This window comes from Stomoxys calcitrans, chromosome 1, assembly GCF_963082655.1.
Source record: "Stomoxys calcitrans chromosome 1, idStoCalc2.1, whole genome shotgun sequence".
Taxonomy (NCBI): Eukaryota; Metazoa; Arthropoda; class Insecta; order Diptera; family Muscidae; genus Stomoxys; species Stomoxys calcitrans.
Genome location: NC_081552.1, coordinates 20385911 through 20457999, shown reverse-complemented (window position 1 = coordinate 20457999; position 72089 = coordinate 20385911). Strand labels below are relative to the sequence as shown.

The following is a 72089-nucleotide window of genomic DNA, read 5'->3' as shown; positions in this document are numbered from 1 at the left end:
GGGAGAAAACGAAACTCATGATATATAGGTTCATTAACGCACTTGCAGACAGATACAAAATAAAAATTTCTGTAAAATACATTATATTTGCATTACCTATTATGCCTAGTTTCTCGTATACACCCAACAAGGTTTTGTGTTTGCTTTGCTTGTTCAAAACAAACAAAACTTTGGTGTGTAAGGGTTGGTATACTATTCTGCTTTCGGAATAGTACCGGCAATTTTTAATTGATTTGCGAGCGAAATTCGACAGTAATAACATGTTCTTGTTTCTATACCAAAACAAGTGTTTTTTCTACACTTATTGTTTTCTCTATTTAATTTATTTTTTCGCAAATAAGTAAAGAAAATCGAACACTTGAAACCAATAAAATAGACAAAAATGATGCTGGTAATGGTTACAAGATTTTTTTTCTAATTTTTCTTTTTTTTTTGCTTATATGGAGTTTGGTAGCATTCTGCTCGAAAATCTGAACAGAATACTCAGATTACAATAGTATAGATTAGGTTGAAAAAGTGGTTGCGATTATTAATCCGCCCATGCCACTATGGACATACACCTACGCTAGTAATCGGCATGTTGTGCGCTCTAAATACTAATCTCTAAACAGAAAATCCAACTTGGGAATCCAACTACTTACAAAATCCTTAATTATTTTCCATGCCACGCCCCTAAGTTGGTTCATGTCTGGTATTGTTTCACCACCTAAGTACTAGTGTCTTTTAGCCCCGAAAGCCGGGCAATGTCATAGGAAATTCTCCAACGTCTCATCATCTTCCCTACATGACCTACACATGATATCACTTGGCGAACCGATTTTGCATAAGTGAGCTCGTAGTCCTATGTGTCCCGTTATGATACCAAAAGCTATACTGACCTCCTTCCTACTTCCTTTTAGTAATAGCCTCGTCCTCTCACGATCCGGATCACTCACCATCCTACCGACTGTTCGTTAGTGCGTTCGTCACCCACGCTCTTAAATCGGATTGCGTCGACCCGAAATATTTTGCGATCCTCAGAGAAGGCGCTAATCTTCTTCTTACATTCCAAGATTATTCGCCCTTGTGGCCATTTTAATGTCCGTAAAGATGTTCACACTCGACGCCCTCGCGTTAGAACCACACTACCTCACGCGTTCCGTGATCGCCCGGATCTCCGCCTTCAGGACCGTATTATGGTTAGATAGTCTAAAACAGATCTCGGTCTATGGTTCTTAAGGCAGACCCCAGGCCCACTCTGTTCTCTAGCTTTGATCCATTTTCAATCACATTTTTAATGTAAAATGTAAGAATTTGTAAGATAATTCAATCACGATCTTAATTAAAAAGCAGTTCAGACCCAATTAAAAAAATTATTGAATCAATTAATTTTTTAATTGAAAATGACAAACATTTCAATCACGATCGTAATTGAAAAAAATTCAGACTCAATTAAAAAAATTATATATATTATATTATATCAATAATATTTGATTGATATTTAGGCAATATCAATAAAATTGTGTAAATATCAAATATCGATCGTAATTGAAAAAAAAAATCGGATTCTATAAATCAATTATTTATTCAATTAATATTTTAATTGAGTCCTTAAAAAATATATTTGTCGATTAAATCAATCCTCACATGCGTTGGACTAGTACATATAGTTATGTTCAATATTATAGGAGTGTTCTCCTTGAAAAAACTAAATTTTATTCTTTTATTAAAATAATTTTGCTTATAAGAATTGTTTTAGGTAAGATGAATTATAAATCAATTCTATAAATTTCAAAACCTAAATAATTTAATTAAAGCTACAATAATTTAATTTACATTGAATATTTTTTCCCCAAAATTAACTGTTCAAAATAAGAAGGGTATTGATACATAACCTACTAATTTTAAAGCAAAAGGCACAAAAGTTGAAAATTAATTTATAAAAACTTAAATTATTTTTGCGTCTAGATTAATAATTTGTTATTTTTTTGTTGTCTTCGTCACATGTATAATGGATGGAGTCTCAATTAGATCCTGGCATCTCTTTACAGGGTGATACGCGCTGCGTTCCATACATCTTCCGCTTTTGGCATTCGGTTCTCTGTAACATAATTTAAATGTCTCCCCATAAATGTTCAATGAGACTGACGACAGGAGACTGAGCAGTTCAGAGCTTTTGCTGAACCCCATTGACCTGAAACCACCCCTTGCAAATTTACTAGTATGTTTCCGGTCATTATCTTGTTAGAGTTCCAATTTCAGAAGCATATTCCAGTCTGCATAATGTTACATTACTTGGTTATAACATATCCATCATATCTTATAGTTCATTATTGAACCTATACCATAGTACAAAGAGCTCCAACGAATCAATACTACTACTGTCTCTCTTGTAAATATATATTTACAAAATTAAATTTTAATACAAAATATTACCTCATTTGGAAAATAATGAATGTCAATTTTGCATAAAATGCGGACTCTAAAAATGAGGCATTGCCAACCATTTGATCAAAGCATCCTACAATTTCTTAGATTTATCTCAGTACTTTTCATAGTATTTTGATTACTTTTCGTAGTTTTGGGCTAATTTTCGCCTTTCTTTGAAACAGTGCTTTCAAAGTCCCACTTGGTAGCGGACTTAAGAAATTTGAAGCGTCCAATGACGTAGTCACTTGTGGATGTACCATATCAACAAATGCCACATTGCCTCATCTGATGGTGCTTGAAACTTGCCTAGGTTCTTTATCCAGGTTTCCTTGTTTTTCTCTGTGTTAAAAAAGCTCTTCTTGAATAACATGTTGCATTGTATATACAATAAAAAAACTTGAATAGAAAATGCCTTCGCTTTGTTTGCATGTGTACGTTGCAATTTTGACAAAACTTCCAAATTAATTACCCTATATATATATGGTTTTATATATATGTGGTTTCTGTAACAAAATCATCCCCAAAAGGTAGCCAACAGAAAAAACTTCAATAAAAAATTATTTGCCTTTTCCTCCTTAAACGGAGGAGCTTTAATAAGAAACCCAAAGGGCAATTTTGTATAAATGTATGAGAGTTTATTAGTTTCCTACCACAATCATAAATATGACATAACCTCTTGTTTTTCTCCGTTTTGGCTTTGTATGATATAAAAAAAAATCTATATTTTTTCACAAAAATATAATTTTAAAGTGGTTTGGCCGTGATCTTTTTAATATGGAAATGGAATAAACGTTATAGCCTGAACACTGTTCATGAGCTATTAATAGTGTTGCTATGGGGTCACGGTATTACCCAATTATCACTCAGCTCCTAAAACCTTGCTTTATAATGCACATGTTGGTAACTATGGCTCTATTATTGAACAGCGTTATCCTCTTAAACGTTATTGCCTTTAAAATACACCCCAAACGTCCAAGATGTCTAGTCGATAATCATATGTTTGATTTATCTATAACGCGATTAACGCTATATAATGATGATAAAAGTGTACTTTCACGCTACTACCTGTGTTTATAATATTTGCCCCTAGATTTATGCTACGTGGCATTAAGCGGTGGAATACAAAATAAAATAACCCTATTACCTCTACTGTTAACACTGCTACCCACATTTAACAAGCACTTTCTTTGGAAGCATATAATATTTCTTTTAATGGATTTACAGGCATTGTATGGCCGTTTAGTTTTAACCCTTTAATAAAAGTAAGAAGTTTTACGTGTTTTTAAAAAAAGTCCTAAAATGTGTTTATTACTGAATTACGGATGGTCAATATAATAATAGCAGTGATAACTAAAACTCAACATAAAATTCAAATATTTTTTTTACCTATCATTTTTTGTACGAATATCTTCAAATACATTAGTCATTATAAATTATTATTTAATCGTACAACCTATGCTGCGTAAAACTTTTTCACGGAGACGGTCGGTTGAATCGTCTATATTCTTGTACCTTTCTTTCTACATTTTTTGCCAGGCCTTTCGAATAACACGTCAAAACTTTTTATTATTCTTTGGGTTTATTGTGGCTATCTCGCTATATGGATATCATACCATAAATTTTCTTTTTTCTGGGTTCCGCAGAAATCGCTCAGAGGGCGACCTCGTGCCATTTCTGTCGGAACGTTGGAGTCGCTCAATCCAAAAATTTTGGTGAGAGTAAAGTTTTGGCTATGGATATCTCCAAGACATTTGATAGGATCTGGCACGGTGCATTACTATCAAAGCTTGTTGCATATGGTGTCAGTAATGACTTCGTTCGATTTATTTCGAGCTTTCTCAGATATTGCACTATACGAGTCGTTATAGGTGGGCTCTACTACAATTAGAATAAATTGACCCCAGGGCTCTGTCTTTTCTCGTTCTCTTTTTCTTATTTTCATCAACGGTCTGTTGATTCAGACATTGAATCCGATCTACTCATTTGCGGATGACAGTGATCTCTGTTATTCGTACTCATTCGACCATAGACCGAGTCTTCGAGAGATTGAGGACAAAAGTCGTGTTATGGACGATACACTCTGTCAGGATTTTCTGGTTATTTCTGAGTGGGGTCGAATGAATCGAGTAGATTTTAATGCACGGAAGACCCTGTGTGTTGTCACACAAACGATACGGCGATCCATTGCGATCATCTCTGTCTATCAGTGGTATAGATGTTGAGTAATTAGAAGCTCTTGATGTTCTGTGCATGAAAATACAAAGTGATGTCCGTTAGGCTAAAGATTTATGTGAAGTGTCGAAAGAGGCATCCAAGTCCTTAGGCTTCTTTAAATCGTGTAAGAATTTCTTTACTTCTTCTGATCTTCTTAACAACTCAAATGTATGGGAGCAACTCAAATGTATGGGAGCTTCAAAATCATCCTGGACCGTATACAGAGGGGAGCGATGGCGTTGATTGGGAACGGCAGGGTATCCAACTCTTTTGCCTCCTATGAACATCGTCGCCATGTGGATTTTTTGGCGCTGTTCTATCGTCTTCTTGTTACTGATGTAACGATGTTTGTCAGAAATACTAGACATTCCAGGACCTCACACCCGTTTGTAATTAATTGGCCAGCGGACTGAAGAGAATTCATATATCGCCCGGATCGTTCGTATGTGGAATTCTGCATGTTGGTTGATAGAAAAATATTTTTTTTTTTACGAACGTTTCGCATATTTTCAGGACTCATAACCACCGTACAAAACAAATTCTTAGAGTTCTACACAATTTTTGATTCATCTAACAGTATGTTTCTCTTTTTTCGAGTGAATGGACCATTATTGTGATATTTTACAAATTGTAATGTCTCTGTGATATGTATTTTTATACCCTATAAAGGGTATTATAGATTTATGCATTTGTTTGCAACGATAAGAAGAAGACGAGGTAGACCCATTGATAAGTATACCGATCGGCTTAGAATCTCTTCCTTCCTTCCGATTTAGCTATGTCCGTCTGTCTGTCCATGTATTTTAGCAATCAGGGTATATGTCGCATTTATTGTCCGATTTTCATAAACATTTTGCATAAGTCTTTTTTTTTTGGCACAATGACGAACACTATTGAATTTGAAAAAATCGGTCCAGATTTAGATATAGCTCCCATATATATCTTTCATCCTATGTGTCCTTTTAAAGCTGTAGAAGCCACAGTTTTGGTCTGATTCTTACAAAATTTAGCACAAAGTGTTTCTTTTGAATTCCCAATATGTGTGTGAAACTTCATAAAAATCGTTTCAGATTCAGATATAGCTTCCACATATATCTTTCATCCGATATGCACTTTTAAAGCTGTAGGAGATCAAATTTGGTCCTATCTTTACCAAATTAAGCGTAATATGTTTCGAGTGACATTCTTATACGTGTGCAAAAATCGGTTCAGATTTAGATGTAGCTCCCATATATAGCTTTCGTCCGATTTGACCTATTAAAGTTGTAGAAGGCACAATTTTGATCCGATCTTTAGCAAATTTGGCACAAAGTGCTTTTTGTGACGTCCCAAAAAGTGTGAAAAATTTTATCAGAATCGGATCAGATTTATATACAACTCCCATATATATCTTTCATGCGATATGGTCTTTTAAGGCTGTAGAAGGCACAATTTTGGCCCAATCTTTGACACGAAGTGCTTTTTTGACGTCTTAGTATGTGTGCAAATTTCATCATAATCGGATTAAATTTATATATAGCTCCCATCTATATCTTTCATCCGATATGGTCTTTTAAGCTGTAGAAGGCACAATTTAGGTCAGATCGTTATCAAATTTGGCACGAAGTGCTTTTTTGACGTCCTAGTATGTGTGTAAAATTTCATCAGAATCGGATCAGATTTATATATAGCTCCCATATATATCTTTTATCCGATATGCCCTTCTAAAGCTTTAGGAGCCACAATTTCGGTCTCATCCTTACAAAATTTTGCAGGAGATGTTTTATTTGACGTCGCACTACATGCAAAAATGTCATTAAAATCGAATCAGATTTAGGTAAAGTTCCCATATATATCTTTTAATCGTTTCGACTTTTAAGGTTGTAGTAGCTATAATTTTGGTCCGATCTCTACAAATGAGAGATGTTTTAATTGACATCCCAATACGTGTGCAAAATTGTATCAAAATCGAATCAGATTTAAATAAAACTCCCATATTTATCTTTTATGCATTTTCGTACCATCCCAAGAAAATCGTAGAAATTTCTTTTAGATATTTCAAAAATAAAGTCTGACTAAATTTGGATATAAGTGCTACTTAAGCGACTTAAAAATCCCTAATTATTTTCCATACCACACCCTTAAGTTGTTTTATGTCTGGTATTGTGTCCCCACTTAAGTGCCAGTGTCTGTTAGCCACGATTGCAGGGCAATGATTTAGTAAATGTTCCAACGTTTCATCATCTTCCCCACATGCTATCACTTGCTGTACCGATTTTCCAGCAATTAGTTCGGAGTCCTATGTGTCCTTACTTTCAGTAATCGTATACTCACGATCCGGATCTTCTCATGGAATTTTCGTTGTTGTATCAGCCGTCTCGCTGTTCCACAGTGCTACGAAAGGCTCGAGATTAGGTTAGGTTGAAAAGAGGCTGCGGATGTTAATCCGTCCCATGCCACTATGGACATACATCTAAGCCAGTAATCGGCTTGTTGTGCTCTCTATATACAAAAAAAAGTAATCTCGAAAAAGAAAATTTAAGTTAGAAATTCCGTGCTATTTACAAAATCCTTAATTGTTTTCCATGCCACGCCCCTAAGTTGGTTCCCCACATGCCCTACACATGCTATCACTTGCCGCACCGATTTAACATAATTGAGCTCATAGTCCTATGTGTCCCGCTATGATACCAATAGCTATACTGACCTCCTTCTTACTTTCTTTCAGTAAAAGTCTCGTCTTATCACGATCTGGATCCCCCTATTGGATTTTCGCCGTCCTACAGAATGTTTATCTGTTCTACAGGGTTGCCCATACCCTTAACTCGGACTGCGTCGACCCAAAAGGCATCGGGTTAACCAAGTTTATTAATGGCAGTCCTCTGGCCTTCACAGCCAAATCGTCTGCTCCTTCATTCCCCCGGCACACAAACAATGCGGATCGTGCCATCCTCAGAAAAGGCTTTAATCTCCTTTTTACCCTCCACGACTGTTTGGGCATTCCGTGATCGCCCGGATCTCCGCCTGCAAGACCGTATTATGGTCAGGAAGTCTAAAGCATATCTAAAGCAATCCCTGGGTTCTCAAAGAAGACCACCAGGCCCACTCTATCCTCTAGCTTTGTTCCATCCGTGTAAAATGATCTTCCACATGGCAATACTAGGGTCCGTCAGTCCAAGACTGCGCCGCTGGCAGCAGAGCCTCGCATTCGACATAAAGTGTCGTTTCAGGAATCCGATAAGAAACTCTTCCATTCCTTGCAGGTTTCCTATCGTTGCCTCTAACAAAATAACAGTAACGAATTTTGGGAGTCTTTGCGCAACTCATGTTGTCAATTTCAGCGAATTAAGGTATAGCTAAATCATAACTAACGCACATATTGGGGATCTTGATGGCCCCTCAGCACAATGGGTTACATTTGCCAAATTCTTTGCAAGAGAGGGATACCCATTGCAGCCACCTGGGCTCTTTCAAGTTAAATCGAAGCATATGTTTATATGACTGCTATATCAAACTAGAAGGTGGCGCATAAGTTAGCATGGTCTTATAAGACATTGGACGATTGGGTTGGCCTGGCCATAGCATAGCTGGTGACTTTCTTTAAGCTAGAACTTGAATCAAAAAAAAAAAGCTGCGCTTATTGATATATAATAAATAATTATATGAATTTATATGAATAAATTTGTCAATCCTACTTGAACAAAATTGTGATATATTTCCTTACTTATGTCACTTTAATTCCAAACATCTGTTCAAACAAAATTTTCCCAATGGTTGAGTTGTTATGAGTGTTATACAAAATAACTTTTACCAACATAGAAACATTTTTAAGAAAGTTAATACAAATATAATCCCATTATTTTCAGTCATAAAAACTGAAACACATCCCCTTAAAAAAATCATCTACCTTAAAAAAATTTTTAATGCCAGAAACTAAATCTAAATCTGTTAAACTTTAACCAAAGCTATACTAAACAAAATTACATTAGAAACAAAAAGAAAACCAAATCTCAATAAATTGTTGAATAATATGTAAAAACTAATATTATGTGTAAATTATGAAAAAAACTTAGTACCTATCTTTTATTGAGAATAAAAATATTAAAATGGAAAAAATAACATCTAACAATTCCCAAGTGTAAGTAAACAGCTAGCTAAAGTTAGTGGCTATGTATTGTAGAAAGAAATGAAACAAATCTTAAAAAAAAATTCCTACAGAAACCTAAGAAATATATATTAAAAGCAAATATATACACATTTAGATTAAAAAATATACAAAAAAAAAAAACCCCAAATGCAATACAAGATGAGAGCTATATATTATAAAAATAAACTTTTTAAAATTATATTTAAAATATGAAACTTGTAATTTGATGAAAACTTCAACTTTTTTAAAATGACAATGAAAGCAAAAAAAAAAAAAAAATGCTTGAGGTTAGTCATTCTTAAGAAAGTTAGATCTTAACCTTATTGTCTTCAAGGCCTCCAAATGATAAACATGAAGTTGGAATAAAAGTTTATGTAAAAGTGTAATTAGTATTTAAAAACAAGTTAAGTTTCCTGTCAACCGATGCAAGTGTATATTGCAGAACTGATATAAAGATATGCTGTAAAATGGAACTCTAATCCTAACATTATTATGCGCTTAATTGGCGTCATTTCGTTTGTACCAGAAAACACACTCTATTATGCATTACTTTGTACGTACACAAGAAAATAATGCCTAGCAGACCCATAGACTTGCAAATAATTTCAATTGTATGCTCGTCGTCGGTATAGACCCGAGATCTGCAGCGATCGAACGCAACTCATGCCACAACGCATAACTTTTTAATTTTTTAAACCAACGCCACAAGTGAACACACAAGCACATGAAGTTTAAGGCGGTGGGTTTTGTTTTTGTTATTCACCGCATCTTGCTAGTGAGTGGTTTTGATTTAGCTTTTTTTACCCTACACCACTACTGTGGTACTGGGTATTATAACTTAGTGAATTAGTTTGTAACACCCAAAAGGATGAGAGATAGACCATTGATAAGTATACCGATCGACTTAGAATCACTTTCTGATTTGATTTAACTATGTCCGTCGGTCTGTCTGTCCGTCTGTCCATGTTAATTTGTGTAGAAAGTACAGGTCGCAGTTTTCATCCGATCGTCTTAAAATTTGGTACAGGCATGTTTTCCGGCCTAGACACGAAGCCTATTAAAATTGGAAAAAATCGGTTCAGATCTGGATATAGCTCCCATATATATGTTCGTCCGATTTTCAGTAATAATGCAATAAAGTGGTCATTTATAGTGGTTATAGTCATTTTCACTCCTAGAGCCATTGCAAGCGCATTTATTGACCAACCTTTCCAACATTTTGTACAACGCCTTCCTCATCGACTACCACAATATATGAGAAGTTCGTTTGAAATCGGTTCAGATCTAAATATAGCTCCAATATATATGTTCGTCCGATTTGCGGTAATAATGTAATAAAATGGTCACTTGTTAACCCATTCTCTCGATATTTGGCTGGACGGATTTTCTTATGACTCTCGACATTACTGGTGAATTTCATAGACATCGGTTCAGATTTAGATATAGCTCTTATTTATATATATCGCTCAATTTTCACTCCTAGAACGATTGCAATCGCATTTATTAAGCTATCTTTCCAAAATTGTACAACGCCTTGCTCGACGACTTCCACATAATCTGAGAAGTTTGCTCGAAATCGGTTCAGAATTAGATATAGCTCCTATATATATGTTAGTCAGATTTTAGGCATTTTCCAATAATGTTGTCATTTGTCAACCGTAGTTATTATTATTCGTCATATATGGCAAAGTGGACGGACGTGTAAAAGGAAGCTCCCATTAATGAGCCAGAAAACGCCTTAGCAAGCCAAGATTTCGCAAGGATTTGGAGCCTAAACACAACTGCAGCAGACCACGTATCTCATCCATATTAATTTGCCGCTTTCCAAGGTTCCGGTGAGCAAACAATAAACATTTAATAAATCACTTTTGATACAAAATATTATCACTCAATATAAATAAACAACGAGTAAACAAACACCGACACAACAAAATATAATATCAGCTGGCCTTGTCCAACCAAGTTTGGTGATGACAAAATTCCGATAAATGCAATTATTACTGCTATCGATAAACGGCATTGCCATATATGAAAATTTGCAGGGTTAGGAAATATGCAAAGCAACATCCAAACACCCAAAAGAAGATACACTGAGATAAAATCCCCTGAAAATACCAGTATAACGTCAAACATGGATCCAAATGATCTAATAAAAATAATAAAAGTAACTATTAACTCAAACTTGGATGAAAAACTTAAAACACTCCCCACAAAATCGGACATTGAAGATTTAAAAGTCGAAATAGTTGGTATCGGTGCTGATGTAAGTGCGTTGAAAAGGGAAAATCAAGAACTAAAAGATGAATTAAATAAAGTGCAGCAAGAAAATAATCAATTTAAAACAGATATTAATTGGCTGCAGAACCAAATAAAGCCTAATAAACTATTTATTAAAGGAATAACAAGCTCCAAGAACCCGATGGAAGAGGCGAAAAATCTATTCAGAGACAAGTTAAATATATCAACCACTATTAAATATGTAAATAAGGTGTTTGATCGCAATGGGAAAATGGCAATAATAATTGAGCTTGAAAACGAACAAGCAATACAGGAAGTATTCCGAAATACCAAAAAACTGGCGGGGTCAAATATAACTATTGAACGAGATATGATTCCAACAAAGCAATTACATAAAAGAATCTTCCTCATTTTAAAGAAAAAAATCTTATCTCTCAGTAAGCAGCATAAAATTGTTGTAAGAGAAGATAAAATGAAAATAAAAGATCAATGGTTTAAATGGAATTCTAAAAATAAACTTGTCTCTGGTAATGATGATGGTGAGCAAGAATTTGAAAAGCTATATGGGGATGTTAAAAAGAACATCTGCTTGAATTATGATCAATTTTTTGAAGAACTCTACCCAAAAAACCAATAAATGCCATCAATGAACCGAAGCCACATAACCTCTCCATTTTATCCTACAATATAAATGGTCTTGAAAACAAATATCTGTTCCCAGCCTTCTTTCAATATGTTAAACAATTTCAAATAATAATATTAATAGAAACACATTTAGAATCTGATAAGGAGAAGAGAGCAATACCATACTTTAGCGGATTTGATCTTTTTTTTGAGCCGGCAGTACGCATTCATAGATTCGGTAGAGCTATTGGTGGGAAATTGATTGGAGTAAGCAAACAGTTGCCTGAAATAGGCGTTAAACCGGAAATAATCGATTCGAACAAAAAATTATTTATAAAACTGCGCACCAAAGAATATACATGCTCTATAATACCGCAATATTTAAGACCTGCCACTTGGGATAATGATTTACGAAATCTAAAACAATATTTTCAAGAGGAAGAAATGCAAAATCCTATTTTAATCGGAGATTTTAATGTTAGAATTGGGGAAATTAGTCAACACATGGGTGAAATATACAGAGAAAGCTTTTTCTCCGGATACGATTTAAGAAAATCAAAAGATAAAACCGTCAATCAAAAGGGGATCCAATTTCTACAACTTTGTGACGACTACAACTTGTATATTTTAAATGGCATAACAAAAGGTGATGAGGAAGGGAATTTAACATATGTTACAACAGTTGGAGATTCAGTTAATGATATATGTGCTGTGTCTAAGGAACTACTACGATATACCTATGAATTTAAAGTTGAAGATAAGATATGGTCGGATCATTTTCCCATACTGTTGCAAATTAATGTTGGAACTGACAACAGAATAGAAGAAAAGATGGCGCTCCTACCAAAGTTAATATGGAAGGATAAATATAAGAGTAATTATCAACAAATGATGAGCGCAAATCTTAACAAAATCGCAGCTATAAATGAAATCAGCCTTAACGAAATCTGTGAAATTATTAAGGAATCTTATCCAAAACAAAACAGCCGTAAACCATCTTTTAATTCAAAGCATAAATGGCATAATAATAATTGCAATTTAGCAAGAATTAATACCTTCAAGCTGCTGAAAATCTACAGAAAAACGGGTATTTTAGAAGACAAACGCCGGTATATATCAGCTCAGAAGCATTATAGAGCCATATGTAATAGCAGTAAAGAGGTGTACTACAACAACATGGCTAATAACCTCAATTGTATAAGGAACTCCAAGGAATGGTGGAAAACGGCTAGAGAAATGCGCAACCAACACAATCTTGTATCCTCTAACATAACCCCCGAAGTATTTAGATCCTATTACGAAGGTTTATTAAATAACTCTGAAGAAATCACCCTTATCTATTATGCCCCTTTTTATAAAGAAGATTCTGATTTAGATGGACCGTTTACTATGATCGAACTGAAGAAAATTTTGGCAAGTGTAAAAACTAATAAAGCTCCAGGGGAAGATAGAATCCCTTATGAATTCTTCACGAATGCCACTGATCAATTTCATAACCTGCTTCTAAATACATACAATAGATTGTATACGAATGGAAAAATCGATCCTATATTTTCGAAGACCATTATTTTCCCAATACACAAAAAAGGAGATCTGAATGAAGCATCAAATTATAGAGGCATTTCGTTCATGAACTGTGCAGCTAAGATTTTTATGGGATTAATGAACGAAAAGCTATACAACTGGGTTGAACAGAACAAAATCCTAACCGAATTTCAATCTGGTTTCCGCAAAAATTATGCAACAACCGATAATATATACAATCTAGCATCTATCGTTAACCTAAAATTGAGCGAAAAGAAAAAAGTATATGCTTTCTTTGTAGATTTCAAGGCAGCATTTGATAATATATCGAGACAAGCCCTTATTTATAAGCTTTTTCAAATGGGTATATCATATAAATTCGTTAGATTGGTAGAACAAATGTACAACAATACCCAATCAGCTGTGTGGAACGGAAAAGAAATATCCGAATATTTTGAAACAACGAAGGGTGTTAAACAGGGTTGCCTTTTATCACCATTATTATTCACACTCTACATAAATGATTTGCATGATTATATTGAAGGCGGATTATGTGTGGAATCTATCAATATAAGATTACTTCTATATGCAGATGATATTGTGCTGCTAGCTGATGATATTAAAATCCTACAGAATATGATAGATAAATTAGAATTATACTGCAAAAGATGGAGCTTAGAAGTGAATATAAGCAAATCGGAAATAATGGTTTTCAGAAATGGAGGAAAGCTAAGCAAGTACGAGAAATGGACATACAAAGGCAGGGAGATAAAAATCTGCAACGAATTTAAATATTTAGGAGTAGTATTTACACCCAAAATGAAATTTCATAAACATGTGCAAAACAGAAATAATGAAGCAAAAAACGCAATAAATTCTATATGGAAACAATTTATGGAAAGAAATGATATAAATATGAATAACAAATGGAAGGTATTTTTAGCTGTTTGCAGATCCATTCAAACGTATGCTGCTCAAGTTTGGGGATACTCTTATTTTGAAGAAGTTAATACACTGCAGAGATATCTTTTGAAACGGATTTTGAGAGTACCAAGTTTTACTCCAAACTACGTGTTGATGCTGGAAACAGATGTAGAAGATACCCAGATTTATACTCTGGGATTACATTTGAAGTATATAGAGAAAACACTGTATCACCATGAACCATGCAGGCTCCCGAAACAATTATCTAATATTATATTGGAGAAAAATACATTTTGGGCAAAAGAAATAGCTACCCTGTCGCAAAACTTTAACATACAATGGGACCAATCCACTTCATGTTTAGCTAACTGGAGGGCATTTTGCAAAAATTTACTCAGCAGCATAAAAATGCGACTACATGAGGAGAGACTATGGAGACAACAGAACTGTCAGAGTCTGCGAATTTATAAATATTTGAATCCAAACCGAGCTCAGCTTTACCTGAACGATAAAAATTCTTACAATAAGATCGTATGGATATTCAAAACACGCAGTGGAATGATTCCTTTGGGGTATAATAAATTTGATTCCGATACATCGAGTAGAGAGTGTAAACTATGCAATTTGCGTGAGATCGAAACAATACAACACTTTCTGGGAAAATGTCCTGTACTTCAAGAATTCAGAATGTTATCATTTCAAAGACCAATATTAAATGAGGAAGAGGTGATTAGAGTACTTGATGGCGAAGAAGAAGAAGACTGGGATAGGTTGGCAAACTATATGGAAACCACTTATAAATATAGAAACTTTTTAATGAATGAATTCGATTAACTTAAATTTGTTTTATATATAACGCGATAGACGTAATTATTACATTATCGCAAATTCCAACTACTTCTAAAATTGATTTTTTTGAATCTTTGTATAAATTGTATAATGAATGAAAACAAAAAATTTTCTCAATAAAGAAGTATTACTACTACCGTAGTTATTACTGTTTAAACATTTGTGCTCCCCGAGGTCGACCAAAATATTTTCAGAACTGGATATAGCTCCCACATTGTACTTGTAGGTGTAGGGTATTATACAGCCGGCACCGCCCAACTTTTGCCCTTCCTTACTGGTTTGTCTTTTGTATATCGAGTACATTATACGAGTGCGAGTTAAAAAATGATGAAACTTCCAAATCAACGCTAAATTGTCATAAAATTAGTTTTTTTTTATTATACTCATAAACGACTGACCCAATTTTCTTGAAATTTCTACAATGATCAAAATATGGTAATTAATTTTTTGTAATTTGACCCTTTCCAATGGGTCAAGTGATTTAACCCATTGACGACGAATGGGTGGAAAAAAACCTATGAATAGAGCTGTCTTAGCTCTATTCTAGCTCGATTTAGTTAAGAGCTATTCCAATGAAATTTGGATTGGAATAAGGTGGACGAATAAAGCTATTAAAAAAAATTTCCCCGTCTGAAGATCATGTTTTGGGGGAAAATTCGCCTGTTGAAAGTCGTAAATTTTTATATATAATTCGTGTAATTCGGTATGTCCAATGACAAAAAAAAAAATAATTTGAGCAACACATCAATGTCTGCCATGTACAAGAATTTCTAAGGCACATACATTGTTTGGTAACATTTACGCGATAAAGAAATATCCATCACAAAGTAGGTATTTAAAAGTGTGAAAACAAAAACATTTTTTGTTTGTTTTGTTTACAGCATAACGAATACAGTAGATCATAATACAAAACCATAATGAGTTGTACGCAAACGGAAGGCTTTTAATTTATTTGTGTATTATAACATCGAAATAAATTCAAATATATTCTGAACGAGTTTCAATTACAAACTGAGATATCTGCTTATAATTCGTAAAAATTTGAGTTTGAACTATGTTACAACATTTAATTGAACTTGGCATTATTTTTAATTTGAACAATCCATTTTAAACGTTTGAAGTTAAATTAATTTATAAGTTAAGATAAACTCTAACAACTTCAATATAACAAGAATCAAAGGTATTGTCAGGGTAAAAAAAAATATATTTGTCGCAAATTCTTGCAAAAATTTGTCGCAAAAACATGTACTTTTATCGCAAACAAGGTCCAACATTTTTAGAAAAGAAGTTTACTTGGCGAACATTTCTTTTATATCCAACGAATTATTTTTTTGCCTGTATGTCATATACGTCAGAGTTTCCGACAGGCCATTTCTGGTGGCAATGTTGTCTGCGTGGTTGTGTAGGACTGTTCCGACAGATACCCTACAAGTTTTGCTTGGCATGCACCCGCTTGATTTGTTTGTGAGTTACATGGCTATTCTGTACAGAGTTAGAATGGGAATTCCATTTGAACGCGAGAATTAGCTTACTGCTCCTGAGCTGGAAAAAGTGGATATTAAGGGACTGAAGGTCCTTCTACCTGAGGACTGCAGGCATGGACTGACAGAATGCGCGTACTATGCAGACATTTGCTGTGTTTTACTGGATAGACAAGCCGTTAAGGGCAAAAATAAAACGTAAAAAAGTTTCTAGTGCAAGTCTGTTTGTTTGCCATGATGTGGTAGTGCCATTTTCCAACCTATCAAAACAATACTAGGAAAAAAGTGCAAATATCTGAAAAATTCATGACTTTTATAAAACAAATTTGCAAAACATGTGTGGGCATAGCAGTCAAATAAAATCTATTAAGATTTGTGCAGCCAATTGTATAAATAATTGGTTTTTATTTTTATCTTACCATTCACAATAGAGGTATTTCTGCAATTGGCCACACTAATATGTGAAAAATGTTTCATGGCAATCCTGACAACAGATGTTCTGCATAAGCTTGCACTGGTAATTTATCCAGAACTTCGTTGTCCTGGATAGATGTCATTTTCATACAAATTTCATTGCACGGCACTATAGTTCTAATATAAAACACAGCATTTAAAGTTTTAGGGGGTGTGACGATAAGAAAGGCGGTATGGGATTTCAGTAGGGTCCTTGAAGACGAAATGACTGTTACACTGTAGGCCACCTTTCCCCGGGAAGTATTTAGTAGGAGAAAAATATTCGCGTTCTGGAGGCTTAAATTTACGCTAAGTATTCATGACTAGGTGTTACTGTCGCGCCTGACCGCGTGATTTTTAGCTGCGCGCAACATGGCCTGGCACCTACCGTACCCATGTTGATGCGGCGGGCGTTTTGCCCTTCGTTGGTTTCTGTCGCCTTGTGGTTGTATTCGATAACCGGGGGGGTGGCCGCTATTATTGTGGAGGGCCTTGTTGGAGCTTATATGTGCTGCATAGTCCGTGAGCGCTGCCGTGTTCTGTTTGTGTTGTTGTTTGTTTTCTTGATGTATGTTGTTTTGTTCATACACCGTATGCTTAGGGCGACTCCTCTTTTTCCTCGATGGCAGGTCAGGGACTGTTTGGGGTTTAACTGGTAATCGTATTTTGCCTGTGAAGTCTGACCGCAGACTTTTATCTGGTACCATCGGTTTTAGGAGGCAGGTGAAGCCCCAGTTGTGAGTAATGTGGTGGCTGTGATTTGTACCCAAATTGCAAGTAGAACGAATGCTCTGCGTGGAGTTTCGTTTTCTACTGGGTGCTTTGACACTAGATCCAATGGAGTTTCTGGTAGTGCTTCGCTCCTAACCTGTTCACATCTAAATACGTGACAGCAGATTTGGGCCGCGATGGCATGTATCTGCGTTAAAGTCGACATTCATGGTATATCTTGTTTTTCCTGAAATGTTTGTCGAAAGGCCAGTAGGCAGTCCAACATCGTGATTAATACACTTTTATATATTGTCAGCTCGGTTGCCAGATTTTTTTGAGTCAAATCTCCAAAAACCGGCAATTAAAATATTTTTCCCTTAGAAATCTCCTGAAGAAAAAAATATACTCAATAAATTTTTATTTTATTAAAAGTTAGGTTTTTTCCACAAACAAAGGATTGGTGGTTGTGAACAATAAGTCCAAAATGCATCCGATAACAATTGCGGCTTACCAAGGGTCAAGATGTCAAATCGGGAGATAGTTTTATTCGGTTTATATGGAGCTATTATATATACCGATTCGGACCATACTTGGCACGATTGTTAGAAGACGTAACAGAACACTATGTGCATTCAGCCCAATCGGTTAAAAATTACAGTTTTTAGGAGTTCAGAAATCGAGTCGACAGACCACATCAGATGAGGGCCATATCGTTATCTGAACCGATATGGCTAATTTGCAAATGGCCGATAATTTCAAGAAGATAGCTTCATTAGAACGGACGGGCATTGATGGGTCGACTTAGAATGTCAAGACCATCATAAATATATACACCTTATGGGGATATTTGGAGGTGTTACGAACGGAATTACTATATTAGTACAACCACCATCCTATGGTGGTGGGTATACAAAGTTATGTTAGTATTTTGGATGACGCGACCTTAAACTGTTGGTAACATTTTCAGCCATAGTACGATGGACTAAAGCCTATGTCTCCTAATGGATTAAGGCCTATGTTTACATTTATTTGCAATTTCTTATCTTGAGAGATACGTTTCTACAGTAAGCACCAGCGCTATCTATTAAATCAGACTTAATCCAAGGGTATTGGCCAGCCCTAAACGTAAGGAAAATTCCTGTTCCCAGGAAAATTAATTTTGAAGTTATGCTTATGGAATTTTCCCAGAAAGTCCCCAATTTTTACTTTCTTCCCCATCAAATCCCCATACAACAAATGAGAAATTTTCTTCTCCAATTGCAAAAAAAAATATGCTGTTTGGAAAATTTCACCTAATTTGACAACACTGATTGTCATAACTCCCACCACATGAGGTAACTGGTTTGAAGTAACCGCAGGATATTTAAGCGGCTAATCTTATCCCCGCTTATTTTCACAGTTTATTAAAACATATGTTTTATTTATCTATACGCTAGCGAATCCGCTAGACTGGTTAATAAAACCACCAGATTATAACTTAGTTCATTTGTTTGTGACACCCCGAAGGAAGAAAGATAGACCCATTGATAAGTATACGGATCGACTCACAATCACTTTCTGGTTCGATTTACATAGCTATATGCGGCTGTAAATTTGTGTACAAAATACAGGTCGCAATTTGCTTCCGATCTTCTTTAAATCTGTTCTGGATATAGCTCCCATATATATGTTCTTCCTATTTATACAAATACTGTATTAATGAAGTAATTTTTATACCGATTCTCACGGAATTTGGTACGAAAGTTTCTCCTATGACTCTTGAGATAATAGGTGAATTTCATAGAAATCAATTCTAATTTATATATAGCTCCCATAGATGTATCACCCAATTGCCACTTCTAGAGCCTTTGCATGCATATTTATCAACCGATCTTCTGAAAATTAAATTGAAATCCGTACACTGTACAAGAAATTCTACGACTACCAAAATGTGTACGAATTTTAATTTAATTTCGTTGATTAAGCCTGCATATCCAATAAGGTGTAGGGTATCAAAAGGTTTCAATTGATTTTAGCCCGTCCTTAGAAAAATAAAAATCGATTTCAATCACGAAATTAATTGATCCAATTAATTTTTTAATTGAAACTGCTTTAATCACGAAATGATTACATCAGTCACCGTTTTTGAAGAAGTAAATGGAAAAAATTTAAATTCAATTAAAAAGATTATTGAAAATTTTTACACTGATTTTTTAATTAATCCAATTAAAAAAAAGTTGAAACTTTTACTAAAAAAAATTATTGAAATCTTTTGAAACTTATCTTTGAAATACCGTTCGTAGAATAGGCTGCAATGGGATTGCTATAAATTTAGCGATATGTGGGACATATTTTTTGTGTGCACATAAAAAAAAATCGGTTTCAATCACGAAATCAATTGAATCATTTGATTTTTTTAATTGAAACTGCTTCAACCACGAAAATGATAATACGAATGACGAACGAATCGAGTACAACAAGAAAATTGGTTAGTGGTTTAGGAGACACAATTTTTAATCACATTTTATTTATAAAATTTTTTATAATTCTATTAAAAAATTATTGAATCAATTAATTTTTTAATTGAAAATTTAAAAAACTTCTGTCACGATCGTAATTCATTTATAAAAACTAATTAAAATAAGATTGATTCAATAAATATTTTAATTGAAAACATTTTAATATTAAGTCAAATTTTTAATAGGAAACAACATTTTAAATTGAATTAATTAATTTTTTAATTGAAAATTGGAAAAATTTTAATCACGACTGTAATTGAAAAAAAAATCATATTCAATTAAATAAATAATTGAATCAATAATTTTTTAATTGAAAACGATTTTATTTTCAATTAAAATTTTAATTCAAAATGTTTGTTTTGTATGAAGTATTGATGAGTTTTTTGATTTCCTAATCAATATTTAATTTACGGATCAATTTGATAATTGAAAAGAAAGGTTTTGCGTGAAGATGGCTTTAAAAATAGACAAGTTAGCAATATCGGCTAACAAAAGTCAGGGACTCAAATCGAATTTATAGGGCAAGAACTCCACTAGTCATAACATGTATTCTTCGAAGTTAATTTTAAGATTTATTTCCAATGCATCTTAGCAACATTCTGCCCTAATGGAGAAGAGATATGCATCTGCCAACTTTAAAATTTAAGCCCTCTAAAATAACGATTATATTTCGATCTTCCGCTATGAGGCCTTTTAAAATTCGCTAAATATTGACTTAGACAGCACTTTTTAATGGGAGAACATCCCTTAATGGGATGTCTGCGAAATGCTCATCAGAACACGATTTTTGCTTGGCGTCAACTCGTGACTTAGCATTCAGGTGATCCATGATGCTTCCGGAATATTAATAGAAACAAGTCATTCGAAGTATGCAACACATTCACTAGTCGACGAGATGACATCACATTTCCGCTGCAGAGATTCTATCTGCTTGAAAGTTTTTAAACGAGAATTTAACTCTTTAATTGAAAAAATTTCCCACGAAAATTCGCCAAACTTCAAAAAAGTGTTTTTACTAAATCCATAAAAACAAATCGCTTTAATTTGTGTATGGTACACAAATAATGCAATTGGGCACCCTTTTTCTGAAGCAAAATTTTCGCTAATTCCCTTTAATAAAAAACTTAAAAAAACCTTCTCTCTGATTTGCCTAACATTAAAGTGCGTGGCCCTGAAAACAAAATTGATTAAAGAATTTTAATTCCAAATATCGTTCTTATATGGTATTTTTAACATTAAGGAATCCCATTAATTTTTATAGCAAAAATTCCAATCTGACAGTCTTTTTTGTTAAGCGAATTCTCTCTTATTTCCTCAAATCTTTAATTAATTATTCCAGCTCTGTTGTCTAAATAAAGACTTGAAGTTTTCTCAACTTTCTTGAAAATCTAAACTAAATGAAACATTTTTAAAAGATTTTTTTGAAAATGTTACAAACATCTATATTTTATATAGACAAAAAAATAAAAAAAAATTTCAAAAATAAGTTGGCTTAATTAAAACAGTTCGAAATTAAATGAAATGGCTTAAAGTTCGGAAAAAAAATTGAAGCTTATATTGCAAACAAAAACGAAAAAAATATTCTTTCCCTTAAAAGATATGTAAAATATTTAATTCATATAGAATATTTTCAGATAATCTCATTTCGCCACAAAATGAAAAAACATAACATTGAAAACCTCCCTAAAAGACATATTATATGTAGTTTAGTTTATGTAATTTACAACTAAAAAGAAATTATAATGAATTGTAATGCTGTTGTTTATATTAAGCTAACTGAATATAAAAATTTATTAAATAAACAAAAATATATATATACAAAAAAAAAACAATGTAAATGACAAAACAAAAACATACAAAATTATTCAAAAACAAAAGACAAGCATTTAAGAGAAAGTTTAAACAAAAAAGAAAAGGCTTAAGTTATATATATATACATATATATATATATATACATACATATATATACATACATATAAATATATACATATTAACGTAATTAAAATACTATGCTATATTGTAGGTGAAGAAATTGCTAAATTTATCGAAACTGAGAAAAGACAAAGACACATTTTTTGTAGTTAACTTTATCGAATATCTTAATCAGAATTGTTGTAGATATATTGTGTAAACCGATTTGATTCCAATAAAAAGCTTGCTTAGTTTTCAAAATTCATACAAAAACCAAGTCAGATCAAGACACTACACGCTTCAAAAACTAGCCAGCTGGTCCAGTCTCGTCAATCAGTCTCGCTTATTATAAAATATAATTCGTAAATATTTTTATTTTATTTCTTAATTTTTAACTTTATTATTATTATAAAATATGATTTGCTAACATTGTTTTTTTTTTAATTTTTAATTTAAAATTTGAATCTTTGGGTTTGTTCTTTCCTTTTCGTTTTCAAAATAAAACCCCAAATAATACAAATTATCAATTCTTTAATTGCACTTTACATTTTTTATTGTAAAATTTTAAAAAAGCAAAACAAGAACATATATCGCCTGTATTAGGTTGTGAATTTGATTGACAATCGTCTATGCAACACGAAAAAAATTAACAAAACTATTCTAAACATGTTTTAAAACCACTATATAAATTAAACAAACCCAAATTAAGAGCTTGAAATAACAATAAAATTTTGCCACCCCTTTTGCTATTGTAAGTCAAAGAAATAACAACATTTTTTTTCGAAAACGAAAGAACAAACACAAATTCATTTTATACAATTTCTTTTTTATCATAAGTATTTTAAAAAAAACATTAAAACTTCAGCGTCGAAGCTGATTTTTGGCTCATTGGGTATGTAAATAAGCAGAATTGTCGATTTTGGAGTGAAGATCAGTCAGAAGCATTGCAAGAGCTACCAAGCATCCAGAAAAAGTAACAGGTTGGTATGGTTTATAAGCTGGTGGCCTCATTGGACCGTACTTCTTCAAATATGATGCAAATCGTAACGTAAATGTAAATAGTGAGCGCTATCGTGGGATGATATCCAACTTTTTTGCCCAAAACGCAAGAGCCTGACTTGTATGACATGTGGTTTCAACAAGATGGTGCTACATGCCACACAGCACGCGTAACAATGAGAGGCGAGTCCGGTGAACATTTTATTTCACGTCCGGGACCGTTCAATTGGCCGCCTTGATCGTGCCATTTAACGCCTTTAGACCATTTTTTGTGAAGCTATGTTATAGCTCATGTCTATAAAGACCATTCCGCTTCAATTGACGCATTGGAAGACAACATTGAAGCATTTATTCGTGAGATACCAGCCGAAATGTTAGGAATAGTATGCCAAAATTGCCAAATATGTCACGGCCAGCATTTGCTGGAATAATCTGAAATAATCTCCAAACATTAAATAATATGCACCGTACTATCGATTCAAATAAAGATTTCATGCACTTTTCTGAATTTTATGTGTTTTTTTTTTTTAAAAAAACTTTTCTATAGCTCTTAAAAATAGAAAGCAAATTATATTCACTGAAAAGGGTATACAAAAACGTTGAATTTTTTGGCGACAACCCTATTTTAACATCACAACATTTGGTGCAGTTTTGGAATACATCCGGATTCCCAAAAACTAAATTGTTTTCTACATCTTTGGAAGCAAACATTTTGCTGGGTATTGTTGCACCATAGGGTGGGAGTATACTAATTTCATCATTCCGATTCTAAATATTGAAATATTGATCTGAGACCCAACCCCAGGCATAAAATCTTAATTGTCTTAATTAACTTCCAAATGCCAGAGCTTAGCATGTCCGCCTATGACGCTCGGATTCTCGCCAGGCTCGAATCCTGGCGAGAAAATCAGAAAATTTAATTCAGCGATGGTTTTTCTCTTCTAGCGCTGGTGACATTTGTGAAAAAATATGCCATTTGAAACAAGGAAAAATGCATTAACCTTGGTCGGACTTTGGATACCCACGACCTAGGGAATATAAAGGTCCAATTTTGTCGTACTCTTTCCAAAATTTCGGTTGGTATCTCACGAATAAGTGCTTCAATGTTGTCTTCCAATGCGGTAATTGAAGCGGGCTTGTCTGTATTGAAACGATTGTTACACGAACTGTGTGACATGTGGCACCATCTTGTTGAAACCACATGTCATGCAAGTCAGGCTCTTGCATTTTGGGTAAACAAATGTTGGATATCATCTCACGGTAGCGCCCACCATTCACAGTTACGTTACGATTCGCATCATCCTTGAAGAAGTACGTCCCAATGATGCCACCAGCTCATAAACCGTATCAACCTGTGACTTTTTTTGGATGCATTGGTAGGTCTTGCAATGCCTCTGGCTGATCTTCACTCCAAAATCGAAAAATCTACTTATTCGTCGTTAAATGGAAGAAGCGCGCGATGAACTTTCTTAACGGAGCACGCATTTTGATAAGTAAATTAAAAATAAATTGCAAGCGTTGTTCGTTTGTAAGATGATTCATGGTTAAACTGAAATGTGTGACAGTGAAACAAAACACGAAACGTGCGTAAGCTGTTCAAACCAGTGTTGCCAAAAACATAATAGCTAAAAAAGCATCCCTTATTTAAAACACTTTTCGTCATAGACCGGTGAAAAATTTTTTATTTATACACCCAAGTCACTTTTCTATTTTGGTTCAATATTTGTCTTTTTGTCAGCTATATCCAAAAATAGACAGATCGGAACCATATAGGACATGGAAGTCCAGCAACCTTACAAATTTTACTATTACCATAGCAGCCATATTAAAATAAGGTCCGATTTTACCAAATTCGGCACGGACATTGAGCGGTCTAATAAATACAACTCACTGCTCAATTTTGGTGCTATATCCAAAAATAGACAGATCGGAACCATATAGGACATGAATATCGAAAAACCTTACAACTGATACTGTGTCAAATTTCAGCGAAATCGGATAATAAATGTGCCTTTTATGGGGCCAAGACCTTAAATCGAGAGATTGGTGCATATGGCAGCTATATCCAAATCTGGACCGACTTGGACCAAATTGAAAAAGATGTCGCAATGCCTAACACAACTCACTGTTCCAAATTTCAGCGAAATCGGACAATAAATGCGCTCATGATCTTAAATCGAGAGATTGGCCTGTATGTCAGCTATATTCAAATCTGGACCGATTTGGGCCATCTTCAAGAAGGATATCAAGGGCCCTAACATCAAAATTTTTTAATGGGCCCAAGACCTTAAATCGAGAGGTCAGTCTATATGAAAGCTATATCCAAATCTAGACCGATCTGAGCCAAACTGAAGAAGGATGTTACACAACTCACTGTCCCAAATTTTGGCAAAATCGGATAATAAATGTGGCTTTTATGGGCCTAAAACCATAAATTGGCGGATGGATCTATATGGGGGCTATATCAATATATAGTAGGATATAGCCCATCTCCTGAACTTAACCTGCCTATGGACAAAAATAGAATGTCTGCATAGTTTCAGCTCAATATCTCTATTTTTAAAGACTGTAGCGTGATTTCAACAGGCAGACAGGCGGACGGACATGGCTAGATCGTTGTAGATTTTTACGGCGATCGATACCGTGTTGCAAACGGAATGACAAAATTAATATATACCCCCATCCTTCGGTGGTGGGTATAAAAATGGGGTGTTGCACTGCGGCACGCCGTTCAGACTCGGCTATAAAAGGGAGGCCCGTTATCATTGAGCTTAAACTTCAATCGGACAGCACTCATTGATATGCGAGATGTTTACCACTGTTCCTTAATGGAATGTTCATGGGCAATTTTCATTTGCAATCAGTTCATAACTTAATATAACTCCTTTATAAACAGTTTTACCGATTTGACTTCTTTTACCTCTAGAGGGCGCAGTTAATATCTGATATGGCTGAAATTATGAACGTGGTATTTTTTTCCATATTGCTCCATATAACTTGATAGAGCTAAATAACTTGATAGAGCTTCTACATATTTGAAAAAGTCATTCATACCACCTATCCAATGCGATACATGGTGGATGGTATATAAGATTCGACACCCCCGAACTTTTACTTGTTGTCTATGTTGCTGCTAAATCACACCATGTATTTCAGCGTTAAAGACAAATAGTCCTCATATAAACCCAGGCGTCAAGCGTCATAGGCGGGCATGCATTCGAGCAACCACTTAATATGAAATTCCACAACCCCATGCCAAAGATAGGGCTTCGAAGGCATGACGTAAAGCCTTATCAAGATAAAATGTTTCTATTATTTTAATAGAATTTTTCAGTTCATAGAAGCTTTAACTTTAGTTTTCTACTGAACTTAACTTCGTATCAACAATTGAACAATGGACATTTTTTTGAAAAAATCCTCATGAATTACCACTTTTAGCATTTAATTTATTTCAATAAAATGATTACGAAGGAATCGTTAAACGCCCCCAAGAATATTCAATCAAAAATATTTTCCTTTGCAGTTATAAAAAATATTTCTATGAAATATATCATACATCTTATAATGTTTCACTGAACTATAATTGTTTTTCTTAATTTTCTATATTTTTGTAATGCCTTATTTCCTGGTCAAACAATTAAGCAATTACTAAAGAGTAGTTTAATAAAGTTACAAAAACAAACAAACAACATTTTCGTGCCACATTAAGAAAAACTAATCCTAATCGAATTCAAATAAAACACACCATATTTATCACCTCATTTGTATAGCCACAAGTTGGATCAAAATGCAAATAACAAAAACACACACACAATGGGACAAGTGGAGAAGGGATAAGACTTAAGAAAAATAATTAAACAAATTTGCTGGTTGGAAAGTCCATCCCACTGTGCATCATAAACTAAAACCAAAGACTTATTTTTAAATACATTTAAATAACAAAATATGCTTAAACATTCACACCTCAATTGTACAGTTAGTCTAAAAACACAACAAAGGCATATAAACGGTAAACGCAAAAGGCACAGTTGGTTTACAGTTAAAGTTGAAACCCCTCGCAAAATGATTAAACTTAAAGGCCTAAAATTCCTAAAAAATAAAATATTTTTCGTATATAAGGCACTCTTTGGAAAAAAAACCACTTAAAACAAGTAAAAGCGTTCTAAGTTCGGCCAGGCCGAACCACCGTGGATTCTGCTAAAATATGGGAGCTATATCTAGTTATAGATCGATTTGGACTGTACATGGCGCAGTTGTTGAGAGCCAAAATTGCAAAATTTCAGCCAAATAGCGGCTTGTAAGGGCTCAAGAAGTCAAATCGGGAGATCGGTTTATATGGGAGCTATATCATGTTTTTGACCGATATGAACCGTACTGGGCACAGTTGTTATGTGTCATAACAGAACACTATGTGAAAAATTTCAGCCAAATCGGAAAATTGGGGCTTCCATGGGCTCAAGAAGTCAAATCGGGAGATCGGTTTATATGGGAGCTATATCCAAATCTGAACCGATATGGCACATTTGCAAACCCCGATGACCTATAATAATATAAGGTATCTGCAAAATTTCAAGCAGCTAGCTCTACGCGTTCGACCGCTATCGTGATTTCGACAAACGGACGGACGGACGGACGGACATTGCTTGTACGAAACAGAATTTTGAGACAATCAAGATTATATATACTTTATGGGGTCCTAGATCAATATTTCGAGGTAATACAAACGGAATGACTAGATTAGTATACCCCAATCCTATAGAAGTGGGTATAAAAACTGCAATTATATGTCTTTTAGTACTTGTAACAACTAAAAGAAAGAACATGATTTTAGGTCCGTGAAATGCAGAGCTGCCATACTGTCAGGATTCAAAATGTTCAACAAAATTGTTTTCGCTATAGCTTCAAGACAAATGAATGGATTTAGAAACTCCCAAACGTCTTTTCCTGCAGAATTTCCTAAATTTTAAAATTATGTATCACAATTTAAGAAAAAAACAAAACATTAAAAATAGTTTTTTTTGTAAATTTTTTAACACTTTATACCCCTTCGATTTTTTTAAACACACCACCCTTTTAGGACAGCCAAATTTGTAAGACCTACAAATTACCAATGGTAATAACAAAACAAGTAAAAGCGTGCTAAGTTCGGCCGGGCCGAATCTTATTTACCCTCCACCATGGGTCGCATTTGTCAAGTTCTTTTCCCGGCATCTCTTCTTAGGCAAAAAAGGATATAAGAAAAGATTTGCTCTGCTATTAGAGCGATATCAAGATATGGTCCGTTTTGGACCACAATTAAATTATATGTTGGAGACTGTGTAAAATGTCAGCCAATTCGAAAAAGAATTGCGCCCTTTGGGGGCTCAAGAAGTAAAATAGAGAGATCGATTTATATGGGAGCTGTATCGGGCTATAGATCGATTCAGACGTATGTTGATGGTCATGAGAGGATCCGTCGTACAAAATTTCAGGAAAATCGTATAATAATTGCGACCTCTAGAGGCTCAAGAAGTCAAGATCCCAGATCAGCTATATTAGGTTATGAACCGATTTGAACCTTATTTGACACAGTTGTTGAAAGTAAGAATAAAATAAGTCATGCAAAATTTCAGCCAAATCGAATAGGAATTGCGTCCTTTAGAAGCTCAAAAAGTCAAGTCCCCATATCTGTTTATATGACAGATATATCAGATTTGAACCATATTTGGCACAGTTGTTGGATATCATAACAAAATATTTCGTGCAAAAATTCATTCAAATCGGATAAGAATTGGGCCCTCTAAAGGCTCAAATTACCAATGGTAATAACAAAACAAGTAAAAGCGTGCTAAGTTCGGCCGGGCCGAATCTTATTTACCCTCCACCATGGGTCGCATTTGTCAAGTTCTTTTCCCGGCATCTCTTCTTAGGCAAAAAAGGATATAAGAAAAGATTTGCTCTGCTATTAGAGCGATATCAAGATATGGTCCGTTTTGGACCACAATTAAATTATATGTTGGAGACTGTGTAAAATGTCAGCCAATTCGAAAAAGAATTGCGCCCTTTGGGGGCTCAAGAAGTAAAATAGAGAGATCGATTTATATGGGAGCTGTATCGGGCTATAGATCGATTCAGACGTATGTTGATGGTCATGAGAGGATCCGTCGTACAAAATTTCAGGAAAATCGTATAATAATTGCGACCTCTAGAGGCTCAAGAAGTCAAGATCCCAGATCAGCTATATTAGGTTATGAACCGATTTGAACCTTATTTGACACAGTTGTTGAAAGTAAGAATAAAATAAGTCATGCAAAATTTCAGCCAAATCGAATAGGAATTGCGTCCTTTAGAAGCTCAAAAAGTCAAGTCCCCATATCTGTTTATATGACAGATATATCAGATTTGAACCATATTTGGCACAGTTGTTGGATATCATAACAAAATATTTCGTGCAAAAATTCATTCAAATCGGATAAGAATTGCGCCCTCTAAAGGCTCAAAAAGTCAAGACCCAAGATCGGTTTATATGACAGCTATATCAGGTTATAGACCGATTTGAACAATACTTACCACAGTTTTTGAATATCATAACAAAATACGTCGTCGGAATTGCGCCCTCTAGAAGCTCAAAAAGTCAAGTCCCCAGATCTGTTTATATGACAGCTATATCAGGTTATGAACCGATTTGAACCAAACTTGGCACAGTTGTTGGATATCATAACAAAATACTTCGTGCAAAAATTCAAATCGGATAAGAATTGCGCACTCCAGAGGCTCAAGAAGTCAAGACCCAAGATCGGTTTATATGGCAGCTATATAAAAACATGGACCGATATGGCCCATTTACAATACCAACCGACCTACATTAATGAGAAGTATTTGTGCAAGGGGACTAGTTTTACTCTTTCGGAAGTTAGCGGGCTTTCGACAGACAGACGGACGGACGGACGTGGCTAGATCGACATAAAATGTGGCGACGATCAAGAATATATATACTTTATGGGGTCTAAGACGAATATTTCGATTAGTTACAAACAGAATGACGAAATTAGTATACCCCCCATCCTATGGTGGAGGGTATACAAAAATTTTTGAGAAATTTTCAGCCTTTTTTTTATACTTAACATTAGTTTTCACTGTTCCCACTAACACCAAAGACTTAATTTTTCTCCATTTTACAAATAAAAAAAAAAAACAGCAAACTAATAGAAAAAAATATTTATTTTTTGAAACTATATTCCTAACACCCTAGAGAAATTTTTAAAAATTTGCAAACATATATCACGTCAACTTTCATTCACACACTTGGTAAATTATTCAAGGACAATTATTACAACAACTTTTTTGTTCCAAGCGAGACATTTTGTATAGTTTATCTTTTCATGTTTCGTTTAAGCAAGCTTTTTGGAGAAAAAAAAAGAGAGATGAAATAAATCAACACCATTCGGAATTTTAGAAACGTTTTTTTTTTAAGGAAATTTGAAAGCCGAGCTATACATTTTATTTAACAAAAATTTTATTTGTAATATTACGAAATCGCCTGCAAGTAAATCTAAAAAACAGCTGTGTACATAAATTAAAAAAAAAAAAAAACAAATCCCAAAAAAGTTAAACATTGAAAAAAAAAACCCACAAGAAATTGTTTATTTATTGAAAAAAAGGCATAAACGTTTATATAAATTAAACATATAGAATTCAGCAAAATATTATTATAATTAATATTATTAAAAATTATTATTATTACATATAAAAGCATTACGATACAAACTATATATATATATATATATATATATATATATACATATATATATATATATATATATATATATATATATATATATATATATATATATATATATATATATATATATATATATATATACATATATGAAGAGAAAAACGCTGATTTATAGTAAACAATAAAACAAAAAAACGCATTGTATGATTATTATTATCATTATTATAAATTATTTAAATGCAATGAATTGTTTATTTAACGGCTAGAATAATATTGTCCTTAATATTTACATATACATTAAAACCAAAAACAAATAAAAAGGAAACAACAAACAGAACATAAAACAACAAATTTATTATATATTATTAATTAATTATATAATTATATAATTATATTATAATTATTTGATGAGAAAACAAAAAAAAAAAAACAAAGAAGAAGAATGATATTATAATGAAATGAAGAAAAAACAACAACAACAAGAAAACACTAATAAAAATTGTTTTTAAAAAATCAAATATAACATAAGTTGTTTTATTAATCATTCACAGTTTCTCCATTATTACTTAAAGTGCTATGTAATTGCTAGGGACGTAGTCAGGATTTTATTTAGGGGAGGGATCCCACCCCGCATTTTTCCAAAATCGAAATTGTGAAATTGGTAAAGATTCCTCAAACTTGTTTTGACAATTGTGGTCGTTACTGGGTGCAGGAATTTGTCCATCGGCAGTGACATTTGGTTAATATGAGAGCTGCATTTTGTACACACACTACTTCTACGCCGATCCAAATCTTTCAAAGCCTTCAAAATGTTGTAGTCTTTGTGAATAACTTCAGCTTCAGTATTTTGATGACATTTTTATACCCACCACCGAAGGATGGGGGTATATTCATTTTGTCATTCCGTTTCCAACACATCGAAATATCCATTTCCGACCCTATAAAGTATATATATTCTTGATCAGCGTGAAAGTCTAAGACGATCTAGACATGTCCGTCCGTCTGTCCCTCTGTCTGTTGAAATCACGCTACAGTCTTTAAAATTGAGATATTGAGCTGAAATTTTGCACAGATTCTTCCTTTGCCCATAGGCAGGTTAAGTTCGAAGATGGGCTATATCGGACTATATCTTGATATGGCCCCCATATAGACCGATCCGCCGATTAAGGGTCTTAGGCCCATAAAAGCCACATTCATTAGACGATTTTGCTGAAATTTGGCACAGTGAGTTGCGTTGAGCCCTTCGACATCTTTCGTCAATTTGGCTCGGATCGGTTCAAATTTGGATATATAGGCGCCATATAGACCGATCCTTCGATTTATGGTCTTAGGCCAATAAAAGCCACATTTATTGTCTGATTTTGGTCAAATTTGGGACAGGGAGTTGCGTTGAGCCCTTCGACATCCTTCGTTAATTTGGCCCTGATCGGTCCAAATTTGGATATAGCTGCCATATAGACCGATCCTCTGATTTATGGTCTTAGGCCATAAAAGCCACATTTATTATCCGATTATGCTGAAATTTAGGACAGTAAGTTGCGTTGAGCCCTTCGACATCTTTCTTCTATTTAGCCCTGGTCGGTTCAGATTTGAATATAGCTGCCATATAGACCGATCTCTTGATTTAAGGTTTTGGGCCCATACAAAGCGCATTTATTGTCCGATATCGCCGAAATTTGGGACAATAAGTTGTGATGGGAACTTCGATATTTGTCTTCAATTTGGCTCAGATCGGTCCAGATTTGGATATAGCTGCCATATAGACTGATCCTCCGATTTATGGTCTTAGGCCCATAAAAGCCACATTTATTATCCGATATCGCCGAAATTTGGGACAATGAATGGTGATGGGACCTTCGTCATTTGTCTTCAATTTGGCTCAGATAGGTCCAGATTTGGATATAGCTACCATATGGACCGATCTCCCGGTTGCACAATGACTTGTACTTATAAGCATTTGGTCTAAATCGGATGATATCTATAGAGCTGCTATGGGGCATAAGGTATGCATTTTTCACTGGATTTTGACGAAAGGTGTTTTACGAATATACCCGAGTTGGGGGGTATCCAAAGTTTGGCCCGGCCTAACTTAACGCCTTTTTTACTTGTTTTTTTTTTTTTTGATTGAGGTTAGGTGTAGGGTTGCGCCCTAGGTATTTGGGCCCAATTTTTTTGACTATATTCGTATTTAAATCCCTAATTCCTTTCATCTGAGTCCGATATGTTGGGGGCTTTTGTGGGATGGGAAGGCCGCTCAGACACCATGGAATACATTTTTATATCAAACGTGTACTCTACTTTTAAAAGCCACAATCCTTTTTTTTAATTTTTTACTTTATTTTCACATAAAATATATACATTATTTTAATTATGCCTCAGCGCCTCAAGAGTAGAGGCAAGCTGACAAAAAACAAATTATGGCTCCATTTATATATAAACATTTACAATGGTAAATTAATATATGTATATATTTTTTTAATTCAAGACAAATAATATCCAATAAATGTCAAAAAGTAGTAAGTTTTTCAATGGCAGAAGTATTTCAACATTCTCAATCAAATATTTTTTTAATTTTTGCTTAAAGCATAAACATTCAGTAATTTCTTTAAAAGATACTGGGAGCAAATTATATTCTATAGGACCAATATATGCAATGCGTCGTTTAGTTAGCTCTACTCGGCAGCGAGCAATGGCTAAATTGCTTGATTGTCTTGTGATTCGATGTGTGATATTAAAATTTGAGTTAAATTAAACAGTATGCGACCCAACTCCCCTAATGCACTTAAGAACATACAAATGTCTTTGTTGTTTATATAAAGCTTTAATTAGAAGTACATTAATAGCATAATTTTTAAAAAGGCCAGAAGTACAATATCTTCGCGGTAGGTTAAAAACAATTTTCAATGCCGTATTTTGAGCCGATTTAAGGGCCGTTGCATCTTTTGCTGCATATATCAACTGCAAATAAGTTAAATGCGAGTGAACTAAGTACTGATAAATCATCATCCGAGCTGAGCTTGTTCTTGAATTTATATAAAACTCCTATTCCAGATGCAATCCTAGACTTCAATTTAAAAATGTGTTCTTCCCACAATAAGTTCTGGCTCAAATGCATTCTAAGATATTTTACTCCCGCTGACTCAGTAATATGATGACCATCTATATATACAGTAATAACTTCATCATTCCTTCAAGCATGAGGTCTACACAAAAGCCTAGTTTGATTAGAGTTCAATAAGAGTTTATTGATCCTTAAGTGTTCACAGAGTATAGATGCGTCATACTCTATTTGAGTTTGCAATACCCTTGTGTAATCGTAATTGTATATGAGAAAAATGTCATCTGAAAATAAAAATAATTGGCCAAAAAACTTAATATCATTTAATTCATTTACATAAATCTTAAACAACAATGGCCCTAGACACTACCTTTTGGCACACCGCATGAAACCGGAAATATGTCCCTATTCGCCAAATAGCTTTTAAGCAATAAAAGGGTGTTAGCTGAGAGTCCAATGACCTTAAGTTTCCGTAGAAGGATATAATGATCAACTAAATTGAATGCCTTAGTAAGATCTAAGAACACACCCGCTACCCCCCTATGGTCTCTATCCAATCCATCACATATGCTATCAGTAAGGTTAACTACACATTCGTTCGTCCCAGATCCCTTTTTAAAACCAAACTAACGCTCAAATAATATACCATTTTCCTCAAGATAATCAGTCAGCTGCAAAAAGATAATTCTTTCAATAACCTTACTAACAGTGGAAGTGTAGTTATAGGCCTATAGTTCTGAACAAACTGCATATTTGAACATTTCGGAATCGGCGTTATCTTCGGCAGCTTAAGCACATTGGGAAAATTAGCCTCGTCTATCATAAGATTAAAAATTAATGTCAGAAATTGAGCGATAGTATGCTTCCTCGTCAATAAAAGTTTGGCGCTAATTTTATCGAAACCAGGAGCCTTATAGTTACCTAAACTTTCTATTACATTCTGAACTTCATCCGAAGAAACCGGCTCCAGATGAAAATACATATTTGTCGGGACCAACGTCCGAAAAGCATTTATGTTATCTGTCGCAGAATACGGTATTGTAGAACGTAAATTCAGTATAGAATCAGAAAAGTACTGATTAAAATATTGAGTTTTATCCTTATCCGACAATAGTAGAATGCCATTCTCTGTTAGACTTGTTTTCTGTTTCCCAATCTGTTTAGTTAGAAACCTCCACGTTTTATTCATATCACCATTGCATTTCTTCAAATTATGCCTTTAGTAATTATTCATTAAATTCTTACTAGATTCTTTTATGACCTTACCCACTCTTTTAAGGATCTCATTTATACATTTCTTGTCCCTATTTTTCCTTCTTTGTAACAGAAGTTTATTTTTATATTCTATTAAACCTTCTAAGGTATCCGTCATCCACGGATTCATCTTCCTTCTCAAACTAACTTGCACCATAGAGCTTGTTGAACACTGCTGCAATGCTGACGAAAACGTATCTATAAGTCCTTTACTCAACTCGGAGCATGTCCTAACATCACCTATACCAAGGTGTACATCAAGAAACTTTCCAAAAACATCATAATTTATTTTACAGCGTTTTTCACATATCTTTCGCAACACAGACACAGGCCTTTCTAACAAACAGAAAATCAAGTTGTGATCGGCAAAAGTATGCTCAATCGAATAAACCGATATATCTAGAAATAAGTTGCTGAATATACAATCCAAGGAAGATCTATTGGATGGCCGAGTAACAAGTTTGTGGCAAGATTGTAAATTTACAGCAGCAAAAGTGTCTAAAAGTGTATCCCTTTTATCCCTCCCTCTAAATGTGTATCCCTTTTACACTTAGCAAGTTTAAATTTAAATCCCCCATAATTATGCATGGGGAATTATTAAATCGCAATAAAATGTTTTACAAAATTGTGATAAAACTACCAAATGGACACTTTTGCGATCTGTAGAGCATATAATCAATGGTTTGTTGTCAATTATTATCTCAGGTAAGGACAATGTTATCACATCCACAAAACTCTCGCCCTTGTTAATTAAAATTTGATATTTTACATTTCCTTCCATAAAAACCGTAGTCCCTCAAAATGAATCTTTCCTGCAACAGTGAATTGCCGTAAAACCATCCATCGCATATATGTATGTCAGTAAGCTTATCATCAAATCATGTTTTTTGTACAGCAATTATTTTCGGAATGGTAGTAAGTTCACCAATAATAAATTCATTAAATTTATTAATTGAAGAAATACTTCTGACATTAAATGACAATATACTCAAAAATTGTTTATTAAATACATACATTAATTGAATATTCATTAAATGTATTTAAGTTACAAAAATAATTTAAAATTATAACTAAGTATTAATAAAAAGTTTAAGCAAATAATATAGACTACAATTTTAGTTTGGTGATAAAAAGGATCCATCCTTTTCACATTCGTAATCAGAACTAATTTCATTTTCATCCACCGGAATTCTTTGTTGACAAGATGCGTTTGTACAAAATATGATCAACATCTTTCATCGAATTTAAACGTATCGCCTTCGAGTTGTCATCGCTCTTTGCAAAAATGCTGCCATGTTTGGCATCAATGTATTTATAGCCCATAGATTTTAATGACTTTGAGTAATTTAATAGTTGCATCGATTATCTACTCAACAAATCGATAACATATGCTCCTTTCATATCATCCAATTTTTTTAATTTAGCTTTTTCATCCATTAACTTCTTTTTTGATTTTGAATTAACAAATTTTATGATCACGGATGTTTTTTTTTTCTGAATGTTTCTTTTTGTTTACAAAATATGCTTCTTCTACATCCTCTTTATTAATGTTGGCTCCAACTTTGTTTGCAATTTCTAAGCACATATCAATAGCTTCAACGTTCCCTCTTTTCAACTCCATTTATCACGCAGTCATTCTTAACACGAATTTCATTTAAAAATTTTATAGATGATTTCAGGTTATTTACTTCCTCACGCAAATTTCTATTCTCTTTCTCCAATGTGTCTATCTTTTTTTATTTTTGACAACACCTTTTAATATTTCATTATACTGAGATGACATAAATTGCATTGTCTCTTTTATCTCTCGCAATTGAGTAAGCAGAGCTTTAATTTCACTCAATTCACTTGTCACCGTCATTTCTTCTGGCACACATAAAAAACATGTATACTAAAGAGAGCTATCTTTAATGAGCGCATCGATTTGCTTTTTGTCCAATTTCGTACAAAGTGTGCGGAGAGTTTTCTCATAAACATCACATTGCAATGAATCGTCATTTTCATGTACTTGTGATTTGCAACGAGCACAATTTATTTTGTTTTTCTTCATGCTTTTTCTTTGTTTTCCAGGCACATCCCACAATATTCTTATACAGACTTTTTTTGTGAGTCACTAATATATCACTATGACCAAAACAATGTTGTGTTTATTAGTACAAAGGTAAATTTAATAGAGAGTGATCGCACTACGAATAAAATACGTATTGATACCCTCCTTTTCCAAAGCGGTAAAAGTGTACGGTTGGATGATGTTTTTGGGGGTGGGCGACGATAAGGGTGCCATTTTAATGCCAAGTTCTTAATACTTTTCGTTTGATACCAACATTGTCCCAATCGGTAAACATGTCTGTTAGGCTGAGTTTTATACTATTTTCGTGTTTTTGGGGTGGCATACAAAATTTCGCTTAATTCGGTGCTCCCATTTCCGAGATCTGGCGTTTTTGAAAATTGGGGTATAGGGGAGGGTCCGCCCCCCTTCGTGTATCAACAAATATAGTACCCTATTTTCACCGGGGGCGCCAACTTTACCATCTCTGAAAATTTCATGAAAATCGGTTCAGCCGTTTTTGAGTCTATTACGAAACAGACAAACAAACAAACAAAGCGCAACAATTTCATAGAAGACTAGCTAATCCCGGCCAGCTCTGCTGACCCCGATAATGCTATGTAGGAGAAAAGTACTCTAAATTTGGAAATTTCTGCCTAATTCCAGTTGAAAATTTATTCCAATTTTCATGTGGATTTTTCTACTCTCAAATACCTCTTATTTAAACCCCAAGTAAGTAAAAGTCCTATTTGGGGGGTGGTAGACCCCCAGAGACTTGGTCCCAAAAGTGAAAGTCAATTTCGTACTCTACTCCCAAACACCGTTTATTAAAGATACATACTACCATGATCCGGAAATATGTCCGATTTGAGGGGTTTTTTGGGGATGGGGTGACTTATGAAACACTTAGTCCCATAATTGGATATCAGATTCGTTTTGTACTCTCAAATACCTTTAATTTGGTATCCATATTGTAGTGATTGGTCTATTAATCCGTTTGGCGGGTTTTAGGTGTGGGCGGCCTTCCTAGGCACCCCACCCCAGATTTTGATATAAACTTTTTGTTTTCAAGTTACTGTAAGTGCGCCAAAATTTCGTATAAATCGCCCTGCCCATCTCCGAGATCTGGTGTTCTTATTATGGGTAAGAAAATTAAAAAATAATACCGCAAACAACCGCACCGAAATTCCTTTATTTTATTTTTCGTTATTCAAAGAACCGATAGGTTGTCATATCAAAGATAAATGCTGTACGATCAACGATCGACTACTCTGCTCTCTTTCTGTTCATGTTGGGTTCTCCAAATTAGCGCCAACTGGCTGTTGGATGAACTAAATGTTAGTGCTACTATCTTGGCGTGGCTTAACGCCTATAACATTGACACACATGTGGATTTTTTAATTGAATTAAAATTGCCATATTAAACGATTTTAGGGGTAAAGAACTAATTTGCTTGTCTATATATTTGATGCTTAGTTTGATATCAAATTTGCATTCTACTCCCGAATTCCTTTCATTTGTGTCCCATATAGCCCCAATCGGTCCACTTTTATTTTTGGGTGATACTTTTGGGTAAGGAGGAGGGCCCCCCCCCTTGCGATATTAAAAAATTATATAGCATATTGCTCCTTCCGGACCACTCTCCACAATCTGTTTTTTGAGTCTATACGGAACAAACAAATTTACAAATCCACAAACAATCAAACAAAGAACATACACACAAACACAAATTATTTTTTATATATAGAGAAGATAGATAGATAATAAATATCTGTTTATAGACCGACTCGCACCATACTTGGCATGGATGTTGGAAGACATAACTCAAGTCTTTGCTCCAAATTTCAGCCAAATGGGATAAAGTTGAGGCTTTTAAGGGCTCAAGACGTCAAACAGGGTGATCGGTTTATATCAAAGCTATATCCAATTTAACCGATATGACCCATTTGCAATCCACAACAACCTACATCAACAGAATTCATCTATTAAAAATTTTAAATAGCTTTACGCGTTCGACTGCTATCGTCATTTCGACAGACGGACGGACGGACATTTAGATCGACTCTGAATGATGAGACGATCCAGAATATGTATAGGTTATGGGGTCGCAGATCAATATTTCGAGGTGTTACAATCGGAATGACTAGATTAGCCATCCTATAGTGGTGGGTATAATTAGAAGGTGAAAGAAGGCGCAGCGGAGCAGGCCCTGTCCAGCTAGTGCGTTATAAAAGCGAAAGGTACCAATCCGTTCTCTGACATGGACATCGTTAAATCGTCATAGAATTTTACGACGATCCGATATATTGTATATATACCCTTAGAGCCATAAATGGATCTATCCCCCCTATCCTATGGTGATGGGTATAACAAAATTTAGCTCACGCCAGGGCCGCCTCAAAATCATTTTTCTTCATGGAACTTTTTTAATAAAAATTGTTGCGAAAGACAAACATTTAACAAACATTTCTCTAAGAAATTAATTCTGTATGAATTTTCTCTTAATTCAAGTTTTATTATTTGAATAGAATTTATCTGTAGAAACATTTTATTTAAAAATTATCTTTAAATAAAATATTTTGCTTGCTAGTTTGAAAAATGTTAGGTAGTAATAAATATGGTTTTGAAAAAATTATTAGTAATACTTAATGATAAAAAATTTTAAGTACATCTTCATTGAAATGAAAAATTTTGAGAACTCGGAAAAACATTTTAAAATAATTACTTCAAATGAAACCCTTTCAATTTCCAGAATCCACAATACACTATTTAAAGTGATTGGTACGGAGTGATTAAGGGTCGAAACCTGTCACTCAATAGAAAGCAGCGTTGATTCTCGAAGAAATTTGTAAGTCCTGTAGTCTTCGACCTCAGATTTGCTTCAGTGAAATATTTTTTAAAAAATGTTAAAACTTTACTTTTTTCCAAGAAATACCTTTTACACTGGAAAGATTATGTGAGTAATGATTTCCTTAAGTGTTATGCATACAAAGGGTGATTTTTTAAGAGCTAAATCAAGTTTTTCGGAAAACATACATACAATTCAGAAAAATGCATGAAATCTTTATTTGATTCTATAGTACGCTCCATATCTATGTAATGTTTGAAGATTATTTCATGCAAATGTTGACCGTGACTGCGCCTCAAATGGTCCATCCGCTTAGTCAAATTTTGGCATACTCTTTCTAATGTTTCGAACGGTATCTCACGAATAAATGCTTCAATTTTGTCAATCCCAATGCGTCAATTGAAGCGTGCTTGTCCGTATTGACATGAGCTTCAACAAAGCCCCACAAAAAAAAAAAAAAAAATAGTCAAAAGGCATTAAATCGCCCGCTGTATGTGGCCAATTGACCGGATCTGAACGTGAAATAAAATGTTCACCGAACTCGCTTCTCATTGTTACATGTCATGCAAGTCAAGCTTTTGCATTTTGGGCAAAAAAAGTTGGATATCACTTCACGAAAGGGGTCGTCATTCACAGTTACGTTACGATTCGCATCATCTTTGAAGAAGTGCGGTCCAATGATGCCACCAACCCATAAACCGCACCAAACTGTGACTTTTTCTGCATGCATTGGTTACTCGAACATGTTTATACGTCCAATCGATGGAACATGTTTACACGTCCATAAATTTTGACCAAATAGTACGTTAAAAACTACATCCTCATCTTCGGATAACAAACCTATTTTGCTAACCAGATGTATATCTAATATGTGGTTAGTAAAATAAATTTGTTTTCCAATTGAATACAATAAAATTGAAAAACAAACCTACAGTGTATATATACAATTTTATACACCGTAGGTTGGGAGGTATCCGATTTGGCTGAAATTTTGCATGAAGTGTTCTGGTACGACTCCTAACTCATAACTGTGCCAAGTATGGTCTAAATCAGTCCATAACCTGACATAGCCGCCATATAAACCGATCTCCCGATTAGATTTCTTGAGCCTCTAGAGGGCGCAATTCCTGTCCAATTTGGCTGAAATTTTGTTTCGTTATGACTTCCAATAACTGTGCTAAGAAATCGGTCTATAACCTAAAATAGTTGCCATATAAGCTGATCTATGGTCTTGACTTCTTGAGATTCAAGAGGGCGCAACTCTTATCCGATTTAGCCGAAATTGTGCACGAAGTGTTTTATTTTGACTTCCAACAACTGTGTCAAGTATGATCTTAATCAGTCCACATCTTGATATAGCCGCCATATAAACATCTCTCCCGATTAGACTTCTTGGGCTTCTGGAGGGCGCAATTCTTATCCAACATGGCTAAAATTTTACACAGCCGATCTTGGGTCGTGACTTCTTGAGATTCAAGAGGGCGCAATTCTTATTCGATTTGGCCGAAACTTTGCACGAAGTGTTTTATTTTGACTTCCAACAACTGTGTCAAGTATGGTATTAATCAGTCCAAATCCTGATATAGCCGCCATATAAACATCTCTCCCGATTAGACTTCTTGGGCTTCTAGAGGGCGCAATTTTTATCCAACTTGGCTGAAATTTAGCACATGATATTGCGCCATATAAACCGACGTCCTGGTTTGATTTTTGAGCCTCTGAAGGGCGCAATTATTACTCGATTTGCCATATTGGTTCAGATTTAGATATAGCTCCTATACAAACCGGTGTCACGATTTGACTTGTTGAGCCCCTGTAAGCTGCCCTTTTGTCCGATTTGGCTGAAATTGGGCAACTGTGTTAAGTACTGTCTAAATAGCTCGATAACCTAATATAGCTCCTATATAAACCGATCTCCCGATGTGACTTTTTGAGCATGTGCAAGCCGCAACTTTTGTACAATTTGGTTCAGCCAAACGGTTCAAATCGCTCTATAACCTAATATAGCTCCCATATAAACCGATCTCCCGACTCGACTTCTTGAGCCCTTACAAGCCGCAATTTTTGTCCGATTTAGCTAAAATTTAGCATGTAGTGTTCTGTTACGACTTCAAATAACTGTGCTAAATACGCTCGAATCAGTTTATAACCTGATATTGCTCCCATGTAAACCGGTCTCTCGATCATTCTTGTTCGATGCCTAGAAGCTTTAATTTTTGCTGGTTTGACAGAAATTTGATATGTAGAATAAAATTATACCCTTCAACAAAATTTACTTTGTATAGATTTTAGCAGAATCCATGTTGGTGCGTTCCCAAGATTCGGCTCGGCCGAACCTAGCACGCTTTTACTCGTTAATATTTTACCGCTTTTTTCGAAACATTCGACAAATTTTGTTTTCTTCTTCTTCTGTTCCAAGAAAATTTTTATACCCTCCACAATAGGATGGGGGTGTACTAATTGTTCTGTTTGTAACACCGCGAAATATGCGTCCGAGACCCCATAAAGTATATATATATTCTTGATCGTCATGTCATTTTAAGTCTGTCGAAAGTACGCTAACTTTCAAAGGAGTAGAGCTAGCCGCTTAAAATTTTGCACAAATACTTTCAGTTGGGATTGTAAATGGGCCAAATCGGTGTTTTGATACAGCTGCCATATAAACCGATCTTGGATATTGGCTTCTTGAGCCGATTTGACTGAAATTTCGCACGTAGTGTTTTGATATCACTTCCAACCACTGTGTTTAGTATGATTCAAATCGGTTCATAATCTGGTATAGCTGTCATATAAACCGATCTTGGATCTTGACTTCTTGAGCCAATAGAGCGCGCAATTCTCATTCGATTTGGCTGAAATTTCGCATTAGGTGTTTTGTAGTGACTTCCAATAACTGTGCTAAATATGGCGCACATCGGTACATAACCTCATATAGCTGCCATATAAACCGATCTTGGGTCTTGACTTCTTGAGACACCAGAGGGCGCAATTCTTATTCGATTTGAATGAAATTTTGCACGTAGTGTTTTGGTATCACTTCCAACCACTGTGTTTAGTATGATTCAAATCGGTACATAACTTGATATAGCTGCCATATAAAGCGATCTGATATCTTGATTTCTTGAGCCTCTAGAGGGCGCAATTCTCATCCGATTTGGAATAAATTTTGTACAACGGCTTCCCTCATGACCTTCAACATACGTGTCTAATATGATCTGAATCGATTAATCGCTTGATACTGCTTCCATATAAACCTATCTCCCGATTTTGCTTCTTGAGCCCCTACAAGGCGCAATTCTTATCCGAATGAACTGAAATATTATAAAATGACTTCTACAATGTTCAGCATTAATTTATGGTCTGAATCGGACTATAACTTGATATAGCTGTAATAGTATAACAGTTCTTATTCAATATTCTTTGTTTGCCTACAAAGAGATACTGCGCATAGAACTCGACAAATGCGATCCATGGTGGAGAGTATTAGATTCGGCCCGGCCGAACTTAACACGCTCTTTCTTGCCTAAAATGAAAGCCGTGATTTTAAGTGCGACATTCTCTACCGAAGACTTGGTACGGTGTAGGAAATGCAACATTTTTCCACTATCTGTACACATTACAAACGAACACCATTACAAACGAACACTACAACCGGTGGGGAAGTTAAATTTTTTTGACAAACGAACGCAAAATTTCGATTTCAGTGCAATATATCGCAAAATGTTACATTTTTTGCACAATCGAAATCGCCATTATATTTGCCGCTAGGACATTTAACATCAATAAGGGCATCTTGGGCGAGTTGAATGAAGAGACGTTCTAGAGAATTTGCTTTTTGAGAATATTTGAAAATAATGTTCCTTAAAATTTAAAATAAATAAAATTGACAAAGAAAGAATAAAGTTTACAACTGTAATAACGTAGAGATCTCTTCTTTTTCATTCATTATGTCATTACGTTTGCAACACATCGAAATATCGATTTCCGACCCTATAAAGTATATATATTCTTCATCGTCGTAAAAATCTAAGACGATCTAGCCAAGTCCGTCCGTTTGTCTGTTGAAATCACGTACAGTCTTTAAAAATAGAAATATTGAGCTGACATTTTGTACAGATTTTTTTTGCCCATAAGCAGGTTACCTTCGAAGATGGGCTATATCGGACTTTTTCTTGATATAGCCGCCATAGAGACCGATCTGCCGATTCTGGGTCTCAGGCCCATAAAAGCCAAATTTATTATCCGATTTTGCTGTTAAATTTGGGAAAGTGAGTTGCCTTGGGCCCTTCGACATCCTTCTACAATTTGTGACCAATTCTTATCCAATTTGGGCAAGATCGGTCCAGATTTGGATATAGCTGCGATATAGACTGATCGAAATGTGGGACAGTAAGTTAAGTTAAGCCCCTCGACATACTTCTGCAATATGGCACAAATCAGACCAGATTTGAATATTGCTGCCATATACACCGATTTCTCGATTTAAGGTTTTGGGGCCATAAAAGGCGCATTTATTGTCCGATTTCGCCGAAATTTGGGACAGTGTGTTGTATTAGGCCCTTCGATATCCTGTCCAAAATTTGGCGGTGGTGGGTATGTAAAGTTCATCCCGGCCAAACTTTGCGCCCATTTACTTCTTTTGTGTTCAATAAATTTGGAATATTTTAGGAATTATAATCTCATTATGCAAATTATAAGCATATACGGCAATAGTTGGATGCAATTTTAGCGGACATCTTTTCCGTTTGGTTTGTTTTTGTTTCTATTTTGAAAAGAAAGCAAATATAAAATTTTTTTTTTTTAAGTTTTAGGCAAAATGCATTCAGTAGGCTTTGCTGACGATCGAATGAAAGTTGAGACCTGTAGTTTGAACACATATTAACATGGACAGATAGACAGATGGACATTTATTGACCAATCTTCCCAAACATTTGTACAACACGTTCCTCGACGACTACTACAATATCTAAGAAGTTTTCTAGAAATCGGTTGAGATTTCGATATAGCTCCCATATATATGTTCGTCCGATTTTGATACGTCATTCGTTAAACGACTCTCGAAATTAGGCAGGAAGGATTTTCGTATGACTTTTAATATATCTGGTGAATTTTATAGAAATCGGTTCAGATTTAGATATAGCTTCCATGCATGTATATCGCCCGACATTCACTTCCAGAGCCACAGCAAGCGCATTTATAGACCAATCTTGCTAAAGTTTTCAGATTTCGATGGAGCACCCATATGTTCATCAGATTATGGGTTTAAATTTTCACCTAATTTTGCAGAAATTTGACACAAAGATTCCTGCTTGACTTGCCAAGTATGAATCCGTTTGTCGAGTTCTATGAGCAGTATCTCTTTTTAGGCACACAAAGAATATTGAATAAGAACTGTTATGCTATTGGAGCTATATAAAGTTATATTCCTATCCGATGAACATTGTAGAAGTCATTGTGTTATATTTCAGTTCATTCGGATAAGAATTACGCCTTGTAGGGGGCTCAGGAAGCAAAATCTGGAGTTAGGTTTATATGGGAGCTGTATCAAGCTATTGATCGATTCAGATCATATTTGACGCGTATGTTGAAGGTCATGAGAGAAGCCGTTGTACAAAATTTCTTCCAAATCGAATGAGAATTGCCCCCTCTAGAGGCTCAAGATTATGAACCGATTTGAATCATTAATCTTAACACAGTTGTTGGAAGTGATACCAAAACACTACGCCCTGTACAGGCTCAAGAAGTCAATACCCAAGATCGGTTTATATGGCAGCTATATTAAAACATGGGTCAATTTGGCCCATTTACAATCCCAACCGACCGAAAAGTATTTATGCAAAATTTCAAGCGGCTAGCTTTAGTTAGGATGCTTTCGACAGACAGACGGACATGGCTGGATCGACTTAAAATGACATTACGATCAAAATATATGTACTTTATGGGGTCTTAGATGCATATTTCGAGGTGTTGACGAAATTAGTATACCCCCATTCTATGATGGAGGGTATAAAAACAATATTTCGATTTTGGCCCACAGTGAGCGACTTTCTGAACCTTGATTTTTAAAAACAAGTAAGAGCGTGCTAAGTTGGAACGGGCCGAATCTTATATACCGAATACCCAACATGGCCGAATCATATATACTCTCCAGTATCTCTTTATAGGCAAACAAAGGATAATGAATTAAAAATTGTCATGCTTTTGAAGCCATATCTGGATATGAACCAATTCGGACCATGCTTGGTTTGGATGTTGGAGACCATAGTAGAAGTCTTTGTGCAAAATTTCAGGCAAATAGGATACGAATTGCGCTCTATAGAAGCTCAAGAAGTTAAATCGGGAGATCGGTTTATATGATAGCTACATCAGATTATGAACCAATTTGGACCTTACTTGGCATTTTTGTTGGAAGTCAATACAGAAGACCGCATACAAACTTTCAGCCACACCCGGTACGAATTGCTCCCCTTAGAGGCTCAAGAAGTCAAGATCCAAGATCGGTTTATATGGCAACTATATCAAAACATGGACCGATATGGCCCATTTACAATCCCAGTCGACCTACACTGATAGGAAGTATGTGTGCAAAATTCCAAGCGCCTAGCTTTACTCCCTCGAAAGTGAGCGTGCTTTCGACAGACGGATGAACGGACGGACATGGCTGGGTCGACTTTAAATGTCATAGTGATCAAGAATATGTGTACTTTATGGGGTCTTAGACCAATATTTCGATGTGTTACAAACAGAATAGCGAAATTAGTACCCCCTCCTATGGTGGAGGGTATAAAAAAACTGATTTTTAATTTACAACGCATATAACTCAGAAAACGCAGTACATGTTCCTCTCTGATAGTAAAAATTTTAAGCGTCGCAAATGGTTTTACATTTAAATTCGTTATTGTGGCTCCCACAAACCGATATCAACTTGTTTAGCCGCCACTGATATAAGAAGCATTTAGTTATTTAATTGTATTCCATTAGACTGGTCGGACGGGCTCATTTGCATTAGCGGTAAACACGCGGTTTGAAACACCTGCTACCATGGTTCTCGATTAGTTTGTTTCTAATCGTGCGAGAGTAAAGACGGAAAGTGCAACTCAGAATCAACACCTATTGAAAATAAGTAAAACAAAATGTCACAAGTTATAACAAAATCCTGTCTTAGTGCCCATGACCAACAAGTATTGGAGTCTGTATTTAATCCACTGGAATTAACATCATCTTTGGCCCCTGAACACATTAATGCAGACTCCACCGAAATTTTGGTAGATGCAGATGATTATGATTATCCCGAGGATATCGTGAATAAATCAAAAACCCTTGAAATTGAAGCAGTTAAATTGATTGAAGAAAATCATTTGGACACTGCGGCTTTAGAAAAGTTTGCAGAAGCATTGAAATTGACACCAAAACGTGCTTCAATTTATAATAACAGAGCTCAGGCTTTGCGTTTAGCGGGAAAAGATGAAGGTAAGTTCTGGAAGTGAAAAGCAGCAAGTGGAAACTTTATGTTTATCTCGTATAAAAAGCATATCCGCATAAACAAGTGTTACTTGTGAACTTTTCTTTGATACTGTTTAAGATCAAGATACTTGTTTAAGATCTAATTATATGATGAAATACAACCTTGCAGTCTCATAGCCAACATTGCTGAATCTACCATACTAAATGTTAGGTGAATACATATCTAAAACAATGAAGGTTGACAGGGGAAATTTGGCGAAAAGTAAGCGCAGAGTTACCTTGCAGCAAAATAAATAATTTAATTAATATATTAGTTTGAGAATTTTTTTATTTCATAAAAATTCGAATTTAACATTTCTTTTTTTTTTTTGTAAAAATTTGAAGTTCATAAAAATGTTTTAAAATTTTAATATTTTCACCATACTTAGAAGATTTTGCTCAGAAAAAATTGTTTTAAAATTTTACTTTAAAAAAAAACAAGTATAAGCGTGCTAAGTTCGGCCGGGCCGAATCTTGGCAACCCACTACCATGGATTCTGCTAAAATTTTATACAAAATATACTTAGTGGAAGGGCATTATTTTATGGTTTTTGGATCGTACTTGACACAGTGGTTGGAAGTCATAAAAGAACACTAAGTGCAAAATTTTATCTAAATCGGACAAAAATTGCGGCTTCCAGGGACGAAAGATGTCAAATCGGGAGATCGGCTTATATGGGAGCTATATCAGATTATGGACCGTTTCGAAACGTACTTGGTAAATTTGTTTGAAGCCAAACAGAACACCACACGCAACATTTCAGCCAAATCGGACAAAAATTACGGCTTGTAAGTGCTCAAGAAGTCAAATCAGGAGATCGGTTTATATGCGGGCTATATCAAATTATAAACCGATGTGAACCGTACTTGGCACAGTTGTTGAAAGTCATAACAGAACACTAAATGCAAAATTTCAGCCAAATCGAACAAAAAATTGCGGCTTCCAGGGGCTCAAGAAGTCAAATCAGGCGGTCGGTTTATATGGGAGCTAGATCTAAATCTGAACCGATGTGGGCCATTTGCAATCCCCAACGACCTACATCAATATTAAGTAACTGTGTAAAATTTCTAGTGGCTAGCCCACCATCGAAGGATGCGGGTATATACATTTTGTCATTCCGTTTGCATAGCATCGAAATATCCATTTCCGACCCTATAAAGTATATATATTCTTGATCGTGGTAAAAATCGAAGAAGATCTAGCCATGTCCGTCCGTCTGTCTCTTGAAATCACGCTACAGTCTTTAAAAATAGAGATATTAAGATGAAACTTTGCACAGATTCTTTTGTTGCCCATAGGCAGGTTAAGTTCGAAGATCGGCTATATCGGACCATATCTTGATATATCCCCAATATAGACCGATAAGCCGATTTAAGGTCTTAGGCCCATCAAAGCCACATTTATTATCCGATTATGCTAAAATTTCATACAATGAGTTGTGTTAGGCCACTCGACATCCTTCTTCAACTTGGCCCAGATAGGTCCATATTTGGATATAGCTGCCATATATACCGATGTGCCGATTGAGGGGCTGGGCCCATAAATGGTGCATGAGTTGCGTTAGGCCCTTCGATATATTTTTTCAATTTGGTTTAGATCCGTCCAAATTTGGATATGGCTGTGATATATACGGATCTCTCGATTTAGGGTCTTGTGCCCAAAAACGGAGCATCCATTGTTCGATTTCGCTGAAATTGCGACTGTAAGTTATGTTAGACCTCCTTGTTTAATCTGGCTCAAATTGGTCCAGATTTGGATATAGCTGATATATAGACCGATCTGTCGATTTAAAATCTTGACCTACTAAAAGGCGCGATATTTTGATTTACAAAATTGAAAAGAGACTTGAATTAAGTAGAACATTCAATGTCTACGGATGCATAAATCATGCATTTTTTGACGGATTACGACGAGCGGTGCTTTACATACCCGCGGTGGTGGGTATCCAAAGTTAGGCCCGGCCGAACTTAATGCCTTTTTATTTTCTTTTTTTTTAATTTTCCTATTTATTTAATTTTTTTTTTCAGATGCCTTCGACGATTTAGATAAGGCCATTGAGTACGGTGCTACTCAACTTAAAACTAAATGTCATGCCTATTGTCAACGTGGTGTTCTCTATAGAAAAAAGGAGAAACTCGATGAAGCAAGAAGAGACTTTGAAGAAGCGGCTAAATTGGGTAGTAAATTTGCAAAAACCCAGTTGGTGGAGATTAATCCATTTGCGGCGCTGTGTAATCAAATGTTACGCCAGGCATTTGATCAATTGAAGTAAAATAGCAGGTGTCGAAGATTAAAAATAATTTTAAGAATATTTTATAGAATAGAAATTTAAAAAATAAATATTATATGAATGGCAAAATTTTTTATTTTGTAGGGAGTTTTAGCTATAGAGTGTCTTTTACATGCATTATACCTGCTCTGGAAGTTATCAGAGTAACTAATTTTTAAATCTACTTTAAGGCAACATGACATGGTTATAGATTGATTTGGACCGTGTTTGGCACAATTGTTGGAAGTCGTAACAGAACACTGCATGCAAAATTTCAGCCAAATCGGACAAAAATTGCGGCTTGTAGACTCAAGAAGTAAAATCGGGAGATCGGTTTACATGGGAGCTGTATTATTTGGACCGCAATTAGCACAATTGTTGAAAGTCATAACAAAACACTACATGCCCAATTTCAGCCAAATCGGAAAAATCCTGGCAGCCACAATTTTTGTCCGATGCACTACATGTAAATTTTTTTCCCAAATCGGACAAACATTGCTGCTTCCAGGGGCTCGAAAAGTCAAATCGGGATATCGGTTTATATAGGAGCTGTATCTTAATCTAAACCTATACGGCCCATTTGCATTCCACAACGACCTATATCAAAATTAAGTATCTGTCAAAACATTTCAAGCGGATAGCTTTACGCTTTCGACCGCTATAGTGATTTCGACAGACGGAAAAAGAATTGTATTTTATTTTTATGGTTGGCAGTTACTCGTTTAAATTACTTTAGACCTTTTTGAGATTTTTTTAGAAAATTTTTTCGGAAGAGATGATTTTAATTTATCATATACAATATTACTGAAAAGAAGCTACCTGATCCATCCATTGGTATACATTTCGAAATGAGGCTTAGCTAGCTCGCATTTTCATACTCATGTATATATATATATATATATATATATATATATATATATATATATATACATCTAAGACGGTCCGTCCGTCTGTCTGTTGAAATCACGCTACAGTCTTTAAAAATAGAGATATTGAGCTCAAACTTCGAAGATGACCTATGTCGGACTATATTTTGATATAGCACCCATAAAGTCCGATCCGCCGATTTAAGGTCTGAGGCCCATAAAAGTCACATTTATTATCCGATTTTGGTAAAATTTGGGTCAGTGAGTTGTGTTAGGCCCTTGACATCATTCTGCAATTTGGCCCAGATCGCTTCATATTTGGATATAGCTGCCATATAGACCCGATCTCTCGATTTAAGGTTTTGGGACCATAAAAGGCGCATTTACTGTCCGATTTCTCCGAAATTTGGGTCAGCGAGTGTAAGGCTCTTCGACATATTTCTGCAATTTGGACCAGATCAGTTCTGATGTAGATCTAGCTGCCATGTATACCGATCTCTCAATTTAAGTTCTTGGGCCCATAAAAGGCGCATTCTTTGTGCATGTTAGGCTTTGCGATATCCGCTTTGTATGTGGTTCAGATCGGTCTATATTTGGATATAGCTATACCAACAGACCAATATTTTGATTTACTAAATTGAACAATGACTTGTACTTATTAGACCACTCATTGTCCGTAACGAATTTGGTCAAGTCGCACCATTTTTCTATATAGCTTCTATGGGGGCATAAATCCTGCATTTTTCAACGAATTATGACGAAAGATGGTTTACATATATACCCGAGGTGGTGGGTATCCAAAGTTCGTCCCGGCCGATCTTAGCGCCCTTTTACTTGTTTCTATAACATCCCCTTCATAATTAAGCAGCAGTCATTGTCAGCAAATAACAGACTTTTCAGCAGTAACCCTGCTGCCCTGTAATTGCAATACTGCTGCTGTATTAGCAGAACTACTGCTACAATAGCAGCTAAATTAACTACTAATATTGAGGAGACAGTGATTGCTATTTTCAGCAAACTTTTTATCTATGAGTGTTGGTCATGTTGTCACAATGGATGAACAAGCTCCTGTAAAGCAGTCATTTGACGGTAAACACGGTGGTACACGTAAACCGGGATGACCAAATCCCGGTGGAAAGATCAATTGGTGGGAGACACCTCGAAACTTGCTGTCACAGATTATAGAAGGAGCACAAAGATCGAGGAGCTGGAAGGATATTCTAGGTTCGGCTAATGGGACAAACATTCTGTCATAGCCAAGTAAAGTAAAGTAAAGATCGCTTAAACTGTTACTTTGATAATTTCAGCATTTCTACATAATTCCCAGAGATCATTTTAGTTGTAGTCCAAGCCAGGAGAAGCTTGCCATGAAAGATAAAAGATTTCCGTATGTTTTTTAGTATGTTAAAGCCGCCTTTTACCTCTACGAAGACTAATTAATGCAGGGAACCCTAAAGCATCTCGAAGTAACTGGGATGGTAGACGGGATCTTTATTTGTGTTGCAAACACCTTTTCCCAGGAATCTGTCAGTGTAATTATCGATTTTTGACGATTTATGTACTGTAATTTAAACCCAATTTTAAAAACTTTCAAAAACCATTTGCGGATTTCCGTATTTTTTTGCAATCGCCTGAATTCACCAATAATGGGTTTCCACGCATTCCTAAAATGGACTGAACGTTTTCCATAAATTTGGAATATTTTAGTTTTTATTGAAAAACGTAAAAATATAATTTTTGTTTTTTTTTCTCTTTCGAGACGAGCTTAATGATCAGAGATTTTCTTTGCAAATGAAAAAAGAAAGCCAGAGATCGCAACACACACCAACCATTAGGGACGCCGTTTCGTCCTTTGGTTAGTATCACTTATCGGTCATATTGGGTGTGAGGGCTTCAAGGGCGGAACATTGTTGTACTTATACCGAATTTTTTGCGAAAACGCCTGCATGATATAAATACCACATTAACCACGTATGTTTGCAGATTGAGGAGAGTGGTCCGGAAGGAGCAATATGCTTTAAGATTTTTTGATATCGCAAGTGGGGCGGACCCTCCCCCTTACCCAAAAGTATCACCCAAAAATAAAAGTTGACTGATTTGGGCAATATGGGACTCAAATGAAAGGTATTCGGGAGTAGAATACAGATTTGATATCAAAATTTCGGTCCAAGTACCTAGGGGGCTGCCACGACCCCAAAACCCCTTCAAATAGCCATATTGGACAATAATGACAATATGGGACTCAAATGAAAGGTACTCCAGTGTAGATTACGAATATGTTCAGGAAGGAGGAATAGGCTATATAATTTGTTGATAATGGAAGGGGCGTACCCTCTCCCAAGAACACCACCCAAAATCAAGGCTGACCGATCGGGACAACAAGGGTATCAAATGAAAGGTATCGGAGAGTAGAATACGAATATGGTATTAACAGTTGGGTCCAAAAAAAGACTAAAGGATGACTATTTAATAGGTAGTCTTAAAGTCATATATAGACAAATACCACATGATGATCAATGTTGTAGGCGTTAAGCCACTCCAAGCCTGTAGTAGCACTAATATTTATATAAGCGCCATCGACTGGCTGTTTTCAAATGGATTTAGTTTATCCAATAACAGCCAGTACATGGAGAAGCCGACATGAACAGAAAGAGGGCAGAGTGGTCAAAATTGATCATACAAAATTTATCTTCGTTATGACTTCGTTGCGGTTGTTTGCAGTATTATTTTTTAACTTTCCCACTCTAAGACGGGGCTCAACAATAATTTTCAAAAACACCAGATCTCGGAGAGGCCATATATGTATATCGCCCGATTTTCACTTTTAGAGCCACAGTTAGTGCATTCATTGACCAATCTACCACAATATCTACCAAGTGTGCTTCAATTCGGTTCAGATTTAGTTACAGATCCCACTTCCATGTTCGTCATATTTTGGGTAATTTGCAATAACGTCGTCATTTGTCGACCGTAGTTTTACAGTTTGAACATATTTGCTCCAAATTTGATACGGACTGTTTTATAACCCATCCGAAAACATCCGCCGAGGTCCATCAATTTACAATCCCAAACGACCTTCACTAAAAGGAAGTATTTTTGCAAAATTTTTGACACTCAGTTCTTAGTAAGTTTTACTCATTTGTAATTAGTGGCAAATAGTTCATTATCTTGGGTTTGGGATGGGATTTTACTTACCCGAGTTTCATTTTAGCAAGTTAAATATTTCTATACCAAAAAAACTTTTTAATTTACCCAAAATAAACATGTTTTAACAGACCTATTTTTTCCAAATTGAATGAAAATTCGATAGAACTAGTTAACCAATTTCTTAAATTTAAGTATTTAGTATTCAATAAATTTAAATGAAATTAAATCAAAGTTAAAAATTAACTTAGGTTGAAAGATTTTGTAACAGAGATGAAAAAATCGATTTATTTCTCAGTAATACCAAGCCTAGACTTAATCCAATAATAAAGATGATTTTTAAACACTTTGCTCATTAGTGATGCAATTATCACTCAGTTAGAAATATAGAATATCATAATACAAGAACGTTTGGTTAATGGTGTCACTTTGTATAGGGTGATAGATCCATGTTAGCAACTTTTATTACTAATCCAAATCCTTATTCTTAAAATTCGCATTGCCTTCAGTCTATAGCACAATTGTGCTGTATGCTGCGGATAAAATTTCAATAAGGATAAATTGTCCCTCATATGTTTGAAAGACGAAAACTACCTGCATATGCATATGCAGTTAAGCATCATGCGCAGAGTCATAAACCCCTAATGTACCTCCGGCGAAAAGGCGACAGCCATTTTAAATACCAAAAAAAATTTCGAACAAATGCCCGAATCAAGACAGAAAACTCCCAAAGTGTTGCAACTCTCAATATGAATCCAATTGGAATACTTAAAAAATCAGTAAGTGCAAAAATATGAAAAAAAAATATCAAGGTATATTTGGCGAGTGATGATATCCCTCTCTTCTTCTGTTCAAATAATGTTTTCTTTCCTTGTCCCAGAATGCAATTTCAGGAAGAAATTTAATATGCTGCAATGGTATAGCAGAAATTATTTATTACCGCTACTGCTCGGAATAGCCCGAACATACAGCGTTACACAGCCTGAAATTTTAGTAACATTAGAAATTAAACAAGAACAAACCTGCTAAGTTCGACCGGGCCGAATCCTATTTACTCCAACATGGATCGCATTTGGCAAGTTCATTGGCCGATATCTCTTTACAGACAGACAAAGGATTATGGATAAGAATTGCTATGCTATTTCAGCTATACCAAGTTATGAACCGATTGGGGCCATACTTGGTTCGGCTGTTGGAGTGGACCGATTCAGGCCATATTCAACACTAATGTTAAAGGACATACAAAAAATCGTTGCGCAAAATTTCAGCCAACTCAGAGAAGAATTGCTCCCTCTAGAGGCTCAAGAAGTATAATCGGAAGATCGAATTTTATTGGAGCTATATCAGGTTGTGAGCCGCCATACTTGGCAGAATTATTGGAAGTCATAATAAAACACCTCGCGCACAATTTCAGCCACATCGGATGACAATTGTGCACTGTTAAGGCTCAATAAGTCCAGGTCCGAGATCGGTTTATATTGCAGCTTCATCAGGTTATGAATCGATTTAAACCATACTTAGTACAGTTAGTTGATAACAAAACGATATGTGCAAAATTTCAGTCAAATCCGATAAGAATTGCACCCTCTAGAGGCTCAAGAAATCAAGATCCGAGATCGGTTTATATGGCAGCTATACCAATCCATGGACAGATTTGGCCCATTTACAATCCGAACCGGTCTGCAAAATTTCAAGCGCCTGGCATTATACTCCTTCGAAAGTTAGCGTGCTTTCGGCAGGCAGACAGACGGACAGATGAACATGACTAAATCAACGTAGAATGCCAAGAATATCAAGAATATATATGGTTTATTATGTGTCAGATCAAGATTTTGATGAGTTACAAACAGAATGACGAAACTAGTATACCGGCTTCCACGTTGGACACGTAAAGGCCCATTGTGATTCCTCATCTTCCCTCTACTCCAGATGAAAAAGCAAACGCCTTGATTTTGAACGGAAATACGCCTTCAAAGAACCCAGTATCCTGTTTCTACTTTGACACAAAGCAGGGCATTAACAAAGAAAGTGAAAGCTGTCCTCCGAGGTGTCGATCTCATGACACCACAGACAGATGTCATAATTTTCAATGCCAATACAAGACATACTTATTATGTGCTGTACTTATTCCGATACTATATTCAGATGTGCCTTTTCCATTGACAGAAGCTTTGTTTTTTCACATCCGGCTGTTCATTACCAGCGATTTAACCATGTATCCTTATAACGCTCCTTAATTCCATACAACATTTTCGATTGTGGTGGGTATACATCCAATATTGACACAAGAGCAAGGCTTACACCCGATCTCGCAAGCATATCCGGCTTCTCATTTCCTATAATATCCTTATGTCCGGGAAACCAGAATTTGATTCCTTTGCAGGCAATTTAAGACCTCTCGACAGTGCCCTAAAACCTTACTCATGCCAACTAAAGCCTTCAATGCTGCTTAACTATCGCTGTAGATACAGATGTTAGATCGATCTATACCTCTGGATAGGACAATCTCTGCCGCCCTAGTTATCACAAAGACCTCTGCCTGGAAAATGCTGCCGTCATCACGCATTAGCAAAGAGGCGTTGATGTCAATATCACCGCAATATATGGCACAACCGGTGTCCCGTTCTCTATCTTAGATTCATCTGCAAATATATTAATATCCGTAAACCCAATTATTCTCTTTAGCCATTCCGTCAGAATCGGTTTCTTTATATAAAGTCGGCAGTCTATTTTTTCCGTTCCTACTTGTATGTCCGTCCGTCTGCAGGTCTTTCAATGTGCTGTCCAATATAAGGATAGTTCTAACAGGAGGTTTCTAAGCACGTCAACCTGTGATAGCCTGAATAGAGTCTTCTCTGCTGACTCCTCCTTGTCGCAGTAGTACATATAGCCCCATTCATAAATCTCAAGGTAACCCTATTAACCCAGCCTAGATGGGTCACATGTGTCCCTTTATCCCTCACTTTTATAATAAAGTAGTTTATTATACCCTACACCATTACTGTGGTACAGGGTATTATAATTTAGTGGATTTGCTTGTAACATCCAAAAGGAAGAGAGATAGACCCATTGATACCGATCGACTCAGAATCGCTTTCTAATTCGAATTAGCAATGTTCGTCTGTCTATCCGTCTGTCCATGTTAATTTGTTTACAAAGTACATGTCTCACTTTTCTTCCGATCGTTTTCAAATTTGGTACAGGCATGTTTTTCGGTTTAGAGACGAAGTCTACTGAAATTGAAAAATTCGGTTCAATTTTTGATATAGCTTCGATATATGTTCGTCCGATTTGTTGTAATAATGAAATAAAGTGGTTATTTGTTAACCGATTCTCTTGAAATTTTGCAGGAACGGCTTTCTAATGACTCTCGATATCACTGGTGTTTATATATATATATATATATATATATATATATATATATACATAGCAACGCTTGCAAATCATTGTTCGGTTCGAAATGTGTTCATTCACCGTAACGTTGCGTCCAACAGCATCTTTGGAAAAATACGGTCCAATGATTCCACCAGCGTACAAACCACACCAAACAGTGCATTTTTCGGGATGCATGGGCAGTTCTTGAACGGCTTCTGGTTGCTCTTCACTCCAAATGCGGCAATTTTGCTTATTTACGTAGCCATTCAACCAGAAATGAGCCTCATCGCTGAACAAAATTTGTCGATAAAAAAGCGGATTTTCTGCCAACTTTTCTAGGGCCTGAAAATGATTTGCAAGCGTTGCTCGTTAGTAAGTCTATTCATGATGAAATGTCAAAGCATACTGAGCATCTTTCTCTTTGACACCATGTCTGAAATCCCACGTGATCTGTCAAATACTAATGCATGAAAATCCTAACCTCAAAAAAATCACCCTTTATATATATATATATACATACTGATCTACCAGTGAAAATTTTGTAGGACCTTGTGTGAACTAGTCTGCATAAACAGTTATTTGTGCTGTTTTGTTTGTTTGTAAGTTCCGTAAACCAACTAAATTCCGTCCAACCCCAAACCACCAAACCGAAATATTTACACGCCAAAAAATAAATCGTTTGGGATATTTTTACTACAAACAAAATACTTTTATTACGAAGTTTTCTTTTAATGTAACTGTGTAATGTTTCGCTTCAACATATTAAACGGTAGCCATAAAAGAGGCATTATTGAAAGTAACCTACTTTGTTTATTGTAAGACCTTTAGGAGCTTCGCCTACGCTAAAAGGATCATTGTTATGTTGTAAAACCAAAAAAAAGTGAGTATTTAAGCGACCATATTTGGGTCAGATGTTGGTAGGCCTAAAACTAACTGTTTACATTTCAACAAAATCAGATACAAACTAAAGTTTTTATGGGCTTCTCCCTTTATCGGGAGATCGATCTATATGGCAGCTATATCTATATATAGTCCGATCTGAACCATACTTAGGTCAGATGTCGGGAGGCTTAAAATAACCCACTGTTTCAAATTTCAGCGAAATTGGTCAATAAATAAAGTTTTTATGGACGTCAAACCATTTATCGGCAGTTCGGTCTATATGGCAGCTATATCTAAATATAGTCCGATCTGAACTATATTTGGGTCAGATGTTGGTTGGCCTAATACAACCCACTGTTTAAAATTTCAGCACAATCGGATGGATAGTTAAGTTTTTATTTGCATTAGACCCTTTATCCGAAAATCGGTCTATATGGCAGCTATATCTAAATATAGTCCGATCTGAACTATATTTGGGTCAGATGTTGGTAGGCCTAAAACTACTTAATGTTTTAAATTTCAATAAAATCGGATAAAAAATAAAGCTTTTATGGGCTTCAGACCCTTTATCGGGAGATCGGTCTATATGGCAGCTATATCTAAATATAGTCCGATCTGAACTATACTTTGGTCAGATATCGCGAGGCTTAAAATAACCCACTGTTTCAAATTTCAGCGAAATTGGTCAATAAATAAAGCTTTTATGGCTTTAAGACCCTTTATCGGCATAGTCTGATCTGAACCATATTTGAATCAGATGTCGGGAGGCCTAATACAACCCACTGCATAATCGGATGAAAAATGGGCATTAGACCCTTTATCGGAAAATCGGTCTATAAAGCAGTTATATTCAAATATGATCCGATTTGGCCCGTTCAAAAACTTAACCAGCGTGCATCAAAAAGATGTATTTGTGCCGAATTTCAGCTCAATATCTCTATTTTTGAAGCCTGTTGAATAATTACAACAGACGGACAGACACACGGACATCTTTAAATTGTTTTAGAATTTTTCGGCGATCCGAAATATATATACTTTGCAGGGTCGGAAATCGATACTTCGATGTGTTGCAAACGGAATGACCAAATGAATATACCACCTATCCTTTGGTGGTGCGTATAGAAAAAATCCCATGTAATCCTTTGGGCTTGCAAATAATTTCAAGTGTGTGCTCGTCACTGATATTGACACATTCTCACTCACAAATAAACAATTTTAACAAAAAATTTTAACAAAATTGCTAGTACGTCCATTGACAAAAACGTCATAAGAACAACGGACAAATGGCTGCTGGGTAGAAGAAAACACAATAAATATTTCTAAGGCACATACATTGTTTTTATTTTTACGCAATAAAGAAAAATCTATCCCAAAGTAAGCCTTTAAATATGCGAAAAACAACAAATCCCGTGAGCATTTTAATACCCACCACCTTAGGATGGGGCAGGAACGTAGCCAAAATGATTTCGTCTAAAGGAACATTTAAACTAATTTTATTCTAAACAAAAAATGTCAGTAACATTTTTTAAAATGATAAAATTTCATATTTATCATATTCTACAAAGTACACATTTTGCTGAAGCCAAGGCCGCCCTAAAATTATTTTTCTTAAGGATAAAATTGTAATGAAATTCTTAGCAAAAATAAAATTTTAATGAATTTTTTTTAATCAAATTTTAATGAAATTTTTCTTAAAGACTAAATCTTAGAAAATTTTTTTAAGAAAAAAATTCTTCGAAAAACTCTCTTAAGACAATCTAACTTCGAGATTATTTTTTAAAGCCAAAATTTTATGAAATTTTGCATTTTGCGACACTACGTTTGGCATAAATATTTTGAAAGTCTTTTTTATTATGCTTATCTGTCCCAAAGAACATTTTCTTAAAATTTTTTCTATAGAAAAATTTCAATAAATATTTTTCAAGACAAAATTTTAACCCATTACGCTGACCCCCATTCCCGTTGTCCCATGTTGATGAAATTTTATATATTCATAATTAAGGGAATTTATATTGACGTAGCAGTTTTTTTTTAAATATTTTGAATTTTAAAAATTTTTTAAGACAAATATTTTTATTTCCTAAGCCCCTACAACAAAAAAATTATATTCTTAATATTTTATGACCTTTTAGCGAAGAAAGCTGGATTTAATGATTTTGGCATAAATCGCACCTGCTATTAAAAGAAGTATGAATCTTTGCCATAAATTTATGTTTTTAATATAGAAGACATCAACGACAAAACGGATTCCAAAAAACTCACTCCTAAGAATTTTGAGAAATTTGTTCGTTTGGTTTTTGGGATTTAAAAAAATGTCGACAAGCTAATTTTCCCCTAAAACATGACAGTATATAAGTGCCTTTATATGAATCCCATATGATCTTTATTGGTCTACGAATTTAAGTTTGGATGTAAGGTGTACTCTATTCATACAATACTTAATTTCAGCCCGATATTCTTATTGTGGGGTAATTTTGGAAAGGGGTCTAACCCCTAAACAAACAAACACAAATTGATTTTTATATATAAGACTAGCTGACCCGGGCCCGCACCGCTGCGCCTTCTTTTACTTTATATGGAACAAAAGATTCCTTGGAATATTTATTTTCGACAATTAAAGAGCTTTTAGTGAGGTACCATGCTACGAAAATACAATAGTATATCGCTTGTCTAACAATTTAACAATATAAGTGCCTGTGTCCGAATCCCATATGATTTTTATTGGTCTACGAATTTAAGTGCTCTTTTTTCAAAATCCATTTATTTAAACCCCATATTGCCTTTGGTTTAGGGGAGTTTAAATGATGAGGCGTCCCCCAAACACATGGCACAAAATAGGTTATCAAAATCGTTTTCTAGTCTTAAATACCACATATTGGCATGGTCGAAAATTTTTTACCCTTTGCGGGGTATTTTGGGAAGGGGTTGACCCCCAGAAAATTGGTCCCGAAAGTAGGTATCAATTCTTGCTCTACCCTCCAATACCTTTTTATTTAAGCTGCACATTGACATGGGGTATATATGACCGATTTAGGGGTGTTTTGGGGATTAGGGTGGTCGCCCAAACACTAAGCCCGGAAAATATGTCAGCAACGTGCTCTATTCTCATATATTTATATATCATTTATTTGAACCCCATATTGCCATTGCCCTCAAAATTGGATATCAAATTTGTTTTCAAATCTCATTTAAACTCCTTATTGCAAAAGTCAGCAAACATGTCCGGTTTGGGTTATTGGCCCTTAAAACTATAAATATTCAGTTCCACTCTCTTTACGACCCAAATTGTCTTGGTGAGCAAATACGTCCTATTTGTGGGGTTGTTATGGTGGTGGGACGTCCCCTAGACAGTTGGTCCCAAATGTCGATATCAGATACTTGGTCTACTCCCAAATACCTTTAATTTCAGCCCCATATTTCCATAGTCGGCAAACGTGACCGGCTTGGGGGTGTTTTGGGGGATGGACGGCCACTCAGTGAGTTGCCCTTGAAAATATATATCGGATTCGTGTTCCACTCTAAAAACCCTCGTATTTGAAACTCATATTGCAAAAGTCAGCAAATACTTACTATTTGGGTCGTGTTGTGGGGGTGGCGTGGCCTCATAGACACTTTTCCCAAATATTGATATCAGATTCGTGCTTTACTCCCAATGATCTTTAATTTAAGCCCCATATGGCTATGGTCGTAAATTTGTCCCCTTTGGGGAAGTTTTTGGGGAGAGGCGGCCCCCCTAATACTTGGTCCCGTATTTGGATATCAGATTCTAATTCTACACTCAAATACCTTTTATTTAAGCCCCATATTCCCATGGTCAGTAAATAAGTCCTGTTTGGGGGGTGTTTTGGGAAGGAGTGGACCCGCAGAAACGTGGTCCTACATTTGGATATCAGATTCGTATTCTACTCGCCAATACCTTTCATTTGAGTCCCATATTGCCATGGTCGGTAAATATGTCCGATTTATGGGTGTTTTGGTGGTTGGGGTGGTCCCCCTAGCACTTGGTCCGACAAATGGATATGAGATACGTTTTCTTATCCTAAATACCTTTCATTTGAGTCCCAAAGTTTACTCTCCTACCAAAGACCTTTTATTGCTGTTTTATTCTATCCTGATCGGCCTTCATTTATTATTACACCCTACACCACCACTGTGATACAGGGTATTAATACTTTGGGCATTTGTTTGTTTGATTTTGAAAAAAATCGGTTCAGATTTAGATATAACTCCCATATATATCTTTCATCCAATATGGCCTATTAAGACTGTAGAAGCCACAATTTTGTTCCGATCTTTACAAAATTTAGAATGATATATTTTTTGACGTCCCAGTAGGTGTGCAGAATTTCATAAAAATTAATTCAGATTTAGATATAGCTCCTATATATGTCTTTCAACCTTTGAAGGTTATAGAAGCTAGAATTTCAGTCTGATCTTTACAAAATTTTGCATGGCATGACGTTTTAATATGTGTGCAAATTTTTATAAAAATCGGTTAAGATTCAAATATAGCTCTCATATACATCTTCCATCCGATATGGGTGTACCGATTTAAGCGAAATTTTGTGTGCTACCTTATGGTACCCCAAAAACACGAAATTGGTAAAAAATTTTGGGTTCAAATAATCTGGGGGGACGACCCATCCTAAAACCTACTCGAACGAACATGTTCGCCGATTGGGACAGTATGGGTATCAAATGAGAGGTATTTAAGAGTAGAGTACGAACTTGGTATCCAACAAACACCACCCAACAGGACACTGTTACCGGTTTGGGCAATATGGGCATCAAATGAGAGGGCAAATGGGCATCAAGATTAGAGTACGTGCTTGGCATAAAAATGTCACCTTAAGTGTCAGGGGGGTTCCCCATCCCCAAAAACAGCAACCACCAGGACACTTTTACCGCTTTGGACAAATTGGGTAACAAATGAAAGGTATTTATAAGTGGAGTACAATTCTGAAATAAAAATGTATTCCTTGGTGCCTAATGGGCCCCCCATCGACATATTTACCGATTTGAATAGTATGGATATCAAATCAAAGGCATTTAAAATTATAGTAGAAAGCTGATATTAAAACGTATTCCTTGTGGTCTGAAGCGCACCCGATGCTGATATTACTTCAGGGTCGGCCTCTAAACTCCCTTCAAACCGGTCATGATTGCCTACTATGGCGATGAATAATTGGTATTTGATAGTAGAAAACGAATTTGATATCCAAGTTTGATGCCAAATGTTTGGAGGACGTGCCAACCCATAAACACCCCCTAAACTAATGGCATTTGGGGTTAAAATTAAAGTAATTTGTGAGTGGAGCACGATTCTGATTTTTTTCATCTAAGTACAGGCTAATACTGGCAATGTGAGATACTATGCCACGTAAAACTTCTCTCCATAGAGGTGTCGCACTGCGGCACGCCGTTCGGACTCGGCTATAAAAAAGAGCTTAAACTTAAATCTGACCGCACTCATTGATGTGTGAAAAGTTTGCCCCTTTTCCTTAGTGAAATGTTGATGGGCAGCCCCTTTCCTTACCCTATTTCCAAAAACGCCAGATCTTGGAGATGGGTGGGATATCTAGGGGGCCGCCCCACCTCCCAAGCCACCAGCCAAATGGAATATAAACCAATGAGACCAGAGAACGAATCTGATATATGGGGATCCGCCTCACTCCCAAAAATACCGCCATATCGGACGTATTTACCGACCATAGCAATATACTGCTCCAATGAAAGGTATTTGGGAGAAGAGCACCAAACTAATATCCTCATTAGCGCGAAATATCTGAAAGGCCGTACCAGCACCCCCAAACAGGACTTATTTCCTGACGAGACCGTATAGGGTTCAGATAAAATAAGAGAGTGAAAGAAGGCGATGCGGAGCGGGCCCTGTCCAGCTATTTTTTATATAACAGAAGAGAAGAAAAAGAGGATAGATAGATTTCCTCGCAGAAACAAAATATATTCGCAATCATTCCCGCAGACACACTAATTATGTCAATATTTACTAATTAAGAATAACACTATCTAAAAACTTTAAATAAGCAATTATCCCAAAAGTCCAGTTTTGATAAAAAAAATAACCCCAACTTTTTTATGTTATAATTTTTTGTTTTCTTAGCAAAAATAAAATAAAAAAAACATCTTTTCTGGGTCATCAATAGTTGCGAGTGATTAACAAAAGCCGTTGTGTTACAACACAACATTTATTGATTACAAAACGAATTGAATTGAATCGAATTTATCTGTCTTGGGCCAAGCTAAACCATTAAGATGAAATGTGATCCTGGCAAGGGCCATGTGACATTTTTACATATTGGAGAACACATGTTCGAAGCGAAAAAGAAGGATACTAACGACTTCCTTAAGACTTCCTGTGAGAATAAGACCCCACTTTCCATGGTTACACACAATGCCGGATCACAAAGGCCGGAACCCTCCCCCCAAAATAAGAAACAGATAATGCCGTTAAGTAACTATTAACCATATATCATTTGAATTAGTCTCGTGTTGAAATCGATCATCATTGATTTACAACTTACTGCCAATATTGATGAAGCAGAAGATACAAATTTCATTAAAAATCCAAAAGGCAAAGGACAAACCGAAAAACCTGTCGCATTTCATTAAAAGCCACTAAGGGAATATTGGGCCAATGCACAGCATAAACAACCCAGGAGGGGAATCCGCCGACAACTGCAAGGTGCGTTTTCGATGCTTTACGATGCACTTTTTTGGTTTACAAAAAAAAAGTGACGCGAGAAACAACAAGCGGTAACATAGGAAGCAGCAATGCAACATCGTCACTGCAAACTCACCACTGTTTTGCCCTGAAAGAGCAACAGTTGCAGCGGCACAATTGTGGCACGTGGTCGCTTTGCAGCCAAAGAACTCGATTTTGTGCCAATTGTGAACCACAAAGCCAAGCCAACTGCAACAGTTGCATGGTTCTTCCTTGTAAGGAGGATGACGATTTTTCCAATGAATAAAACTACCAAAAATAAGGGTTCCCTTAAGCACTGACCCCACAGCTTATTTGGGATTGATAGTTTTTCTTGAATGAATTAAAGGGCAAGACAAAATGTACGGTTGCTTGTAGATCTGTTTGTTTGTTTGTTTTTTTTTTTTTTTTTTTTTGAAAAATTGTGTTGTTGCAACGGTACCCAAACCGCAATACAAAATGAAAAGGATTAAATGCTGGGAGTGCTGTGTTTATTTCTTTTTGTTTTGATGCTCCCTCAAGATATACATATGGAAATTGCTAAAGCAAAACCTGCAAATTACCAAACACACACTTTTTATTAACGATTCCAAACAAAAACTGAAAGTGGTTTTCGCTTTTTTTTCTTTTACAACTCCTGCTGTTCTTGGTAATGCTGCTTTGGCATGTGTTATCCTTTACATTGGCTCTTGTTTTTCTGCAAAAAGGGGATATGTAATAATTGGCCGAAAATTTACTTAAAAAAGGACAATAAGGATTCAGAAGTAAGGGGGATACGTTGACATGCGCGAAAACATGTGAAATTATTGTAGAGATGTTCAACGGCTCAGAAATGACCTATTTAACACAATCAGAGGTAAGAGCTCTTGCGTCTCAAGAACAACCATATCCCAGATGCTATGTCTGGTATACCCTCCCCCATAATAGCAGGTGGCACAGGGCCTATGATTTAGGTATAAAATGACACAGGCCACTCATATACATAAAGTGTAACTATGTTTACACTGGTATATCTGTCAAACTAGAAATGGCATGATATTTTTTATACCAACCACCATAGGATGCACAGAAAAAAAGTCGGTTTCCATTACGAAATTAATTGATCCAATATATTATCTATAGCTGTCATATCGACCGATCTGCCTATTTAGGGTGTTAAGACTCTAAAAGCCTCATTTTTTGCTCGATTTCGCTAAAGTTTAGAACAGTGAGTTGGAGTTTTAGTCTCCTGTACTCCGACTAGAATATTGTTTAGATCGGACCATGTTTAAATATAACTGCCATATAGACCGTTCTTCCAATTTATTAAAAAAGAAGTATGTATTGTTCATTAAAGGAAGGATGTATTGTCCGATTTCTCTAAAACTGTGACTGCAAATATGTTGCCGACCAGTTATAATAACATAAGATGATGAATATATCCATGGTAATGGGTTTGGCCGTGACGAACTGAATACGTTTTTACTATGTTTATTTACAAGCCACTAAAAGCATTTGATTCGGAGTTTATTAAAAAGAATGTTATTCGTGATTGAGTTCAAGTGTAGGGTGATTGCCTTATATTTGTCGGCGTTCTCAAACACCTCAAAGTGAACAAAATGTTTGTACATCTCAGCATAAATCGTTAAGATGACGCTGGTAGCGTAGCCTAAACGGCATGATGGGTAAAAAAAAGACTACATCCACACCTGAAAGGGTTCGGCGAGTGAAGGCTCGAATTCAATGAAATCCACGCCATAGGGCCAATCAAATGACTAATGATTTGAAAGTATACCACGTAACGATGAACCACATATTTAAAAACGAGCTCAAGGTAAAGCCTTACATGTTCCAAAAGCACATGATCTTACTTGCCAATTTTTATGAAAATTCAATTAAGAATAGCGGGTATACTTCTCTCATATCAATGAGGGCTGCCCGATACAAGAATGTATATGCTCATTTATAACGGATCTTCTTGTTATTGCCAAGTCCGAACGGCTTGTCTATCGTGCAGGCTGAATACCTATGATTACCATATAACCACTAGTAGGGGATAACAACTGCAGAACATTTTTTTTGATGTTCTCGCCGGGATTAGAACCCAAGGCGTTTTGCGTCAAAGGCGGACATGCAAACCTCTGAGCTGCATTGGTCCCTACAACATGACTCGGCAGCGTTACATGGTTCGCATTTCATGTCGTCCACACAGTTGCTGTTCTCTGAGCTCTGTTGTCCAAATCACTAGATGCCAATCCAATGGACTTTTCTATTTGGATTATTTTAGAGAGCAAGGTAGGAACTAAACATGTAAAAGCGTGTTAAGTTCGGCCAGGCCGAATCCTATACACTCTCCACCATCCAACGCATTTGTCAAGTTGTTTGCCCGTTATTTCTTTAAAGGCAAAGAAAGGTTATGGACCAATTCAAGTCATACTTTCTTTAGATGCAATTTTGAAAAACAACAACTTTGGTCCAAAAACGACTACGAAAATTGTTCATTTTCCTGCAACAATTTATTTTGAATATTCAACGACCTCTTTGCAATCCAACATATAACAACAACAACAATTTATCCATAAGCAAGACAAAAAACCATCTAACCAGCCACCACATGTGCTTTGCTGTGGATTGTGGTGTTTTTACACTACACTAATCTAGTCATTCCGTTTGTTACACATCGAAATATTAGTCTATGACCCCATAAAGTATATATATTCTTTTATCGTCTCGACGTTCTGAGTCGATTTAGCCATGTCCGTCCGTCCGTCTGTCGAATTCACGATAGCGGTCGAACGGCTGGCTGCTTGAAATTTTGCACAGATACTTACTATTGGTGTAGGTCATTGGGCGTTGCAAATGTGTAATATCGGTTCAGATTTATATATAGTTCCCATATAGACCGATCGCGCGATTTGAATTCTTGAGTCCTTACAAGCCGCAGTTTTTGTCCCATTAGGCTTAAAATTTGCATGCGATGTTTTGTTACGACTTCCAACAACTGTGCCAAATGCGGCCAAAATCAGTCTATAACATGATACAGCTCCGATGAAAACCGGTCTCTCAATCATCCATGTTCGGTTCCTAGAAGATTTAATTTTAGCTGGTTTGACAGAAGTTTGGTATGCAGGATAACATTATGCCCTTCAACTAAATTTATTTTGTATAAATTTTTGGTGGATTCACAAGATTCGGCCCGGCCGAACTTAGCACGCTATTACTTGTTATTTTCTTTGCTCTCTGGTTTTTCACTGTCACTCTCTCTACTATTACCCTTAAAAACAAATTTTAATAATTTTTGTGCCGCAGAGGATTGAGAACTCATGATATCATATTTGGTAGTCTTGCACGCATCCACTATCCTACCGTCATCATCTTCTTTATGATGAGGTCACTCAATAAGTAATGCTGCACAGTAAAAAGTGTCTCATATAAAGCAACTAAAAACGTGTTAAGTTTGGACGCGCCGGCCCACCACTAAATATATCCATAGTTATATCTACATAGGGGCTGGTCTCGATAATATTTTATTCAGTCCCGAGAACTCATATACAGTAACAGTTTCATATGTTTCTATATGACAGCTATATCAATATAGTCTGATCTGATTCATATTTGGATCGGATGTCGGGAGGCTTAGAACAACTCACTATTTAAAATTTCAACGAAATAGGGTAATAAATAAAGCTTTTATGGATTTCAGATCCTTAATCGGCATATTTCAACGAAATCGGGTAATTAATAAAGCTTTTATGGGCCTTAGGCCCCTAACCGGCAGATCGGTCTATATGGCAGCTATATCTAAATATAGTTTGGTCTAAGCAATATTTGGATCGGATATTGGGAGGCTTAAAATAATTCACTATTTTAAATTTCAACAAAATCGGTTAATAAATAAATCTTTTATGGGCCTTCGATCCTTTACCGGCAGATCGGTCTATGCAAATACAAATTTCCCCATGAACATCCCATTAAAGAACCATATGTTGGTCGTATGTTGGGAGGATTAAACAACTCTTTGTTTCCAATTTTAGCGAAATCGGGTAATAAATATGGTCCGATTTGACCAGTTCAAGAATTTTACATGTGTGCAGCAAAAAACGTATTTGTGCCAAATTTCAGCTCAATCTCTCAATTTTTGAAGGCTGTATAGTGATCCGGACGGACAGACATTCAGACATCGTCAAATAAAATTTTACGACGATCCGAAACATATATACTTTTTATGGAATGACTAAATGAATATACCCCCTATCCTTTGGTGGTGGGTATAAAAAAGGTAGAAACCATTCTTAACAAGTAAAAGTTCGGACGGGCCGAATCTTGAGTACCTACCACCATGGATTCTGCTTAAAAATGTATATACATAATAAAATAAGTTGTAGGGCATACGTTTTTCGTATGTAGGCCAAACTTCTGACAAACCAACAAAAATTAATGCTTCTAGGAACCGAAGAACGTGAATAATAAAACGGACAAGGATACGAAGGAACTTACACCAAGAATTTATAAAAGGACAACATATATTTCAGGCTTTTCGGAGAGATTTGCTAACTCCAACATTTACAACAAAGACTCATATCAACTGGCACTAAAAAGCGGCAATACCATCAACAACCTATTTAGCAAGACTAAAACCAGGATAAGGAAAGAGGAAAAATCGAACGTGGTATACAAGATAAGCTGCGATGGGGACAAGTCCAATATATGCCAAATGACATATATTGGCACTACAAAAACAAAACTGAAGAAAAGGGGTTTCGCTCATAAATCGGATCAAAAGGGCAAAGGATAAGCCTTTAGAACAGAAGACTGCACTCACAGCCCACTGTGCAACTCGAGGACATGTACTAAATATCAAGGACGTCAAGATATTACCCCAATAACCTAACTACAAAAGAAGATACGCATTAGAAATGCTGCACATAATTAACACCCCAACTGTCGAATGTATGAACTACAAAACGTGTACAGACCACTGTGCACCAATATATCGCAACTTAATACAAAAATATAAGCCATAGACTAATATAAGCAATAGACAATAAGCTTAAGTCATTCTTGTGTGGTGTAAGAAATAAGTTCACTTGTTTTAAAATGTAATTTCTGTTTTCAAATGTTAAATTTTAATCAAATTCATATTTTGTTTCTGTGCTTTTGTTAAATTCTGTTTTATGTAACTATAATCTTTTTAGTTATCCATTCCCTGATGAAGATTACCGGCGGTAATCGAAATATTGAAAAAATTTAAAATAAAACAATTAATAAAAACACACCGACAACTGTTTTTTAATGATTGTACATGACCTCAAGCCGAACTATCCACGAAATTATAATCAAACAAGTAAAAGCGTGCTAAGTTCGGCCGGGCCGAATCTTATATACCCTCCACCATGGATCGCATTTGTCGAGTTCTTTTCCCGGCATCTCTTCTTAGGCAAAAAAAGGATATAAGAAAAGATTTGCTCTGCTATTAGAGCGATATCAAGATATGGTCCCGTTTAGACCACAATTAAATTATATGTTGGAGACCTGTGTAAAATGTCAGCCAATTCGAATAAGAATTGCGCCCTTTGGGAGCTCAAGAAGTAAAATAGAGATCGATTTATATGGGAGCTGTATCGGGCTATAGACCGATTCAGACCATAATAAACACGTATGTTGATGGTCATGAGAGGATCCGTCGTACAAAATTTCAGGTAAATCGGATAATAATTGCGACCTCTAGAGGCTCAAGAAGTCAAGATCCCAGATCGGTTTATATGACAGCTATATCAGGTTATGGACCGATTTGAACCATACTTACCACAGTTGTTGGATATCGTAACAAAACACGTCGTGCAAAATTTCATTCCAATCGGATAAGAATTGCGCATTCTACAGGCTCAAGAAGTCAAGACCCAAGATCGGTTTATATGACAGCTATATCAGGTTATGAACCGATTTAAACCTTATTTGATACAGTGGTTGAAAGTAAGAATAAAATACGTCATGCAAAATTTCAGCAAAATCGGATAGGAATTGCTCCCTCTGGAAGCTCAAGAAGTTAAGACCCAAGATCGGTTTATATGACAGCTATATCAGGTTTTGGACCGATATGAACCATACGTGGCACAATTGTTGGATATCATAACAAAACACATCGTGCAAAATTTCATTCCAATGGGATAAGAATTGCGCACTCTAGATGCTCAAGAAATAAAGACACAAGATCGGTTTATATGGCAGCTATATCGGGTTATGGACCGATTTGAACCATACTTGGCACAGTTGTTGGATATCATAATAAAACACGTCGTGCAAAATTTCATTCCAATCGGATAAGAATTGCACTCTCTAGAGGTTCAAGAAGTCAAGACCCAAGATCGGTTTATATGGCAGCTATATCTAAACATGGACCGATATGGCCCATTTACAATACCAACCGACCTACACTAATAAGAAGTATTTTTGCAAAATTTTAAGCGACTAGCTTTACTCCTTCGGAAGTTAGCGTGCTTTCAACAGACGGACGGACGAACAGGCGGACGGACATGGCTAGATCGACATAAAATGTCGCGACGATCAAGAATATATATACTTAATGGGGTCTCAGACGAATATTTCGAGTAGTTACAAACAGAATGACGAAATTAGTATACCCCCCTATGGTGGAGGGTATAAAAGGGTCAACAATACACAATATTTCAGATATTGCGCCCCAATGTGGATATCATATTGGTGCTCTACTCCAAAATACCTTTCATTTGAGAATTATATTGCTATGGCTGGTAAATATGTCCGATATGGTGGCATTTTTGGGGGGTGAGGTGGACCACCGTATATCAGATTCGTGGTAGTCTCAAATACCTTTCATTTAAGCCCCATATTGTCATTATTGGATATATTTCCATTTGGAGGGCTTTGGAGATGGGGCGGCCACCCTAGATATCCCACCTTAAATAAGGATACCAAATTTCTGTTTTTGAGTTATTATAAACAAACTAAATCGCTTAAATCGCCTCATCCCTCTCCGAGATCTGGCGTTTTTGAAAATAGTGTAAGGGGAGGGTTCGCTCATTAAAGTTTAGATCTACTTAATTTTAGTAGATATAATATTGTACATTCTCTTGGTTTTGGATTGCCCCGAAAGTGGATATCAGATTCATAATCTACTCGCACAAACTACATTTGAGTCAGATTTGTAGTCAACTTTTAAATACCCTTATTTGTTACTCGTTTTGCCCGGTAAAAGTGTCCTGTTGGGTGATGTTTTTTGGGTGTGGGAGAGCACCCCGACACTTAGGGTGACATTTTAATGCCAAGTTCATACTCGACTCTTAAATACCTTTCATTTGATACCCATATTGTCGTAATTGGTAAACCACCCCTTCCAGTGGGTTTTGGGATGGGACGTCTCCCTTAGTTATTAATTTTCGTTTAAAACGGGGTACCCACCGCCCCCCTTCGGATATCAAAAAGTGT

General features: G+C 35.6%; 1 protein-coding gene across 1 annotated transcript; it reads left to right on the top strand.

Annotated features, from left to right (window-relative positions):
• The first annotated feature begins 46876 nt into the window (after window positions 1–46876).
• On the top strand, window positions 46877–49748 carry LOC106084652 (tetratricopeptide repeat protein 36 homolog). Its single transcript, XM_013248512.2, has 2 exons — window positions 46877–47355; window positions 49417–49748. Exons 1-2 carry the CDS (start codon window positions 47019–47021, stop codon window positions 49659–49661), a joined length of 582 nt encoding a protein of 193 aa, XP_013103966.2. The 5' UTR covers window positions 46877–47018; the 3' UTR covers window positions 49662–49748.
• Window positions 49749–72089: the final 22341 nt, after the last annotated feature.

Bases quoted from the DNA above. Each gene is read 5' to 3' on its own strand.
- LOC106084652 (XM_013248512.2), top strand. From the start codon at position 47,019: ATGTCACAAGTTATAACAAAATCCTGTCTTAGTGCCCATGACCAACAA. The intron at 47,356-49,416 runs GTAAGTTCTGGA...TTTTTTTTTCAG, and splicing joins TTTAGCGGGAAAAGATGAAG to ATGCCTTCGACGATTTAGAT.